The sequence below is a fragment of the Polypterus senegalus genome, chromosome 1 (assembly GCF_016835505.1).
Source record: "Polypterus senegalus isolate Bchr_013 chromosome 1, ASM1683550v1, whole genome shotgun sequence".
Lineage (NCBI taxonomy): Eukaryota > Metazoa > Chordata > Cladistia > Polypteriformes > Polypteridae > Polypterus > Polypterus senegalus.
In genome coordinates, this window is record NC_053154.1 from 336,208,061 (window position 1) to 336,280,149 (window position 72,089).

General features: G+C 43.1%; 1 long non-coding RNA gene across 1 annotated transcript; it reads left to right on the top strand.

Moving 5' to 3' along the window:
- Positions 1–6,128: 6,128 nt before the first annotated feature.
- Positions 6,129–40,239, top strand: LOC120519792. Its single transcript, XR_005631665.1, has 3 exons — positions 6,129–6,210; positions 31,044–31,124; positions 39,988–40,239. It is a non-coding gene; the product is annotated as an uncharacterized LOC120519792 (long non-coding RNA).
- Positions 40,240–72,089: the final 31,850 nt, after the last annotated feature.

A 72,089-nucleotide genomic window follows, 5' to 3' on the forward strand; every position in this document is an offset into this window, starting at 1 on the left:
GCTGGATAAAACTTGAAAACTCAACTTGACGCGTCTTATCCCCTCGTCTAAGGGCCTGAACCAACTGCGGACGATACGGTTTCATAACCAACCAGCATCGGAGAATTCTCCATACACTTGACTTTGGTATCTGTAACTCATGACTTGCTCGTCAAACTGAGCTCCAAGTCAACGCAGTTTGCACTCAGGCGACATTGTCAGCAGAGGAGGAAGTTTGAGGTCGCCTGGTGCTTTTACCTTTACAGATACACCCAGTATCCCGAAATTGCTGGCAGGGACGTTTTTAGGCATACGCGAACTACGACCCGGCCCCGACTTACAATTTTTTTAATTTTTTTGTTGTCGGGCTGTGGGCCTGGGGCCCCTGTCATGCCCCTGGCACTGCAGCTGTCTGTGCCAGTCCCTCACGTCATGTATCATGTTACCCTTCCCATCCCAAATGTTATTGTTCTCAGTCGAATTCGGAGGGTAAAGGGTAGGAGGAGGGGGCAGCAGGCCGGGAATTGGGGGCGTGGCCGTGGGACTGGGAATGTATAAATAGCGATTGCTCAGTCCGGAATGTGCATCTCTTAGTCTTATTAACAATGGTAATTTATTGTCCAAATTGCAATCTTCACCTAAATCCCTAATAATATTGTCACGCCGTCGTAACTTTGCCAAATGCATTGTAGCAAATGTTAATTTTAGAGATTCGTTTCGGATTCACTCAGACAGATCCCCTTAAAATAATGAAATATCCCTATATTACCAGATCCAGATCAAAATCAATATTTTACCACTCTGCATACACACAAGCGTACATGTCGGCCTACTGGTCATCTAAGGCCTTTTCCGGACGTTTTATTAGAACACCTTCCTGAGCTCTCACCGCCCGCTCATCCGGGGCCTGCACATTTCTGAACCACGTTGGCTCCCCAAACTGCTAGGAACAGCCCTGTTGCCGGTACCATCAGCGGATATTATTGTCATTCGGAGGGTCAGTCCCGTATTTTTGACGAAATGCCCACTGCACAGTAAGAACCAATTGAGTTCTAACAAATTCGCAAATGCAAAAAGCTTTTTGTTGTGGCACAGCCATAACTGCAGATGTAACTAATCGAAACAGCACACTGTTAGCTTTTTGATAAGCACTAGCACCATCTACCGGCAACAAAATGAAACTAGATTAATTCCTCAAGACGCCACTAGGTTGCGCTGCAGTCTCTGATGAATGGGCGCCAAGCAACAGCTCTTTAAGACTCTGATATTCTTTTTGGGACACCCGGTATTATATATTAGTAAACCTTGAAAATAATGCGCAGTTAAAGTCTCAACAGCATTTCTGGAGCTTAGTAGAGCCAAATAACTAGAAGAATCTTCACCAAGCAGCTCTGAAAATGTCTGCTTTGTTTGGGTCTCCATACCTCTGTGAGTCTGTGTGGTGTAGCGGGTCCACAGCTCATGTCAAAAGGCTACTTTTTAAAATAAATAATCGCCGCACACGCGGCTTAGCAAGGTGATGTGGTGTGCGTGTGGCCGAGCGGTTCCCGGGGAATTCGTGATGCGGGCAGTTCTCACTTAAGTGCACAGGTAAGAAGTCGTCTGCATCCGTTATTGTTCCCGGGAGCTGCTGATTGCCACAGCTGATCTATGTCCCCGTGATAAATAGAAATGCGAGGCGGCTAGCAGGGAAAAAATAAAAAAATAAAAGAAAGAAGGGACGAACAGACAGATGGAGGGAGGGAGGTTGAAGGAGAGGAAGGTGGCTGGAAGGCGGTAGAGGAAAGCCAGTGGCAGAGAGCGGGAGTGAGAGTGCAGGCTCACGCTGTATGCAGGCAGCTGGAAGAGATGAGCCCGAGTGGGTAGTTTGGCCGACAACCGAGGGCCGACAGTAGTGGTCACTCCTTCTGAGAGCTTCTTGGGAGCAGGAGTGACCAGGAGCAGGTTGGCTTGCCGCAGCGAAGGCAGCGGGAGTCGGAGATTTGGAGTAGAATCCCCAGCATGAGCCTCCTGGCCATTGGGGAAAGCCAAGTCTCGGCCTGGCAGGGGCTAAATGAAGCCAGGGATTGGGAGGCCACCAGACCAGTCGAGCAGAAGGAGGTCAGCTGCATGTAGGGTTGACTCCCCTGGTGCATAGCCTGGATGGGAGAAGCAGGGGAGTCACCAGTAAAAGAAGCAACCGTGCTTTGTGTTTTTAAAGAGATTGCTTCTAGCCATTGTTTTAACCTCGTTGTTTTTAAAAGATTTTTTTTTTAATGGATTTTAACCTCCACCCTTTTCACTCGATTTTATGAATTTTTTTTATTTAAGGATATTTTGATACACTGCACTATTTATTTGAACACTTATTGGTTTAGTTTTTAATAAAAGCACATGGCATTTTTACACCATCCCCTTGCTTCATTGTTATGCCTCACTGCCAAGCTCATCGGTGACATTACCGACAGTGTCGGGTTCAAGGGCTCCCAAAAACAAGATGGGAGCGTGGAGCAGAACCCGCATCGTCACAGTCTGACACAAATGTCATGAAATCAAAGTTCAGAACAAGACTGACAGATGAACATTCAAATGACTCAATGAGAGTGAACCTGAGGGGCTCCACTCCACCAGACACCTCAGTGCCAGTCATCTGACTAACTAAACAACACATCATACGTGTGACTGGACCTGTGAATAAAGTGACTCAGTGACATGTGACAAAATGACAAATGAATAAGTCATACAGTGGTGTGAAAAACTATTTGCCCCCTTCCTGATTTCTTATTCTTTTGCATGTTTGTCACACAAAATGTTTCTGATCATCAAACACATTTAACCATTAGTCAAATATAACACAAGTAAACACAAAATGCAGTTTTTAAATGATGGTTTTTATTATTTAGGGGGAAAAAAAATCCAAACCTACATGGCCCTGTGTGAAAAAGTAATTGCCCCTTGTTCAAAAATCACCTAACTGTGGTGTATCACACCTGAGTTCAATTTCCGTAGCCACCCCCAGGCCTGATTACTGCCACACCTGTTTCAATCAAGAAATCACTTCAATAGGAGCTGCCTGACACAGAGAAGTAGACCAAAAGCACCTCAAAAGCTAGACATCATGCCAAGATCCAAAGAAATTCAGGAACAAATGAGAACAGAAGTAATTGAGATCTATCAGTCTGGTAAAGGTTATAAAGCCATTTTAAAGTTTTGGGACTCCAGCGAACCACAGTGAGAGCCATTATCCACAAATGGCAAAAACATGGAACAGTGGTGAACCTTCCCAGGAGTGGCCGACCGACCAAAATTACCCCAAGAGCGCAGAGACGACTCATCCGAGAGGTCACAAAAGACCCCAGGACAACGTCTAAAGAACTGCAGGCCTCACTTGCCTCAATTAAGGTCAGTGTTCACGACTCCACCATAAGAAAGAGACTGGGCAAAAACGGCCTGCATGGCAGATTTCCAAGACGCAAACCACTGTTAAGCAAAAAGAACATTAGGGCTCGTCTCAATTTTGCTAAGAAACATCTCAATGATTGCCAAGACTTTTGGGAAAATACCTTGTGGACTGATGAGACAAAAGTTGAACTTTTGGAAGGCAAATGTCCGTTACATCTGGCGTAAAGGGAACACAGCATTTCAGAAAAAGAACATCATACCAACAGTAAAATATGGTGGTGGTAGTGTGATGGTCTGGGGTTGTTTTGCTGCTTCAGGACCTGGAAGGCTTGCTGTGATAGATGGAACCATGAATTCTACTGTCTACCAAAAAATCCTGAAGGAGAATGTCCGGCCATCTGTTCGTCAACTCAAGCTGAAGCGATCTTGGGTGCTGCAACAGGACAATGACCCAAAACACAGCAGCAAATCCACCTCTGAATGGCTGAAGAAAAACAAAATGAAGACTTTGGAGTGGCCTAGTCAAAGTCCTGACCTGAATCCAACTGAGATGCTATGGCATGACCTTAAAAAGGCGGTTCATGCTAGAAAACCCTCAAATAAAGCTGAATTACAACAATTCTGCAAAGATGAGTGGGCCAAAATTCCTCCAGAGCGCCGTAAAAGACTCATTGCAAGTTATCGCAAACGCTTGATTGCAGTTATTGCTGCTAAGGGTGGCCCAACCAGTTATTAGGTTCAGGGGGCAATTACTTTTTCACACAGGGTCATGTAGGTTTGGATTTTTCATTTTCCCTAAATAATAAAAACCATCATTTAAAATCTGCATTTTGTGTTTACTTGTGTTATATTTGACTAATGGTTAAATGTGTTTGATGATCAGAAACATTTTGTGTGACAAACATGCAAAAGAATAAGAAATCAAGAAGGGGGCAAATAGTTTTTCACACCACTGTATCTGTTGTGGCCCATGCCCCTTCGATACAGCCATGGGCAACACACTACTTCCCCAGGTAGCCCCCCTGAGTTGCATCAGGACCACAGTCATGGGACTTCGGAGCTCAGTCTTGTTGGAGCTGCACGGCTTCCTAAACCCGTCTGGGTGGCAGTGCAGCCAGATGCAAGTTATCAAGCACCTGCAGCACTAAGGATCTGCGTTGGCATCCTGAAGGTTGCCGGTTCAAATCCCTGTCACTTCCAAAAAGAGATCCTACTCTGCTAGGCTCTTGAGCAAGACCCTCAACCTGTAATTGCTCTAGGGGCACTGTACAATGGCTGAACCTGCGCTCTGACCCCAAGGGGAACGTGAAAACGAACAATTTCCTAATACAAGAAAATTGTATAAGGCGAAATGAAGAAGAAAAAAAAGGAGCCAGCAGCCACCACTCCGGGAGCCAGAGTCGGGAGGAGGAGGAGGAGGACATCGCTTTCCAGGAGGTGTGGTGGTGAAGAAGAGAGTAGCGTGCCCTCTGGTTTGGTTTGTGCTTTTGGGACAGTGCTGTGGCTGAGGGGCACGGAATAAGAAAAATAAATGTTTGTTTTCTTTCTGCGCGTGCCTCCCTGTCTCTTTGTGCCGGGCCGGGCGTCTATTCAGTGCCTTTTCACACTGTGGATTTGGAATTGCATTGTTTTGTTTTGACGCTGCGGTGGGTTGGCACCCTGCCCAGGATTGGTTCCTGCCTTGTGCCCTGTGTTGGCTGGGATTGGCTACAGCAGACCCCCGTGACCCTATTTGGATTCAGCAGGTTAGAAAATGGATGGATGGATGTTTTGTTTTGACGGCATTCATGTTTTAATTGAATAGTGTGAATGCATGCAGACATACAAAATGCACTTGCAGGTGAACTCAATATGTTTTTGTGATGTTTTAATGTTAACTGTGAGTAGTGGACACCAACATTTTGTAAATAATTTTTGTGAAATAAGCTATGAGAATAAATGTTAGCAAACATGAGGAGCTCTCGGCCATTTTCATTTTGTAAAAGTAGCTCTCAGGGGGAAAAAAAGGTTGGAGACCCCTGGACTAGAGGATTATAAATAGGAGGAAATCCCAAAAAAAGCTTGACACCTCGCATAAGTAGACCTCGAGAGGAGTTGGATGATATATCATATGAGAGGTGAGTCAGGAGGTGCTGAACCCAATAAAGGTAAAGTGATTTCCAAGTAATTCTTATAAACTAAGGTGACCAGAACTTTTTTGGGCCAATCAGGAGACATGGCGGGGGGTTGGGGGAGGGGCCAGAGGAGCGTAGACTACAGTACATACAAAGCGAAAACTTATCATGTGATTTCTCGCCAAAGCTGCAGGATGCGGTAAAGCATAACCTCCGTCAAAACACCGCGCATGCGCGCCGCGTTCAAATTATCCTGGTGATGAGATACATTCGAAAAAGTGAACCAGCTGAAAACGGGGACGAAATCTTACAACCGGGGACAAAACGGGGACATGTTTCTGTTGTCCGAAAACGGGGACGGATGGTCACCTTATATAAACACAAAATATTTCAGTAGCCACAAACAAAAAGCAATAATTGTGAAACTCCTGTAACTAACTAACTGTGGGACACTCAGAGAAAAAAAAAAAAAAAAAAGAGTGGCCAGAATAGTTTCTTATTAATGTAAACGCGAAAAGTGAATACTATTTGGTAAACAAAGGGTCCCTGTTGTCGATTGGACCATGAAAACGGACTGTGGCATGAGCAGTAATTGATAGGAACTTGTTTCACACTGAAGTGGTTCCGTCAGGGTTGCAGTAAAGGGACGAACTTCGGTCCGACCCTCAGACGCAACTTGGACAACAAACTGAAAGTTGTGTTTGCTCATTGCTGCTCCACTTTACCTATTTCACAGGTTAGTGTACAATAAATTGGAGTATTTTACCTTTTAACTGAGAGTCAAGTATACTCAGAACATGACGGTAGTATGCTGATGTGTATTGCAACAGAGGCGCGAAGTCAAAACTCGCTAAATGCAGGCGGCAAGCTCCATGTTTGCAGAGACTGCGTTGCTGCGCTGTAGATAGACGGCGGTGCTGTAAATCAGGCATGTCAAACTCACTTTCATTGGTGGGCCGCTTCGACTGCCATACGTGCGTCAGCGGGCCGCACTGTAACACATACTATTATACTATTATACAAAGTTGCTGTAGCTTTCTTTCCAATACTGAAAACTTAAAAAAATTTAACACTTAAAGTTTAAAGAAAAGCAATTTATTTTCATACAATCTCTGTACAACAGCGTACAATTAGAGTCTTAGCCTCTTAGCTAGTCCTTATATAGGAGTCTTACAGTGTGAGATTTATTTCGTTTGTCCCGACACTTGGCATCTCTTGTTAGTAACCAGTTCGTCAATCTCAGGCTTACAATCTTGTGCAGCTACAACTTTTATGAGGGATGAAAGGTGCCTGACAGTAAGTCCTGAGCGATGTGGGGTTTTGGTAGCTTTCATTAACGATCACAAGTGCTCACAAAGGTAAGTGCTTCCGAACATAGACAGTACTCTCGATGCCAACTTACGGATCTGCACATACGAGGGTGGCAGGTAAGCATACAAGCCTGGCACACCAACTTCGTTGTATTTTGCCATCAGAATAGAAATCTGACTGCAGTTCAGGCAACTCCATTTGGGTATTCTCAGGCGCATTCCCATATTGTAAGAGAACAGCGCAAAGTCCTGTTCGTGTGAACTGAAATCACAAAAACGCTCACTGAACTCATTGCTCAGTAATTCATATTGGAAAACAAATCCTCCAAAAATCTAATTTTACTTTACTAAGTTTACTTCAATGTTTACATTGTAAAATAAGTCGATATGCAAAAAGCCCCCTGACCTACACAAATTATACAAACTCAAAATCACAAAAATCTGTTGACAAACAACTCGCCAAACTTCTCGTGTCCACTTCAGATCTTCAGCTGTAGTCTGCACTAACTGTTCATTACAATACTAGCACAAAATTACATAAAACTATAGAAAAAAAAAGTGAAAATTTGCGAGCTATTACTACTCGTGATGGTCAGTTCTGCCCAGTGGCCAGTCTCAGCAGCCCAGCCAGTAGTGTAGCCCAGTGGTCCGCAACCTGCTTGACACCAAGGACCGCTTTACTAGAAGCAAATTTTTCCAGGGATCGGTGGGCTGTTGGAGGTTGGAGTTTATGGGGTGATTATGGGCAGGTTCGTAGGGCAGTTTTATACACAATTTACATTACATTTCTATTATTATTAAGTTATAATTTAGTAATAGAAATTATACAGCTTACCATAATGCAGAATCAGTGAGAGCCCAGGGCTTGTTTTCCTGCAACCAAACGATCCCATCTGGGGATGATGGAAGACAGTGACACGCGAAGTGTGTTGCATATGTTCAGTCTGCTCCGTAATCTCGTTTTGGTTGCTGTCACTGCAGAAAACGTGCATCACAAAGATAGGATGTTGGAAATGGAAGCAACTTCAATAGCGTCTTTCACGTTATTTTAATATCCTCCTGTCTACAAGTTATGCTGACGAGAGTGTTTCTCAGCATTTCCTTGCGATGATCCACTTTCAGGGTGTGACTGATGCCCAAACCCAATGGCTGAAGCACTGCCGCGCAATTGGGTGGGAGGAACTCAACGCGAACATTATAGTCATCCTTTTCTTCTTCTTCTTCTTCACATTGTGAGGTTTCTGAACTCTTTTGGGATCTGGGATCCTCCTCCACCCAACGGGAACGACATGCCGAAGTGCGTCCCGAAACGCTATTGCCGCGTGTGAGATTGTTTGTCCGGGTCCCAGGAGAGTTTAAAAACCATATATTCTTGAATGAGTGCCGCATTAATAGGAATGTTTCTTGAACAAGCATCACTGCAACCACATAAAAACGGCTTTTTCGGCGTCTTCAAGTGCAGCACTTCGCATACGTTTGCAACCCGAGATTTTTCTTCTTTTTTGCATATTACAAGTATGCCGTTTCTATAGAAGGGTGATAATGAGTTAAATTCTAATGGAAGTTTTTCAAATGTTGACGAGCAATAAGGAAAAGGTATCACTTAAAACCACACAAAACAAAAACAGCAAAAAAAACAGTACAAGGAAAGTTCGAAGAAAGAACATTTTTTTCCAGTGTTTCTATTTGGGGATTGTTGTGCAAATGTGCACAACTGAGCTGCGACCACAGAACTAACTGCTCTGTGGATGATTCATTCAAGCATTTCACGGTCACTTCGTTGTAATGAAAGTATCTGCTGGTGAATGTACTTCGTAGTAACAAGATTTCTGTGGACTCGTGTCATACGGGGAAACTATCAGAAACATAAAAATACTTTGTTATAATACTCTCAAACCGTGGTCTCTCCTCTGTGTGCGCCGCTGCAAAGCCTCGCCTGCCTAGCGTTCTGAAAAGTGTCCTCAGTGAAGGGGGCAGCCTTTTTGCTGTAGCCCTTCACTGAGTTAGTCTCCATTGCTAGCAGTTCTCTTGGGCCGCAGACCTCAGCCTAGCACTTCAGTTGCGACTTCGCGGCTGCAACTACAGTGGTGTGAAAAACTATTTGCCCCCTTCCTGATTTCTTATTCTTTTGCATGTTTGTCACACAAAATGTTTCTGGTCATCAAACACATTTAACCATTAGTCAAATATAACACAAGTCAACACAAAATGCAGTTTTTAAATGATGGTTTTTATTATTTAGGGAGAAAAAAAATCCAAACCTATATGGCCCTGTGTGAAAAAGTAATTGCCCCTTGTTAAAAAATAACCTAACTGTGGTGTATCACACCTGAGTTCAATTTCCGTAGCCCCCCCAGGCCTGATTACTGCCACACCTGTTTCAATCAAGAAATCACTTCAATAGGAGCTGCCTGACACAGAGAAGTAGACCAAAAGCACCTCAAAAGCTAGACATCATGCCAAGATCCAAAGAAATTCAGGAACAAATGAGAACAGAAGTAATTGAGATCTATCAGTCTGGTAAAGGTTATAAAGCCATTTCTAAAGCTTTGGGACTCCAGCGAAACACAGTGAGAGCCATTATCGACAAATGGCAAAAACATGGAACAGTGGTGATGTGGTGTTATGGGTCCACAGCTCGTTGAGCAAAGGCCATTCATTTTAAATAAGTAATCGACGCGCTCGCAGCTTAGCGAGGAGTCGTTGGGCCATAGCGAGCCGTGGGACGATCCGTAGGGTGTGGGCGTTTCTCACCGAGTGCACAGGTGAGGAACTGCCCACATTCGTGATTGTCCCATGGCTAATGCTGCAGCTGCTGTGGCCCCTCACGTTTTAAAAAGAAGCGCGAGTCGGTTGTGGGGGAGGTAAAAAAAAGGAGATGAGGAAAGAGGACAAAGGTTACAGGGAGCGAGGAAGCAGGCGGTGCGTGAGTGTGGTGAGCGCGCGATCGAGCGCTCGTGGGCAGGTGCGAGGAAGCTGGGTGTTAGGCCGACACCCAGGCGTTTGAGTTGAGGTTGCTCCCACTGAGTGACCAGGTAGCGGGAGTGCCTAGAGGAAAGCGACGAGCCGCAGAAGGCCTGGAAAGGAAGCGAAGTCGGGAGGCTTGGTGGTGGAGTCCCCAATGTGTGCGTCCTGGTCATTGGTGGACATCAAGTCTCGGGGACTGGGATGAGTGCCATACCGAAGCCAGGGATCAGGAGGTCTCCAGTCTCGCGTGTGTTGTAGGAGGGCAGCTGCAGAGAGCGTCTTGCCTGCTGCTAAGCCCAAACGGGATAAGCAGGTGAGACGTTAACAGAAACGCTAATAAACGATGCACCGGATTTGTTGTTTTAAGACTGCTTCCTAGAGAAGATTTTAACCTCTGGTTTTAAAGGATTGTTTTTTCTTATTGTTGTTTTAACCTCCACGTTTTCATTTTATGGATTATTTATTTAATGAACTTTTGAAACTGCACTATTTATTGGAACACTTTATTTTGTTGACTGTTTTTTAATGAAAGCACTGTTTTCACTTTTAACCATCCCCTTGTTCAGATGCTCAATTACAGTATTTGCCTCCACTGACTAGCTCACTCGGTAACATTATCGACGGTGTTGGGTTCAAGGGTTCCCAAACAGCCATGGGAGCGTGGAGCCAGAACCCACATCGTCACAGGTGAACCTTCTCAGGAGTGGCCGGCCGACCAAAATTACCCCAAGAGCGCAGAGACGACTCATCCAAGAGGTCACAAAAGACCCCAGGACAACGTCTAAAGAACTGCAGGCCTCACTTGCCTCAATTAAGGTCAGTGTTCACGACTCCACCATAAGAAAGAGACTGGGCAAAAACGGCCTGCATGGCAGATTTCCAAGACACAAACCACTGTTAAGCAAAAAGAACATTAGGGCTCGTCTCAATTTTGCTAAGAAACATCTCAATAATTGCCAAGACTTTTGGGAAAATACCTTGTGGACTGATGAGACAAAAGTTGAACTTTTTGGAAGGCAAATGTCCCGTTACATCTGGCGTAAAAGGAACACAGCATTTCAGAAAAGAACATCATACCAACAGTAAAATATGGTGGTGGTAGTGTGATGGTCTGGGGTTGTTTTGCTGCTTCAGGACCTGGAAGGCTTGCTGTGATAGATGGAACCATGAATTCTACTGTCTACCAAAAAATCCTGAAGGAGAATGTCCGCCATCTGTTCGTCAACTCAAGCTGAAGCGATCTTGGGTGCTGCAACAGGACAATGACCCAAAACACAGCAGCAAATCCACCTCTGAATGGCTGAAGAAAAACAAAATGAAGACTTTGGAGTGGCCTAGTCAAAGTCCTGACCTGAATCCAATTGAGATGCTATGGCATGACCTTAAAAAGGCGGTTCATGCTAGAAAACCCTCAAATAAAGCTGAATTACAACAATTCTGCAAAGATGAGTGGGCCAAAATTCCTCCAGAGTGCTGTAAAAGACTCATTGCAAGTTATCGCAAAAGCTTGATTGCAGTTATTGCTGCTAAGGGTGGCCCAACCAGTTATTAGGTTCAGGGGGCAATTACTTTTTCACACAGGGCCATGTAGGTTTGGATTTTTTTTCTCCCACATAATAAAACCATCATTTAAAACTGCATTTTGTGTTTACTTGTGTTATATTTGACTAATGGTTAAATGTGTTTGATGATCAGAAACATTTTGTGTGACAAGCGTGCAAAAGAATAAGAAATCAGGAAGGGGGCAAATAGTTTTTCACACCACTGTATACTTGCAGATGACGTTTCCGGTACAGTAGTGCCATGGAAAAAACGTGCTTTTGTCAGAAGGCAGAAGTAAGAAAAGTCAATAAGTAACGCCAAAGATGCAGAATGATTCAATCACAAACGATAGTAATCATTTTGTACAAGTTTAGTGCTACTAGGATCTGTCATGCGGGTTTGCTGTAAATCATTAACCAGACAAGAGCGTGGCTTTTTAAATAGTTGCTTGGCTCCTGAACACTTAGTACTCTTGTTAAATGTATATTTTGTAAATTGTATTAGGTGTAAATAAGTTATAGAATGGCTGAAATGTTGTGATGAATGGTTATTATGCATAAATATGAAACGGGTAGTTATGAAAGTGTTTGAAATATGATAAGAGTAGCATTGAAGATATTTGATTAATGCTTAATGCTGATGTTTCATACCTTTAGAAATGTTATTAAAAAAAAAGGGTTATATAATGAAGAGATTAGTTGTGCCTCTGCATATGATTTAATAAAGCACATAGCTTGATTTAAATACAGTATTTCTGTAATCTTTTTCTATCTTATTGCTTACTGCATATATATGTGTATGTGATCTTGTTTATTGAGACTCTTGGTGGAATGAAGAGGTACTTTATTGGGAACACACCTGAGAATGTGAATGTAAAATAGTCAAATATATATGCAGGGTAATAATGACTTTATTGGATGTGAATAAAGAGACGCAACTTGGACAACAAACTGAAAGCGGTGTGCGCTCATTGCTGCTCCACTTTATCTATTTCACAGGGCCAAAGACCTGGATTATGTCACCTTTGAGGGCCAGTGGAGTTCAGTTCCAGATAGGCATGGGCGGTATCCAAATTTTGATACCGTCAAACCTCCTTCCTATTTTACCTCGGTATACGGTATTACCGTGAATAATAAAAAAATTGTGACGTATTGTGATCACCAAACTGTTGGCTTGTGCCTAAACCGTTCAGAAACTGAATATCAAACACTAATACTGAAACAATAACAAAATAACATGCAGAACAATATTAACAACTTTTATTAGCAACAAATAGCGGTTTATAAAAAAGTGCAAATACAACAGTCAAACAGAATTAAATTAACATAAACATCCAGAACAATTTTCCCGCGGAGACGTGCACACAAATCAATTAAATTAAATCACACCGCCTGAACAACTTTTAATAACAAATATGAGCAGGTTATAAAAAAGTGCAACTAGACCCACAACAGTCAACCAGAGTTGAATTAACATAAACATCATCCATATTATAAAAAGTATTGCCAAGCAATAGTCCTAAACAAAAACGTCTTCTTTCCAATATCGTTTTTAACGTAAACCAAATAAAAATACCTGAATCAATTAAATAAAATAAACACAGTGCTTAAAAGGAACGAATGGCAAGTGGCATCAATCTATTCAAGATTTCGCTAGAAAACCAGCATGTTTACTTTGTCCGGCTTTAACAGGGCACGTTGTGGCCCGACAACTTTACCTGCGGTGCTGAAAACCCACTCCGATGGTGTGCTTGTGGCACAGACGCGCAGGTACTTTCGTGCCACTCGCGACATTTGGGGAAACGCCCGCAGCATTTTTCCACCAGAGAAGTGGGTCCTCGTCTCCTTGAGTAACTGGCTCCAAACAGTAGGCTGTTATTTCAGCTCCGACTCGGTCCTCTACGGTTTTGACGGGACCTGCCATTGCATCAGATTTTTTTTGCAGCATACTCCCCAAAGTCATCTTTTTCGTGAGGGTGCAGGTTGCTCCTCTCCCTCTTCCACTCTGATGGCCACTGGACCTGCTGCCTCTAAGCTCACGATCTCAGCCTGTAATTCAGCCTTGGTCTCAGCCAATGCGTTGTCATCCGTCTCATATCCTCCACGGTAACGAGGGTCGAGGAAAGTGCATTTTCGCAATATTTTGCGTACTGAATTGGATTCATACTTGGCCTCCAGCTTTGTTAGAATTCCAGTTTTGATTGACTTTGTTAGCTGGGGGTCATTTTCTGACGCAGCCAACACATTGTCCCTGCAGAGCTGTAGTATGGGGAGGATACAGGAACTGGTCACATAATTTTCTCCTGACAAAATATCAGTGACGTTACCGACTGGTTTCAGTGCTTCGTGAACAGCTTTCAAGACGTCCATGTCCTGCCAGGTCAGGGACAGGCTGCTCCTTCTGTCATCAGACAGGACGTGTCTGATCGCTTGGGCCTGCTCGAGGATTCGCTCCACCATTGCCAGTTTGGAGCCCCAGCGAGTTGCGCAGTCCTGCCGACGTATGGATGGATGAATTAATTAATGAATGATGAATAAATGATTAAATAAAGTATCTATCTATCTATCTAAATGAATGAATAGGCCTAAATAATCAAATTAATGAATAAATAGGCATAAATAAACGAATGAATGAATAAATAGGCATAATAACGAAATTCGTTTTATTTAGGCCAATTCATTCGTTAATAAACGAATGAATGAATACATAGGCCTAAATAAACGAATGAATGCATAAATAAATAAGTCCATTAACGTATACAGGGAGTGCAGAATTATTAGGCAAGTTGTATTTTTGAGGATTAATTTTAATATGGAACAAACACAGTGCTATCAGTCAATCCAAAATGTTAATAATCCTGAAACCTGAATGTTTCACAACGGAAATGTGAGTGTGAACATCATCAGGGGAATACATATGTGCGCACAATTATTAGGCAACTATTAGTGTGCAGATTTATTATGCAACTAAAGGAAAAATGAAAATTTTCCCATCTCACTTGTTTATTTTCATCTGTTATAGTGAGAATAATAAACAAACACCTCAAAATTTACAAATAAACATCTCTGACATTTCAAAAAAAATAAATCAATCAATCAATGACCAATATAGCCACCCTTCTTTCCAATAACAGTCATAAGCCTTTCCATTCATGGAGTCTGTCAGTTTCTTGATCTGTTGACGATCAGCTTTTTGTGGAGCAGTGACTACAGCCTCCCAGACACTCTTCAGAGAGGTGGATTGTTTTTCTCCCCGTAAATCTAGCGTTTAAGAAGTGCCCACAAGTTCTCGACAGGGTTTAGGTCAGATGAGGAAGGGGCCATGTCATTATTCCTTCATCTTTAAGGCCTTTACTGGCTGGCCACACAGTGGAGAACTTCGATGCAAGTGATGGAGCATTGGCCTGCATATAAATCATGGTCTTTTCCTGTATCACTGTTTGAAGAAAGTGTCTTGAAAAACTGGCAGTAGGTTTGGGAGTTGATTTTGAGTTCATCTTCAATGCAAAAGGTCCAACTAGCTCATCTTTAAAAATACCAGCTCATACCAGTACCCCACCTCCACGTTGGAGTGGAGCTCTGTGCCCATTACTGATCCACAGGTCCATCCATCTGGTCCATCAAGAGTCACTCTCATCTCATCGGTCCATAAAACCTTTGAAAAAAAATCTGTCTTCAGATATTTCTTGGCCCAGTTTTGACGTTTCAACTTATGTTTCTTGTTCAGTGGTGGTTGGGTTTCAGCCCTCCTTACCTTGGCCATGTCTTTGAGCACTGAACACCTTGTACTTCTGGGCACTCCAGGTAGGTTGCAGCTCTGGAATATGAAAGTACTGGAGGATAATGGGTTCCTGGTAGCTTCACGTTTGATTCTTCTCAAATCTTTGGCAGCTAATTTGCGTCTTTTGTTCTCAACACGTTTCTTGCGACCCTGTTGACTATTTGCAACAAAATGTTTGATGGTTCTGTGATCACACACCAATATCTTAGCAATTCCAAAAGTGCTGCATCCCTCTGAAAGACTTTTTACAATTTTTGACATTTCAGAGTCAGTTAAATCTCTTTTTGGCCCATTTTGCCTGAGGAAAACTAGCTGCCTAATAATTCTGCACACCTTGATATAGGGTGTTGATCTCCTTAGGCCACACCCTCCCTCATTACACAAATACACATCACCTGACGTGCTTAAATCCAATAAGCATTCAAGTTGATACAGCTTGGAGTTGGAATATACGCATAAAAATGATGATATGGTCAAAATACTCACTTGCCTAATAATTGTGCACACAGTGTATTATTCCACTTGGTGAAATTTGCATGCACATTTATTTCAGGCTAAATAAGTCCCTTATTGGCATCAAGCCTGCATTTACTTGATAAAAAAATACAGGAAAAAAATTACAATTTAAAAAATGGTTTTCTATTTTAATATAGCCTACTTTTCAATATAATTTATGTGATGCAAAGCATATATATATATATATATATATATATATATCCCTTTTTTATATTTGAGCCCCTGCCCCTGAGGAACTCTCTGCACGTTTTATGCTTACCGTTATGAGACTATGTTTTTGGAGTCCCAAGTCCACTTGCTTCTTGTGGAGTTCATGCTTACGTTGCCAGCTGTGTGAAAAAGCCCCGACAATATTACGGCATAGTCCGAGGGCGCTCGGTTTTGCCTCTGGTCAGGCAATCCATTTGTGACAGCCAAGTTTAGATTGTGACCGAAGCAGCATAGCCACGCCAATGCAGGGACCTGATTGCGGCATGAATGTTGGCAGCGTTGTCAGTGGTTATGGCTGAAAGTTTTTTCTCGTCAAGTTGCCATTCCTGAAGTGCAGCTCTGAGCGCAGCAGCAAGATTGTCTGCTGTATGACTCTCAGGAAAATACGTAGTTTGGAGGCATTTGGATTCAAGTTTCCAGTCAGGTGTAATAGTATGGACAGTCAGAGACATATATAGTGTCATGTTAACTGACGACCACATGTCAGTTGTTAAGGAATAACTGTGTGACGCTGACAGCAGCACTTGAACATTGTCTCTAACTTTACTATATAAATGTGGGACGGCTGTTTGTGAGAAATATTTCCGTCCAGGCAGCTCGTACTGGGCATCTAGGACCTTTACCATGTCCGTAAAGGACTTTTTTTCCACTGTGTGGAAAGAGACCATTTCCTTCGCCAAGTATTTTGTCACTGCATCAGTACAGGTTTTCCAACGGACACTGTCCCTTTTGTACTTTGTTGCTTTCCGAAGGCCCCATTATCGCCGGCTGCGTACTGGCGGTGGACCTAAATGTTGTTGGTCCTGCATCGGGAGGCGTTGAAACTGTTGCACTGAGTGAACTCGGGTTCATCCTCGCAGCAGTGAGTGGATGGTGGTTTCGTATATGCGACCTTAGGTTCGATGTATTTCCATCTCTCGCGGTCACCTTTTGTTGCACAATTTGCAAATTGCCTCGTCCGTATTTACCGCATCTCCCTTCTCGTTCGGCCGAAACCCGAAATACTGCCAAACTGCAGAAGTTGTGTTCTTTTTCGAGACCAGGTCACTTGGTGCGCGACTCGCCATCTTTCCCCACCTCTCTGTTTCTCCTCCACGCTGTCACGTGATGACAACCACGCATCGCATACGCATTTTTAGGCATTAAATAAATTATATTTAATCCTTGTCTCCTATATAAGTGCATTGTTTTTATGACGGTATAACGGTATTGAAACTGACACCGTTGCTATTTTTAGATCCCGCGGGATACCATATTACCGTTTTACCGCCCAAGCCTAGTTCCAGACCTGGTTGATGTAGCTCATCCTCTGGTGGAGGCAAAGTTCACGTACACTTCGGGATTTGCTACTTTCGTCATTTCTGTTGCTGTGGCCCACTAGTGGGGCCCGTAACATAACTAACTAACTAACTCAGTGAGTGCTGGGTCCCACCTCCCTAGCAAGGGTTCAAATTCTTGTTTTACGTCTGTTTTGTTTTTTTTATTTAATGTTAATGTTACTTTTGGGAGGCACGGTGGCGCAGTGGGTAGCGCTGCTGCCTTGCAGTAAGGAGACCTGGGTTTGCTTCCCTTGTCCTCCCTGCGTGTTTGCATGTTCTCCCCGTGTCTGCGTGGGTTTCCTCCCACAGTCCGAAGACATGCAGGTTAGGTGGATTGGCGATCCTAAATTGTCTCTAGTGTGCGCCTGGTGTGTGTGTGTGTGTGTGTGCCCTGCGGTGGGCTGGCACCCTGCCTGGGGTTTATTTCCTGCCTTGCGCCCTTTGTTGGCTGGAATTGGCTCCAGCAGACCCCCGTGACCCTGTAGTTAGGATAAAGCGGGTTGGATAATGGATGGATGTTACTTTTGCTGATGATTCGCATTATCCTTTGTTTTTTTTAATTGTGTCGAGTGTGGAATATAACCGGATCACAGACAGACACGGAGCCACAAGTGCAAGCACACACGCTTTTAATTCTCTTTCTCTTCAGTTACCCACGAATAACTTGGTCCCTTTTCTCTCTCTTTTCTCTTTTCTGCTGCCTCCATTCCTCTCCCTCAAGTTCTGTCCTCCACCTCCTGTGATTAGTGGTGAGGCAGCTCATTTTATAGCACACCCCAAAGTGCTCCAGGTGTTTCTCAACCCTCTTCTGGCTGCACTTTCCAGGTGTGGCGGATGAGGAACCTCCAAGGATCCAGAATCACCTGCTGCACCCCCTTGCAGCACCCACGGAACCCAGCAGGGCTTCTCCAAACTACAAGTCCCAGCAGACCTTGCAGGAATCTGTGTTAGTGTAACAACCCAGGTAGGCTGCCCTCTAGTATCCTGGGGGAGATGTGTCCCCTTGGTCTTTCATCCCAGCCAGGTGATAGTCCTGGCCGTCCGCCACACTAGGTATGTAAACTGCCTGGATTATTTTCCATGTGTTCTGTGGGTGGTTCTAAATCCAGAGGGTCTCCCACAGTTCCTGGTGGTTCATTTCGAATGCACTAGTGAGTTTTGGTGAGTTTTTGAGTTTCTCCTGTGCTTATTGTAAATTATTGGATTTTTTTGACCTTCTGGTCTATTTTTTGACTTTGCTTTGGGATTCTGTCTCCGGGCTTTGTTTCTCTGGTATTGTCTTATAGTTTTAGGCAATTCCTTTATGCCTGTTGTGCTCGCTGAGAACTTCATGTGTTGCATTCTCGTTATAGTAAAACCTTTTTTACTTTTGTAAGGTTTCTGTTTTTCTGTGGTGGGTTGGCGCCCTGCCCAGGATTGGTTCCTGCCTTGCGCCCTGTGTTGGCTGGGATTGGCTCCAGCAGACCCCAATGACCCTGTGTTCAGATTCAACGGGTTGGGAAATGGATGGATGGATGGATGGAGGTTTCTGTTTTTGTCCATTTATCTAGCCGCGGTTTGGTATAGCCCCTTTAGTGGGCAATTTTTGGGACTTTGTGAATTGGGATTCACACAAGTTAAAGTGATCCACTTCTGGTTTCCTCTGTCTGACTGAATTTAAAGGCTGAGGGAGGAGCCAGCAGCAGTGATGTCAGGGAGGCCCCGCCTCCTGGGGTGCTCCACCCACAAAGTGACAAAGAGACAATATAGAAGTATTACTTAAGAAACAAGCCTAACAGAAATAAAATTTAAAAAATATAAAAACAATAATAGATCAGAAAATACACATAAGCCAGAGAATAAAGCCTGGCTGTAACATAATGGAGTAAGTAAAGTGCTGTAGATGAACCACTCAGCACTCGCATAGATGTAGAAGATGTAGAATTCTTTATTGTCATTATGCATACACATAACAAAATTTTTTGTTGGTAGGACTCGGCTTCAAGGCAGAATACTTAGAATACACAATACACTATAAATCTACACTAATAAAAGGCAAAGCCCTCACTGACTCACTCACTCACTTACTTACTCACTGACTCACTCACTCGTCACTAATTCTCCAACTTCCCGTGTAGAAGGCTGAAATTTGGCAGGCTCATTCCTTACAGCTTCCTTACAAAAGTAAAGCAGGCTTCATTCTACACGTAATGGTCATAACGTTCGACAACGTCCACCATGTTGAACTTTCTTATTCATGGCCCCATCTTCACGAAATTTGGTAGGCAGCTTCCCTGCACTAACCGAAACCGATGTACGTACTTATTTCGGTAGTATGACGCCACTGTCGACCGCCATGTTGAACTTTCCAACGTCACGAATTCTCCAACTTCCTGTGTAGGTAGAAGGCTGAAATTTGGCAGGCTCATTCCTTACAGCTTACTTACAAAAGTTAAGCAGGTTTCATTTCGAAATTCTACGCGTAATGGTCATAACGGTCAACAATGTCTGCCATGTTGAACTTTCTTATTACAATACAATACAGTTTATTTTTGTATAGCCCAAAATCACACAGGAAGTGCCGCAATGGGCTTTAACAGGCCCTGCCTCTTGACAGCCCCCCAGCCTTGACTCTCTGAGAAGACAAGGAAAAACTCCCAAAAAAACCTTGTAGTGAAAAATGGAAGAAACCTTGGGAAAGGCAGAAAGAGAGACCCCTTTCCAGGTAGGTTGGGCGTGCAGTGGGTGTCAAAAGTAGGGGGTCAATACAATACAATACACAGAACAGAACAAATCCTTAATACAGCATAATAATATAAATTTTAGCAGTACGGAGCGAATTTAACAGTAGATGATATCACATAATAAGATTTGGATATTATTAGAGTCCTGGAGACCTCATCCATCAAGCTGCCTCCCCATTTGGCCATTCCACGGCTGAAACGTTGCTCGGTCAGCCATTCCGATGAAAGGACCCCTCTACCCCATGATTCCTGTGATCCTCCATCAGGGATGACTTTACCACAGGCAGGCAAACAACTTGGCAGGTGGGCAGTGGCATGAAGTGTCACATTTGAGTACCGAGAACAGAAACAGAACAGGTGAGGGTTAGTAACAAATTATAACAATCATGTTACTTATGTTTTAGTACTAATGACTAACAACAGAGATGCAGTCTGTACAGTTAATCAGCATCTCTAGTCAGGGTGTGCTAAACTGAAGTAGTGAGTCTTCAGCCGGGATTTAAAAGCTGGGACCGAAGGGGCATCTCTTATAGTAGCAGGCAGACCAGTCCACAGTTTAGGGGCCCTGTAACTAAAAGCTCGACCTCCCACTGTTATTTTATTAATCCTTGGAATCCTAAGCAGACGGGCATCTTGAGATCTTATGTGTTCATATTTTCTTATTCTTGTAATAATTCTTGCAGCCACATTTTGGATTAACTGGAGGCTGAATAGACAACAGTTTGAACAGCCAGTGAGCACCGCATTGCAGTAGTCAATCCTACTAGAGATAAATGCAGGAATTAATTTCTCAGAATCCTGTTTATTTAGAAAGCGTCTTAATTTCCTAACATTTTTAAGATGGGTAATATGTGCTTTAAATGACATGCTAGAATCAAAGATAACTCCTAGATTGCGGGCTGATTCAGTAAAATTAATTGGGATTCCAACTGAGTTAAATGATGACAAAATATTGCTGTGATCAGCGTCATTCCCTCCAACAATTAACATCTCTGTTTTATCTGTATTTAAAGACAAGTAGTTCTCATTCATCCACTCCTTTAATTCACTAACACAACTAATTAAAGACAACATCGGAGAAACTTCATTTGATTTAAATGAAAGGTATTACTGGGTGTCATCTGCATATGAGTAAAAATTAACATTATGTTTCCTAATGAGAGATCCCAGTGGAAGCATGTAAAGTGAAAACAGTAGAGGTCCGAGTACTGAGCCCTGCGGGACACCATATTGAACTTCTGTGTGTAATGATGGAGTACTCTCAGAACATTTCAGTACATATTGGAATCGATTTGATAAATAAGAACTAAACCAAGCGAGCACGGGGCCTGTAAGCCCAACATCGTTTTCTAGCCTGTGCAGTAAAATAGAATGGTCAATGGTGTCAAATGCTGCACTTAAGTCCAACAACATAATTACAGTGGAGTTTCCTTCATCAGAGGATATCAGAATGTCATTTACAACCCGTGTTAGTGCAGTTACTGTACTATGACCAGTGCGAAAGCCAGACTGGAATTTCTCAAATAAATTGTAATGCGTAAGGTGTGACTGAAGCTGACTGGCGACTACTTTTTCTAGTATTTTAGAGAGAAATGGTAAATTTGAAATAGGCCTATAGTTATTTAGTATGTGTGGGTCTAGGTCTGACTTTTTAAGTAAAGGTTTAATGACTGACACTTTTAGTGCATCAGGTATGTGCCATGCAATAATGAACTATTGATAACGGTTAGAATAGAATGCAAGAACATCCATTGCACTTTTTACTAGTTTTGTTGGCACTGGATCTAGGGAACAAGTAGTGGGCTTCATTTTAGTAATTAAAGTTAAGACTTCCTGCTCAGTTACAGGATTAAAATTATTAAAGTGCTGAATGCAATGTGCGACAGGGTCTGCTAAGCTAGTATTTGGTTTGTACTGTGATGCTGAGATCTGGGATCTTATATTTTTAATTTTCTCATTGAAGAAGTTCATAAAGTCTGTACTGCTAATATCTGTTGGTATTTTGCACTGTTGATCTGAATTCCCATTTGTTAATTTAGCCACTGCTCTAAACAGTACCGAGGATTTTTATTATTGCTATCTATTAATGTAGAATAGTATTCTGAGCGAGCTTTAAAGAGGGCTTTTTTATATTTATTAACACTCTCTGTCCATGCAATTTGAAAGACATGTAGCTTTGTTGTTCTCCATCTGCGCTCCAGTTTTCGACACTCTAATTTAAGAGCTCGAGTGTTTTCATTAAACCAGGGAGAGTTTCTATGTGCTTTGATCACTTTTGTTTTAGGGGAGCCACTGTGTCCAGAGCATCTCTCAAGGTCACATTATAATGTGATGTTAGCTGATCTAAATGGTTTTCCACAATTACACTCGACTTACTCAAGGTATCTATACATTTTGAAGCAGAATTACAATCTAGATGTCGCACTGTCTTTGTTTTAATCTGTGAGTGCGTTGGCAGGGCAGAACTAAATCAAATGTAATTAAGTAGTGATCGGAAATAACTTCATTTAATGGAGTAATATTTAAATTTTGAATTTCAACTTTGTAAGTTATAATTAAATCTAATGTGTGGTTATGATTGTTAGTTGAACCTTTGACAATCTGACAAAATCCTACTGAATTTAACAAATAAGTAAAACATTTGCTAAAAGTGTCAGTTTCCACATCAATGTGTACATTAAAATCCCCCATCAGTACTACGTGATCATAATTTATAGCCAAATCAGATAGAAGGTTGCTAAATTCAGTCATGAACAATGAATATGGCCCTGGTGGTCTGTAGACTAGCACTATAATTGTGTTGGAATCTGTTTTAATATTTAAAATGAATGCCTCAAAGGATGTAAAGTTGCCTACATTTTTAGAAGTGATTTGCATTTTGTTACAATGAATTATTCCAAGGCCTCCTCCTCGACCAGAATCTCTAGACTTAACCTTAACTTATTTATGGCCCCATCTTCACAAAATTTGGTAGGCGGCTTCCCTGCGCTAACCGAAACCAATGTACGTACTTATTTCGGTGGTGTGACACCACTGTTGGCCGCCATATTGAACTTTCCAACGGTCTTTCTTACTTATGGGCCCATCTTCAAGAAATTTGGTACGCGGGTTCCCAACGCTAACTGAATCCTACTTACGTACATATATACGTCCATAGCCTGCAGCTCGGTCACCATGTGAGGCGGCGTTGGGTCCCCCATCCCCACGCCTCCCACGTTGTTGGCTGCCTGCCTACATAAGGCCGTCTGTCGCTCAGGTCTCTACATTCCCTTCCTTGCTTCGCCACGGGATTCACGTCTCCCTGCTGATAACTACAGCCTTTTTATTTAATCCACTGCTTCTCCGATGTTTTATTGTTCGTTTATTACGATTATAGTTATTGTTTAGGTATTTTAGACTTACTTTACATTGTTCAGGTACCCATTTCCTTTATCATTCCAACCGTACCCCCATTAACATGTCTATCGAGGTGATCACCATCGATCAAAGAACTGTCACTTACCGAGTGGTTTCCATGCCCAGAGATGGCACCTGCCTTTTCCATTCTCTTTGTTACATATTGCACGGCCATATCAGGCTCACTCTTGATATCCGGAGGAACATTGTGTCTTATGTATTGAATGACTGGCACAGGTTCAAGGTGTTGACTGATGACGGTACAGAAGATAATTAGACTACACAGGAGCACTAGAAGAGTGAAATGCTTAAGCCCTTCACCTATGGATCTGCATGTGAGTTGATGGCTGCCGCTGAATTGTTCGGTTGTCACTTTCAAGTGTACTGAAATGGCCAAATATTTTACACCTTTCAACAACCGCCAATGCCTCTTAAACATCTTAGATTCACATGTGACGATTTCAGTAGTGGACACTTTGATGTTTATGAATGTTTAAACTCTCAAAAGCTGGATGTGAAGTTATCGATGAAACCGGTTGTATACTTACAATGCTTGACAGATACCGAATGTCACTTCAACACAAGTCCTACAAATACTGTCGTCATTGAAACAAACCATGAAACTCAAACCGATTACGACAGCAGCAATCCAAGCTGTGAGATTTGAGACAAGATTACTGTTCACATGGCCAACTGTACGTTACATGCTCAAGAGTAAGCTCAGCGCACAGCTTGGTCATATTACAACCGGAGAGCCGAACTCACAATGTGGTATACAAAGAGATCCTTATCAAATAATTATTGGTATATTTTCCCTCAGTTTAAAAAGGTTTAATTTTCTTCTTAATAAAAATTTTAATGCAGTACTTCGCCGCTGCGAAGTGCGGGTATTTTGCTAGTAATAAAATAAGCATAATAAGTATAAAAGACAGCAGCAATAAAACATCATCAAGTCCAGACTTTTCCTGAGGTAGTACGCCTGCAGAGACCGGTGAACAGTGTGCGTGGGTCTGCAGGGGAGGTTTACGAGGGAAAGTGTGTGTGCATGTCTACAGGGGGGCAGGTTAGGTGTAGATGTGTGTGTGTGTGTGTATCAGCAGGGGCAGATGGACTTCACAGCTCTGGGGAAAAAGCTGTCTTTCAGTCTGCTGGTACGTGTTTTTATGTTTCTGTACCGCTTTCCCGAAGGCAGTGGTACAAACAATCCATTTCCTGGATGAGTGAAAGCTGTAGCTATGCATTTGGCCCTTTTCTGCACCCTTCCAGCATATACAGTGTCCAGGTCTAGGAGAGGATTTCCCACGATCCCCTGTGCTGTTCTCACCACCCTTGCCCATTCCTTCCTGTCCTGTCCTGTGCTGCCGTACCACACTGTCATACTGTGACAGAAAATGCTTTCTGTAGCGAATCTGTAGAAGTTTGTGAGCAGCTGAGAGGGGAATCCAGTACGTCTCATCTTTCTGAGGAAGAAGAGTCTTTGTTGGGCCTTCTTTACCAGGTGAGATGTGTTCAAAGACCATGTCAGATCCGATGTGATGTAGATACCCAAGAACTTGATATTGTCCACACACATTACAACCTCCTTATGTATGAATATAGGAGCATGTTCTGTTCTTCTGGACCTCCTATAGTCCACAATGACCTCTTTGGTCTTGCTGGTGTTCAAGATGAGGTTGTTGAGTGAGCACCACCATAGTGCTAGGTGTTGTATCTCCTCTCTGTAGTGAGTCTCATCATTGTCTGATATGAGATCCACCACAGTCGTATCATCCGCAAACTTCACAGCCATATTTGTGGCATGGATGGCAGAGCAATCGTGCGTATATAACGTGAAGAGTGCTGGGCTGAGCACACAACCCTGTGGCGTACCTGTGTTCAGAACCATTGTGGCTGAAGTACGATCTCCAATTCTAACCACCTAAGGCCTGTTGGTGAGAAAGTCCCTGATTCAGAGACACAACGATGTGGACAGAGCCAGATTATGAAGCTTTTGTACCAGCTTTTCTGGGATTACAGTGTTCAAATGCTGAACTGAAATCAACGAATAGCATCCTAACATAAGTGTTAGGGCACTGCAGATGAGTCAGGGCTGCGTGAAGTACTATTGAGACGGCATCCTCGGTCGATCTGTTCCTCCTGTAGGCGAACTGATGGTTGTTAAATCCAGCAGGGATGTTATCCTTGATGTACTTTAGGAGGATTCTCTCAAAGCACTTCATTATTACTGGGGTCAGAGCCATAGGGCGGTAATCGTTAAGGCAGGTGACTGCTGATTTTTTTAGGCACTGGCACAATAGTGGAGGATTTGAGGCAGACAGGGACCATTACAAGTTGTAGAGAAAGGTTGAAAATGTCCAGCAAGACTCCTGCCAATTGATCAGCACATATCTTCAGTGTCTTACCTGTGTGGTATATCGCCGGCCATTTATCCCGGCCAATACCCTCACGCCGACAGATGGAGCTCTACTGGCAACATGGAGGTGCCCCGAATTCCAGCAGGGCCATGGGACGATGCAGGGAGGCCCAGGGGCTTATATTATCCATATAGCCCAGAAGTAATTCACAATCACGCAAACAGAAGAAATGATATACTTTTTGGCTGAAGAAGAAGAAGAAGAGTTTTCACCTGACCTGGAAGTGCTGGGTAATCACATGGACTGAGGGATCAGAAGCACTTCTGGGTCAAGGACTATAAAAGACTTTGGGGAAACACCAAAGCGTGGAGCTGAGTTGGGAGGAAGGGAACAAAGCCTCTGGGAGAGGAGCATTATTGTATTGATTTATGAGTATAGTGGAGTGGAGGGTGCTTTGTGCACAGTATTATTATAATAAAGTCAAGATTTGGACTTTTATCTGGTGTCTGGCGTCTGGTCTGAGGGTTCAAGAAGACGACATCGCCCCCTATCTGGCACACCTGACACCGTGTCCGGTCATGCAGCTTTGTTGGTGTTGATCCTCCTCAGGGTGGACCTCACTTGGTGCAGTTGCAGGACTATAGGCTGATGCTGCTTCTCCAGTCAAGGGAGATGTACAGTCTCCCTAATGCTAGATGCATCAAAGTGTGCAAAGAAACTGTTCAAGATGTCAGGGAGACCTGCTGATCGCTGCGCTTGGTTCTGGTCTTTCAGCCTCTCCACATGTTCCATGGATCATTGTTATCAAAATACTCCTCGATACGCTGTTTGTATCTGTATTTTGCCAGATTTATTCCTTTTTTTTAGTTCTTTTTCGGGCTTTGCTATATGCCAGCCTGTTGCCTGACCGATATGCAGCGTCCCGGGCTTTAAGCAATCCAACCACGGTTTCTGATTTGTAAACACCCTAAAGGTCTTCATGGGCAGGACAGCATCAGTACAGAACTGCACATAGGACAGGACAGATGATGTCTATCCCTCTACATCTGTGCCCTCTTTGAACAATCCTCCGTCAGTATACTCAAAACAGTTTTGTAATGCTGAAGATGCCTCCTCCGTCCATACCTGTACTGTTCTGGTAGTCGGTTTCGTCTTGCAGATCATGGGAGTATAGGCTGGGATCAGCTCCACTGCGATGTGGTCCGACATGCCCAGATGTGGGGCTGCTACAGCCTTGTATGCTTCTGGGATGTTGCAATAAACTTGATTCAGAATGCTATTGTCTCTAGTGGGAAAGTTTATAAATCCTCGAAATTTGGGAAGCACTGCTTTTAATTCTAAATGATTAAAGTCACAGGCTACAATCACAGCCGCGTCTGGATTGACATTCATTTGTCTGCTAATCAGGCAGTACAGCTCTTCCAATGCCAATTTAGCGTTAGCTCGCGGTGGCATATAAACAGCAACTATCAGGATGGAGGACAACCCTCTTACGGCTTGAATGGTCTGCATTTCACTGCTACAGTGGTGCGTGAAAGTTTGTGAACCCTTTAGAATTTTCTATAATTCTGCATAAATATGACGTAAAACATCATCAGATTTTCACTCAGGTCCTAAAAGTAGATAAAGAGAAACCAGTTAAACAAATGAGACAAAAATATTATACTTGGTCATTTATTTATTAAGGAAAATGATCAAATATTACATATTTCCTTCCACAACATTTCGATTGGATTAAGGTCAGGACTTTGACTTGGCCATTCCAGAACATTCACTTTATTCTTCTTTAACCATTCTTTGGTAGAACGACTTGTGTGCTTAGGGTCGTTGTCTTGCTGCATGACCCACCTTCTCTTGAGATTCAGTTCATGGACAGATGGCCTGACATTTTCCTTTAGAATTCTCTGATATCATTCAGAATTCATTTTTCCATCAATGAAGGCAAGCCGTCCTGGCCCAGATGCAGCACAACAGGCCCACACTATGATACTACCACCACCATGTTTCACAGATGGGATGAGGTTCTTCTGCTGGAATGCAGTGTTTTCCTTTCTCCAAACATAACGCTTTTTATTTAAACCACAAAGTTCTATTTTGGTCTCATCCGTCCACAAAGTATTCTTCCAATGGCCTTCTGGTTTGTCCACGTGATCTTTAGCAAACTGCGGATGAGCAGCAATGTTTTTTTTTTTGGAGAGCAGTGGCTTTCTTCATGCAACCCTGCCATGCACACCATTGTTGTCCAGTGTTCTCCTGATGGTGGACTCATGAATATGAACATCAGCCAATGTGAGAGAGGCCTTCATTTACTTAGAAGTGACCCTGGGGTCCTTTGTGACCTCGCCGACTATTACACGTGTGCCTTGCTCTTGGAGTGATCTTTGTTGGTCGACCACTCCTGAGGAGGGTAACAATGGTCTTGAATTTCCTCCATTTGTACACAATCTATCTGACTGTGGATTGGTGGAGTCCAAACTCTTTAGAGATGGTTTTGTAACCTTTAACAGCCTGATGAGCAACAACAACTCTTTTTGTGAGGTCCTCAGAAATCTCCTTTGTTTGTGCCATGATACACTTCCACAGATGTGTTGTGAAGAGCAGACTTTGATAGATCCTGTTCTTTAGATAACACAGGGTGCCCACTGACACCTGATTGGCATCCCATTGATTGAAAACACCGGACTCGAATTTCACCTTCAGACTAACTGCCAATCCATGAGGTTCACATATTCGATCATATTCCTCAATAAATAAATGACCAAGTATAATATTTTTGTCTCATTTGTTTAACTGGTTTCTCTTTATCTACTTTTAGGACTTAAGTGAAGATCTGATGATGTTTAGGTCATATTTATGCAGAAATGTAGAAAATTCTAAAGGGTTCACAAACTTTCAAGCACCACTGTATAATCATTCTGCAAACAAAACTATTGCCACCTTGTACTTCTGACCAACATCATGCAGAACAACTCATGGCACATAACAACGACAACAACACAACATACACACTTGGAGGCTGAGAGTGTGACAGACCACTTAAGCTCTGATCTGAACGTCGAATTCCCTTTAAAGTGCCTCATCCTGTTATCCGCTGTACATTCCCGCTGACTGCTGGGAAGTGAAGTCCTCCTAGTAGCACCACCACAGGCTTACCTAAATAACAAAGTTATGTATTCAGCAACAATAAACTGTTAACCAAGAGCAAAACACAAGTTAAATGAAATGTTGGGGTGTGATCACCCCCAATAACAAATTCTCCAACAAATAACTGTCGCAAAACAGAACAAAGTTAAGCAACAAGACTCTGAAGAGCGGTCAAGCTCTTCAGGTTGAAGTTATCCATCCAGCCATTTACTTGTCCCACAAAGGAGACACTTCCTTCTGGCAGCCTCCTGCTCTTATAGCCTTTGGCCCAGAAGGGGTGGAGTCAGTTGTCCTCAATGGGTGTCTTCTCTGAGCTGTGGGAGGGGAAAAGAGACAAGACAGCCAGTGACAGCTCCCCATCATGTCCCGGGGTGGTGGTGCTTACCTTTGATGAGCTCAGAAGAGGGCCCTCTGGCGCTCAAGCGTGACACCTCATACCTTAAAAAATCCTAATGAAACTGATAATTTCTTTTTGCCAGTTTTCACGGGCCATCAGAAACAAAAAATGCAAATAGGCTATTGTCTCGCACTGTTCTCAACCTGAACACCATCAGTATAACAATATCAGCATTCACCATCTTAAGCTGGCATTCCATTACACGACTTCCAGTTGGAGGGGATGCCAGACTTGACGACGACATCGCCAGAGGATGTCAGATTACACAACAAGTAATTTTCAGGTAAATTAAACACATTGCACAACTCCGTATTGGCTTTCTAGCACAGGTTCACATTCCCAAAGTACTGCAAACTTTGTGTTTCTAAGAATTGCAGTTAGCAGGCCCCCTCTTTTCACACACATTGTTCTATGAATGCAGAGAGCCATTGATTTTCACATAGACGTCAAATGACACAGAGAAGTTGGGTTGCGCTGCCACTTGGGGTTTCAAGTCTTTGTTGGTGTATATAAAGTTCGAAAAAGGGGGTTGGGGGGTGGGTTGTGCACGTTGTTATAATGTAATATACTTTACTCACGGGCTACATAATGGACAAAACAATGAAGGGCTCGCCAGAGTGGATCAGGTGCCTCAGTGTCTGAAGATACAAAAACCACTGGCTCAGCCTCAACCTTGACCTTTTATTTTTGTTTTTTTCAAAGCCCAAAAAATGCATATTTTATATATATATATATATATATATATATATATATATATTTATATATATATATATATATATAGTTGAATAGTGTAGCGTCAAATGATGCAAAGAGTACGCGACATGTGTTTCGCCCTAATTCTGACGCATCAGGCGTACACACTCACTGCACCCCCTCTCAGGGATCGAACCTCAGACGTCAAAGTCGAAGCCTCTTTACGTTGCGCCACGGCGTGTGGTTCGTTTATTTGACAGCATGTAGATCGGGGTAATTACATTCGTGGCATTTGTAGTCTGAATCACAATCTGATTGTATGGGTGGTTATCTACCAGGTAACTCTTGTGGTTGGTCTGCAAGTCGGCAAACATCCGCCACGGTATATGTATATTTATAATTTTATATATATTCAAAAATTATTGAAGAAATGTGCAACAAAAAACGTATTTATTAATGATTTCATTTATGCTTACAAATCATTGTGTTTTTACTTATTTATTGTCACATTTCACCATACACTTATTTATTATTTAATTTTTCGTGAAGCATATCTCCATACGCTAAGGGCGCGGGGCTTTTCTTCGGCTAAAAGCCGCCCCCTGAATCTCTGCGAAATTTTAATGCCAGGCAGTACAGCCTGGGAGTTCTTCTGCCTCAGTGTCCCCATAGAGAAAATTACACAATGAGGGCTTATTTAAAACTTTAAAATGCTTTCTGGTCGAATGCGTTTTTGCCAATTTGAGCAGCAATATAAATAAATAAAGTGACTGCGGTAACCTCTGAGGCAGCGGCAACTGAACAACAAGGCAGTCAGTCCGCCGACTAGCGATCGGCAGCCACGGCAATTTGTCTAATTACTGGATTATTGACAGCACGCAGCCAGGCAGCCACATATTGGCATTGGGATTTCTTTTTCTTTCTTACTTTCTTTTTTTTGATTACGAATTGATTTTTCCGAGGTTCTAAATAAATGGCTTACTGCTGATAAGTAAGCTACAAGATCCGTGGTTCCCTTCTGTTGTTTCCTAGGAAACCCAGAAATCTGATTTTAAAGAAACATGACATACGCCCTCTCTCTCTCTCTCTCTCCCTCCCTTCCCTCACTCCTCTCTCTCTCTCACTCGCTCACCCTCCCTCTCTCTCTCTCTCTCTCCCTTCCTCACTCTCTCTCTCTCACTCGCTCGCCCTCCCTCTCTATCTCTATCTCTCTCTCAGTTTCAAGAGGTCCATGGGATGTAATCAGAAGATGAATAACAAACAAGCTTGGCATTCATCATAAGATCCTCAAAAAGCCAGGTGAGAGAATGAATGGTTTCTGGTATTAAAATTAACATTTTCTGTGAAGTACTAAAATGTCAATTTGCCTTTATTTCCAAGCATATACACTGATTAGCCCCAACATTGAAACCATTGAGAGGTGAAATGAATATCATTGGTTATCTCATTACAGTACCACCTGGTAATGTAGAAGGGAAATTTTTTATTAGCATAAGAGAATAGCAAATTAGCATACAAGCCATAGAAAGTAATTAAAAGCTTCTAAAACATTAGATTAAGCATAAATTAGAATGTAAAAGCAAATACGATAGGTCTAGCAAATGGTTAACTAAAAAATCAGTTATATTGCATTATTTTATAGGCTTACAGCAAATTTTCCAAAGTAAAGAAAAGAATAGCTAATAGATGCAGCGAAACCAGTTTTGGACAGGATAAGAGTTTGAGGACACCTGTGATTCAAGGCTAGGAAGCGGTAGCATAGAGAGGGGGCCTCTGTATTCAGCTGAGTTGCTGAATTAGCAGTAAGGCAACAAAAGGCTTTTGCTGCAAGCAAGGTCACACTGGAATGCATGAAGAGAAAATCTTAGCAAATGCAGGCATTAGCAAAAATATTATAAGAATATATTAGCAATTAACTTTAGTGTAGAAATTAAGACAAATCAAGCATGGCAAGCAATGATCAAATGAAAGCACATACTATACTTCTTTTTAATTAAAGCTTAAGCTTCAGGTCACTATAGTAAAAAGTTTGGAAAGCCTAAGAGAGGAAAACCCATATATGGATTTGAAGCCTTGGCCAGTTAGAAAAAATGGGAACAGAATAGAAAGATAACACATTCCACAAGGAGGAATAGTAAGGAGATAATAAGGGTTCCCATAGAAACTCAAGATTTGGTCGGATGGGAGTAAGAGGGAGTCAGTGGAGGTAAGCAAACCAGCTCATTAGAGCAAGGTTAGAAAAGATAGGAAATTACATCAGAATAGCCCAAAGATGGAAAGAGGAAGTCTTCCACCCAGTCTTAGACCAATCAGAATAAGCCAAACAGACACCAAGAGGAACAATGGACAGTTAAACCAGGTGCAGAATCAACTAATTGTATGAGCCAAAATGATAAGAAATTGTTAAAAAAGCTTCAATGGCTCAAATGATCGTCGCTCAATCTAATTTGGCCGTATTGGGTTGAGTCCTTGTTATTTTTTGTGTTGATTTATTGCAATAAATCCTTAAAACTCTGTCTGTCTATCTTGAGTCCTAATAGCCTTTATTTTTAGGTAAAAAGCCTTCTGATGATGAATTTTTCGCAACAACAGTAAGGGGTGGCATATAGCAGACAGCAAGTGAACAATCAGTTCTTGAAGGTGATGTGTTAGAAGCAGAAAAAACTGGGCAAGCGTAAGGGTCTGAGGGACTCTGACCAGGACCAAAGTTTGATGGCTATATGACTGGGTCAGAGCATCTCCAGCAGGTCTTGTGGGATATTTCCAGTATGCAATGGTCAGTACCTACCAAACTTTTTCAAGGAAGGACAACTGATGAACCAGCCAAAAGGTCAGGGGCACCCAAGGCTCAATGATGGCGTGTAGGGAGTGAAGGCCAGCCCACCTGGTCCGATCCCACAGGTGATCTGCTGTAGGACATGCAGCTGAAACATGTAATGCTGGCCAAGAGAAAAAGGCGTTGTAACATACAAAGTGCTGCGTACAATTTTGAGTTGCTGCAATTACATTTTGGCAAAATGGACTAGCCTGCCACATCATTTTTTCACTCTGATTTTTGGGGCGTCTTTGAATTCAGGGCTCTGTAGGTTGATCATTTTCATTTCCATCATTACCCAGTCTATATCAGTATAGATATCCAGGAGGATTTCTTTTTCCCATTGAGATCTGATGTGTTTTCAAAGTGTTCCTTTAATTTTTTTGAGCAGTATATATATATATATATAATATACACAAATATAGCAGGCTGGCCACTGGTGTGAATGTCTCTGAGCAAACAATCAGAAACAGACTTCATGAGGCTGGCCTGATGGCCCAACGTCCTCTAGTGGGCACTGTGGAGCTCGATTGGCGTTTGCCATAGAATACCAGAATTGGCAGGTCCACCACTGGTGCCCTGTGATTTTTACAGATGAGAGCAGGTTCACCCTGAGCATATGTGACAGAGTTGAAAGGGTCTGGAGAAGCCGTGGAGAACGTTATGCTGCCTGTAACATCGTTCAGCATGACCGGTTTGGTGGTGGGTCAGTGATTGATGGTCTGGGGAGGCATATCCATCGAGGGACGCACAGACCTCTACAGGCTAGACAACGGCACCACAGGACTGCCATTAGGTGTCGAGATGAAATCCTTGGACCCATTGGCAGACCCTATGCTGGTTCCTCCTGGTGCATGACAATGCCCGGCCTCATGGTGAGAGGATGAAGGAATTTATACCATTGACTGCTCCCCCCCATGCTCACTTACCTGACCTCAATCCAATAGGACACTTCTGGGTGGGACATTAGGTTTAAGTCCATCTGACGCCTCAGACTGTCCAGGAGGTCAGTGATGCCCTGGTCCAGATCTGGGAGGAGATCCCCCAGGACACCTGGTACATGACAATGCGCGGCCTCATGTGGCGAGAGGATGAAGGAATTGAAAACATTAACTAACCCAACACTCACTCGCCTGCCCCAATTCAATAGAATATCTGTGGGTGGGACATTATCTCCATCCATCCATCCATTATCCAACCCGCTATATCCTAACATATATATGGAGAGAGAGAGAATAGACAAAGAGTGATTACAAAGTGTTGGCTTACCAGAGGTGTTCCCCATATAATTAGTTGCCAAAATATTAAAGCAAGTCAACATGAATCAAAAGGACATACTGTATATGACTAGACTGGAGAAAGATGGTGCTGATGCCTGTTATGAAGTCGGTGAGGCTTTTATAATCCTCATTTATAAAGATTCTGGTGGGGCTTGTCTCTGTACAAGGCAGAGTTGCGTGATACTCCCTCTTGTGAGACACTTCTTATGATATTTGAGACTGACTTTTGCAATTTGAACTTCCTGTTCTGCATTTTGAGGCCTAGACAGGCCTCCCAATTTCCTAGGGTCAAGCTCCCTATTTTGGGGCAGGTCAATTAGGATTCTGGACTGTTTTTTTGTGGGCCTTTCTGAAGGCCTCACCTTGTTGCCATATGTATCCTGCTGCAATCGTAACACTCACAACATCTGTTTGGTGTGGCATTGCCAAGCTTTCAGTTGCTGTTTGTTCAGATTTGTAGAAGTCGATGGGATTTCTATAGCATCCAGTTTTTAAAATACAGTAGACATTTGTCTTAATCAAGGGATGTGCTCCAAAGTAGCATGTGCTGTGGAAACATGCAGTGAAATGTCCTTAGGTAACCCCTTAGACTTCCTCCTGAGCGGCAGCAAGCAGATTCAAGAGGCAAGATTTTTTATTTGTACAAATGCATATAGGAAATCTTACAGGATAGATAGATAGATAGTTAGATATGAAAGGCACTATATAATAGATAAATAGAAATGAAAAGAACTACAGTGGTGTGAAAAACTATTTGCCCCCTTCCTGATTTCTTATTCTTTTGCAAGTTTGTCACACAAAATGTTTCTGATCATCAAACACAGTTAACTATTAGTCAAATATAACACAAGTAAACACAAAATGCAGTTTTTAAATGATGGTTTTTATTATTTAGGGAGAAAAAAAAAACCAAACATACATGTTTGTGTATGTTCAAAAATCACCTAACTGTGGTGTATCACACCTGAGTTCAATTTCCGTAGCCACCCCCAGGCCTGATTACTGCCACACCTGTTTCAATCAAGAAATCACTTCAATAGGAGCTGCCTGACACAGAGAAGTAGACCAAAAGCACCTCAAAAGCTAGACATCATGCCAAGATCCAAAGAAATTCAGGAACAAATGAGAACAGAAGTAATTGAGATCTATCAGTCTGGTAAAGGTTATAAAGCCATTTCTAAACCCTTGGGACTCCAGTGAACCACAGTGAGAGCCATTATCCACAAATGGCAAAAACATGGAACAGTGGTGAACCTTCCCAGGAGTGGCCGGCTTACCAAAATTACCCCAAGAGCGCAGAGACGACTCATCCGAGAGGTCACAAAAGACCCCAGGACAACGTCTAAAGAACTGCAGGCCTCACTTACTCAATTAAGGTCAGTGTTCACGACTCCACCATAAGAAAGAGACTGGGCAAAAACGGCCTGCATGGCAGATTTCCAAGACCAAACCACTGTTAAGCAAAAGAACATTAGGGCTCGTCACAATTTTGCTAAGAAACATCTCAATGATTGCCAAGACTTTTGGGAAAATACCTTGTGGACTGATGAGACAAAAGTTGAACTTTTGGAAGGCAAATGTCCGTTACATCTGGCGTAAAAGGAACACAGCATTTCAGAAAAAGAACATCATACCAACAGTAAAATATGGTGGTGGTAGTGTGATGGTCTGGGGTTGTTTTGCTGCTTCAGGACCTGGAAGGCTTGCTGTGATAGATGGAACCATGAATTCTACTGTCTACCAAAAATCCTGAAGGAGAATGTCCGCCATCTGTTCGTCAACTCAAGCTGAAGCGATCTTGGGTGCTGCAACAGGACAATGACCCAAAACACAGCAGCAAATCCACCTCTGAATGGCTGAAGAAAAACAAAATGAAGACTTTGGAGTGGCCTAGTCAAAGTCCTGACCTGAATCCAATTGAGATGCTATGGCATGACCTAAAAAGGTGGTTCATGCTAGAAAACCCTCAAATAAAGATGAATTACAACAATTCTGCAAAGATGAGTGGGCCAAAATTCCTCCAGAGCGTTGTAAAGACTCATTGCAAGTTATCGCAAACGCTTGATTGCAGTTATTGCTGCTAAGGGTGGCCCAACCAGTTATTAGGTTCAGGGGCAATTACTTTTTCACACAGGGCCATATAGGTTTGGATTTTTTTCTCCCTAAATAATAAAACCATCATTTAAAACTGCATTTTGTGTTTACTTGTGTTATATTTGACTAATGGTTAAATGTGTTTGATGATCAGAAACATTTTGTGTGACAAACATGCAAAAGAATAAGAAATCAGGAAGGGGCAAATAGTTTTTCACACCACTATATAATAGATAGATAGAAAGATAGATAGATTCTTTATTAATCCCAAGGGAAATTCACATAATCCAGCAGCAGTATACTGATACAAAAAAATATATATATTAAATGAAAGAATAATAAAAATGCATGTAAAAACAGACAATAACTTTGAATAATGTTAGTGTTTACCCCCAGGTGGAATTGAAGAGTGAAATATACATGTAAATATACATGAAATATAATACAGGCCACCCATATTGTTACATCGATACCGAACTTTTGACTTCAGTAATGGTAGCAAAATGTTTCCCATCCTTCTCCAGCCTCCATGGTGGGTTGCACAAGTGTTTGCCTCACTATGCATCATGTCGCATGACCCTCTGCTACCCTCTAATAATGGGGGACCCGTGAAGTGTGTTGATTCCAGAAAATGGTCATTTTTTTCACAACTACAAAAGTGTTTACTTCCGGTACTGGAAATCCAGAAATGCTGATACCGTACTGTTTTAATATCTGTTTTTTTTATCATTTTCCAGTACTGGTGTATCATGCAACCCTAGACACCCATACACAATACACGACATGGCAAGGGCACGACACTACCAACTCAATGCAGGACACTTATATGACTAGATAGTATGTGGGTGCAAGTTTAAGGGCTCGTTTATACGTCACGCTCAGAATGTTTATGCGCCCGCATCATGGCTGCCACACGTTCCCAGCATTCATTTCACGCGTCCTCTGAGCAGGTCCCCAGAAATTAACGAGATGTGTGCGTGAGTTGCAATACCAGCAAAAAGTCAGGGGGCGCAGTGTGCTGAAAGTCAGAACGTGACGTCAGAGTCTCTGGTTACTAATCTACATGTGACAGAAAGCCGACATACAGATGCATTTGTGGTGCTTTTATATTCAAGCGTCGCATATTCCCGATCGTTTTAAAATTCTCACATACCGTCTTCTGTGCCGTCTTTTTTTTTTTGCAACTTCACAACAGCAACATAATGTATAGCTCTGTATTTGAGCCACTGAGAAAAAAAATGAAGGACATGGTGAACTCGTGTATTTTGTGATTAAAGTGGAAATTTCGGCTTTGACCTCGTAGTTTACTTTATCATTAAAGCAGACGGTCGTAAACGTCATGTCTGTTATTAATCGCTATGGCAAGCAGCAATAGATCGCCACACAGAACACAATAAATGTAAGATATTCCAACTCTCTGCACATTTACAATCTTTAGATTTATACTTTATATCACTTTCATGATGAAATGCATTAAAGTGTGTATGTTACATTTTACAGATAAATCATTAATTTCACTTAAATAATGAATACTGTTAATAATTGCACACATAGGGGTGACACAATGGCGGAGCAGCAGCACTGCTGTCTCAACGGGAGTCACGTCGCTGGTATTCCCTACTTGGATTCCACACTGTGCTCCAGTTTCCTTCAAAAGATATGCAGATTTGGGGATCTGGTGCCGCTAAAATGACGCTAGTGTATGTGTGTGCTTGTATTCACCTTGCGATGAGCTGAGGCCCCGTCCAGGGATTGTTTCTCACTCGTGCCCAATGCTTGTGCAATGGACACATCCCTGGATTTAATCATTAAACATCATTTTCAGAGATATTGCGGTAAGGTGTTAACGGAATTTAATGGCTGTTCTAGGCAATTCACAACACAGAGAAGCCGAACCTGTTCTCACCGTGGTGATATTTTGCACTGCCACCTGGTGGACTTCTCCAGATTTACGTAAAGTACGCGCACAAGTATAAACACTACAACGCTTGCATAGCAGGAGCATCCACTGCAGCATGTGTGGCGTCGCGTGAAGTATAAACCCGGCCTAACTCTTTTAGGGCAGACGTTAACAAAGGGTTGAGAGCGGATGTCGACTAAAGTCGAAATTCAGGGGCGTAGGGCAATTAAACAGTTGTAAATGTTGATAAAACTCAGTGTTGTGTTATAGGTAGACCCCCTTTGCTAGTAGGACTGTTAGACTCGCTGACTTAACGTTAAATCTCTGTGTTTGCGTGAATGGCGAGTAAACAGTGCCTAGAATGGCATCGATATTGGGCGAGAGAGAGAAGCGAATGTGCATAGCAAAATACTTCATGTGTCTTTCTTTCTTTCTTTCTTTCTGAATTGGACTTATCGAACTCCAATTTTAATACATGTGATCTGGAGATCGAAAACCAAAATCAGGTATCTGCATCAGCTGATCGTAGCACTGAACGTGCTCATAGATAGATAGATAGATACTTTATTAATCCCAAGGGGAAATTCATATAATCCAGCAGCAGTATACTGATACAAAGAAACAATATTAAATTAAATAGTAATAAAAATGAAAAAAATAAAAATAAAATTAATGTTCGCATTTACTCCCCCGGGTGGAATTGAAGAGTCGCATAGTGTGAGGAAGGAACGATCTCCTCAGTCTGTCAGTGGAGCAGGATGGTGACAAAAGTCTGTCACTAAAGCTACTCCTCTGTCTGGAGATGATCCTGTTAAGTGGATGCAGTGGATTCTTCATGATTGACAGGAGTTTGCTTAATGCCCATCGCTCTGCCACAGATGTTAAACTGTCCAACTTTAATCCTACAATGGAGCCTGCCTGAGTTTGTCCAGGCGTGAGGCGTCTTTCATCTTTATGCTGCCACCCCAGCACACCACTGCGTAGAAGAGGGCACTCGCCAAAACCGTCTGGTAGAACATCTGCAGCATCTTACTGCAGATGTTGAAGGATGCCAACCTTCTCATGTCAGCTTATGTAGCTGACGTGCCTACAGTGATGTTCACCCCGGGAGGATGACACAGTGGCGTAGCTTGAGTTCGTGCTGCTCGGGGCGGTGCTTCAATTTGCTGCCCTCCGACGCACTGATAAGCCGTGTTCTGATTATTAGTTTAATATAATTACCCTGAGAAAACCAGAGCCAGTGTGGTGTACAAGTCATAGGTGGGGATGTTTCCTGCGCAGAGCAAGAACGCATTCGGATTGATCACAAAACAAAGTTATAAATTGCTAGTGAGTTGTTTATCTTCCTCGAAATTATTATTGGTGTAATGTTGATGTTTGTTTTTGTTATTGCCTCATAAATTGCAACTGCTGTGTCTGATGCCGTCACAGAGGGACAGTCTGAAAATGATTTTTGAAGCATTTGTGGATAAAAATCTGAGAATTTGAAGTTTCTTACATGAGTGATATTTTTCCGAACCCTGCTGCTTACGCACAAATTGTACTGAGCTTTTTGGCCAATAATGCCGCCCCCAAAAATGTGCCGCCCGGGGCAGCCCGCCTCCTCCACCCACCCCTAGCTTTGCCACTAAGAATGACAGAGTCATAGTTGACCCGTGGGGCGGCAAATGGCTACTGGCCTTAATCAAATGACAAGGCGGTCTAGTAGTCACTACGGACTACCAGCCACTCAACTAGTGTCTTTCAGCCTATGAGTGATGAGACAAACAGGTATGTAGTTAGTATGTGAATTTACAGTACATAATGTAGGAACATAAAACAGTTACATTTGTCATAAAGTATTTTATGTTGGTTTATGTGTGAAACCGTTGCTTGCTGTGCTTTTTAGAACACTGAGTTTTTTGGAAAAATATTCAGCCCTGGGACAAAAGGAAAAAAAATAATTAGGTAACTTGGGGAACAACTTAAACGCTCTATATAGCTGTAATTCACTGCCAATCCACAAGATGGCAGTGTAAACTAAAGCCTTTTTCCTTCCTCTCTCTCTCTCTCTCTCTCTCTCTCTCTCTGCAGACTGGATGATTGACAACCCGACCACCTCTGATGTCAATTGCGGTGTCTGCCCCCGCCCCCCGGACCCGCCTCTTCCTGCCTGGCCCCTGTACTTGACAGGAAGTGTCACCATCTTAGTTTGTCTAAACTGAGTCGTGTCCTTGGATTCAATCACTTACATTTATTATTAATATTTAGTCACATTTATTTTGTGTCCTTATTTATTCACTTAGATTCGTGTCCTTAAATTACTTAAATAAAAAACTCTTTGCCTCTCCACTTGTGGAATCCAGAATCCTTTTGTTGGTTTTGTTTCTATTCAAGTAACACAATTCAACCAGACTGTTTAATTTCATGATGGTTTGCGGTCTCATCACGTTGTTCTTAATGAGACTGATACCCGCTGTGTTTTTAGCAAATGTTCTGACATGAAGTGAAGAGTGAGTGTAGCTTTTTGGAGCTCCAGGGTTCACCATCAGTGGTGAAGACGTTTTGCTGCCAATCCTAACTACCTGAATTCTACTTGTTAAGTGGCACATAGGCAAGTGAAGAGGCAGGAGGTTCCCTGCCTCCAAAAGATGCCGCCTGAAGAATGGGAATGCTGGCCAGGATTAGATGGAGGAATATTACCCACCTGGGAGGTCAGCTTAAAGGAAGGACAGGGGGAGCTGAATTGTTCAAGCTACACGCTCCTTTGAACTGTTAGATGGAAGAAACCCTGGAATCGGGTACCCCAATAGACACTCTCAGGGAGTTATAGTGCCATAGAGCATCCCTGTTAGGGTCCCGGGGTGCCACCAGGGGTTGCTGCTAGGAGATGTGCTCCTCCTTGGTTATTGGGACTTCTAATCGACTCGGAAGTAATTCCATCGTGCTATACCCCCTGTCATCGGAAGTATTCCCAGATCCAAGATTGAAGGAGCTGCTCTGGCACATTCAGGCCAGTTGGAGTGTGGAGGACGGAGGTCAAAGCTCGCCTGGAGGTATGAATGAGAGGAAGAAAGAGAAAGAGTGTGGATTTGTGTTGGCCTGTATTAGAGAAGCCTTGGTTAAGGTATTTGATAATAATAAATCACTTATTTGAACCCGGGACTTGTGTTTGTGTGGTGGTGTCCAAGGTTTGTCGTGCTGCAATGCTCCCATCTATCTATCTATCTATCTATCTATCTATCTATCTATCTATCATATAGTGCCTTTTGCATCTATTATATAGCGCCTTTATCTATATCTATTATATAGTGCCTTTTACATTATCTATCTATCTATCTATCTATCTATCTATTCTGTAGTGCCTTTTCTATCTAACTACTTGTTGTCACACATGTGTGTTTCGGCGACAGCTGATGGGCTCTGATGTTGGCAGTTCTCTTCAGGACCAGGGTTTGGCAGGGCAGAGGACTGACATCTGTTCCCCCTCTCCTGGCCCTGCCTCCTCCTGCCTGGACCCCACATAACTCTGCTACTCCACCTCATGTCAATCTTATCTTGGACTTCCACCTGAAAAGACTAAATGAACTAAAGGTCAATCTTTTCGTTTAGTTTCTGCTTCTCAGAATATATGAGAATCCTAAACGAGCCCCCGCCATTTTTGATTTATTTTGTGTCATTATTATTAAAAAAAATTGTTAAACTGGGGTAAGCTTTTAAATGTGGACACGGCAGAAGAGCGGGCTTAAAATCATTTGATGTACAATGCAGGACGAGTTAAGTCTGAAATTTAAAAGCAGTAAGAAATTAAAAAGAAAAACCCCATGGTGGATGAATAAGGGCATGAAAAGAAAAACCAAAATGAATAAGCAGTTAAAGACCAATAACTCTGACATTAACCACAGGGTTTATGAGGGAATTAGGTCAATGATTAAAAAGGATATTAAGAAATCTAAGAAGTAATTAGAGAGGAAATATTGAAGAAAAGACAAAAGACGACCCACAGGAGATTCTTTTAATATTTTAGTAGTAAAACAACAGTGAACGAGGAGGTGTAGAGTATTAAGAACGATAAAGCTAAGCTATAATACACAGACAGCGAAATAGCAAACGCTTTGAACTTGCATTATTCTAAAGTTGAAACACATGAAGAAGCTGATAACCGCAGCAGTAAGAGGGACTCCAATGACGGATGTGTAAATTGTAGAGGGAGATGTGCTGCGTGGATTAAACAAGCTCAAATCTATCAAATCACTAGAAGCAGCACATGGTAGTGACGGGCCATTACAGTATCAGGGTTGGACAAATCTCTCACCATCACCAAGTCAACCCTGTACTTCTCTCACAACAAGTTTTCCAGGTTATTTTGCCGAATTGATGGTTCAATGATAGTAAATCGCAAAATTCCTTTATATATAAAATCCAACATCTGTCTGTCTGTCCGCTTTTCACGAGAGAACTACTTCACGGATTTAGATCGGGGTTTTTTTCTAGAATTTGCTTGAACATTCCGGTTAATTTTGCGACTTCTCTCATCTCGCTATGTATCATAGTTCAGTTGTGGAACTGATTTATTTCCACGAATCTGAGAGAGAGGCTGCGGGGAGGGGGCGGGGCCCTCCTCTCTCACACCCCAGCCTCGGGGCGTACCTTACATTCGCTTAGTTGGCGATTGAGAGAACTACTTAATGGATTTAGATTGGGCTTTTTTCGATAATTTGCTTGAACATTCTGGTTGATTTTGCGACTTCTCTCATTGCGCTAAGTATCAGAGTTCGCTTACGGTACCAATTTATTTGTGCGTATCTGAGAGACAGGCTGCGGACCGAGGGGAGGGTGGCGATACCCTCCTCACTTACGTGTCAGCCTCGGGGCGTACCTTACATCTGCTTAGTTAGCGAACAAGAGAACTACTTAACAGATCTAGATCAGATTTTCTTCTAGAATTTGCTTGAACATTCCCGTTGATTTTGCGACTTCTCTCATCGCGCTAAGTATCACAGTTCGCTAGCAGGAGAGATATATTCACGCTAATCTGTGACAGAGGCTGTGGGCTGGGGGGGAACAGTGACATCAGGCGTGGGGAGCCTGGCAGGGCCCTCCTCACTGTGCTGTTTCACTACTTCGTGGGTGGAGCCGCGAGGGATGGCTAGTATAAAAATAAAAGATGAAAATATATAAACACTAATAATAGAAAGTGCTCCGAAATATATAGTGGATTCAGAAAGTATCTAAGCCCCTTCACTTTCTGCACATTTTATTTGTCTGCTGAAGACTTGTTTCATATTAAATGGGGTTGACAAGCTGGAACCCCAACTCTTTGAAGTGTCACCCCCATTAGATAGATGATAGATAGATAGATAGATAGATACTTTATTAATCCCAAGGGGAAATTCACATACTCCAGCAGCAGCATACTAATAAAGATCAATATTAAATTAAAGAGCGATAACAATGCAGGTATAACAGACATTACCTTTGTATAATATTAACGTTTACCCCCCTGGTGGAATTGAAGAGTCGCATAGTGTGGGGTCTCCTCAGTCTGTCAGTGGAGCAGGACGGTGACAGCAGTCTGTCGCTGAAGCTGCTCCTCTGTCTGGAGATGATCCTGCTCAGTGGATTCAGTGGATTCTCCATGATTGACAGGAGTCTGCTCAGTGCCCGTCGCTCTGCCACGGATGTCAAACTGTCCAGCTCCGTGCCTACAATAGAGCCTGCCTTCCTCACCAGTTTGTCCAGGCGTGAGGCGTCCCTCTTCTTTATGCTGCCTCCCCAGCACACCACATAGAAGAGAGCGCTCGCCACAACCGTCTGATAGAACATCTGCAGCATCTTATTGCAGATGTTGAAGGATGCCAGCCTTCTAATGAAGTATAGTCGGCTCTCTTGCACAAAGCATCAGTATTGGCAGTCCAGTCCAGTTTATCATCCTGCTGAACTCCCAGGTATTTGTAGATCTGTACCCTCTATACAGTCACCTCTGATGATCACAGGTTAGGGTTAGACTTTATGTGACAGTACAAACAATACGCATTGACAAGTAGGGGATACAGAGAATCTTCAGACTCTGCCACGTTCTGCACACTTTATTGTGTTGTAGATTTCATTTGAAATTGGATATATTTGACATTTTTGCCCATTAATCTCCACTCAGGTCAGGTCAGGTCAGGTTGGGGAAGCATATACTGGTAGAGCATGTTGCTGCACCCACCACACGACAAATTCAACAAAGTACTCCATTAAATGCCTGAATACCTCTAGGAATGAGAGCTTTCAGTTTATGATTTGTAATAGATGTGCAAGTCTTTCTGGAAACATGTTTTCCATCTGTCATTATTGGCTATTGAGTGTAGAGGAAAATCAGTAACTATTGACTTTGCCGATGATGTTGTGATGTTTGTAGAGTCAATGGAGGCTCTGATTGGGGCTCTTGACAGTCTGAGTGTCTGGGCTTGCGAGTGTCCTGGTAAAAACCAACGGTCCAGGCCTTTAATGACCTCCTGGGCACATCAGCAGTGGGTCTGTCTGAGGAGAGAGTGTCGACTTTGTCATTGAGAGGTTTACTTACCTTGGCAGTGACATTCATGTTTCTGGTGACTCTTCCTATGAAGTCAGTAAAAGGATTGCGAGCGCATGGGGGATGCGGTCATGAGGTCACTGGAAAGGGGCGTGTGGTGCAAAAGGATGAAGTTCCAAGTCTTTTGAGTCCTGGTGCTCCCTGTTTGTGAGACATGGATGCTATGCAGTGACCTGAGATGAAGTCTGGACTCCTTTGGTACTGTGCCTGTTCAGAAAATCCTTGGGTACCGCTGGTTTGACTTTGCGTTGCTCACAGAGTCCCGAATGAGGCACATTACCTACATTGTGAAGAAGCGTCAGTTATGGCACTATGACCATGTGGTACGATTCCCTGAGGGTGATCCAGTTCACAGGATCCTCACTGTTGAGGACCCAAGTGGCTGGACCTGGCCAAGGGGTTGTCCATGTAAAACCAGATAGAAGGTAATTACCGGAGGGTGGGGCTGGACTGCCTTCACCAACCGGAATCCCAAGCTGTTTCATTGTGTGGTGGGTGCAGCAACGCACTGTACCAGTGCAGGCTCAGGACCTCAAGGACCTTCAGAGACCTGTGCCAATGCCACTCCAATGTTGTCTTGGCTGTATTCTCCAGGTCATGGCTGTGATGAAAGATGAACCTTTTGCCCCAGTCTGAGGTGGTGTATAGTCTGGAGCAGGTTGTCTTCAAGGTCGTTGACTGCATTCATCCTTCCCTTCATTCTGACCAGCCTCCCTGTCCCATTAACGTCATGTTACTACCACCAGCATGCTTCACTGTAAAGATGGTATTACACAGATGACGAGCAGTGCCCGTCTTGGTCAAATCTGGTTATTGGAGTTCTGCCCAAATGTTTGGTGTCATCAGACCAGATAGTCTTACTCCTCACAATCTCAGAGTCCTTCCAACTGTCCGATGCCTTTCCACTCGAGAGTGGCTTCTGTGTAGCCACTCTGCCGTGACCGCCTGATTGATGGAGTGTTGCTAAGATTGCCATCCTTCTGACAGGTTCTCCAATCTCAATGGCAGATCTCTGAAGCTCTACCAGAGTGATCATTGGGTTCTTTGTCACCTCCTAGACCAGGACCCCTCTGGACTGGTTACACAGTTTGGCCAGACTACCAACTCTAAAAAGAGTCCTGCTGCTTTCCAACATCTTCCGATTCACAGTTCTCATGGCCACTGTGCTCCTGGGAGCTCTCAAAGCTTTATAAATGGATTTATCCCATTGCTCTGATCTCTGCTTTACCACAATTTGATCACAGAGGTCTACAGACAGTTTGTTGAACTTCACAGCTTGTACTGATATGCAGGGTGAATTAAAACATTAGAACAATCTGCACATTTGTCAGTCTTGTCCACTTCATTCTTCTAAAATAACATCAAGTCGAGTTTTGAAGGTCCTTAAAGCCCTACTGTCTACCACAGTACTTGGTCACTTATTCCATTCCATGACTTATGGGACCTTCTTTTCACAGGTACACGTAGGTCTTTCAAAATGATGTCCCATCAATTCAGTTTGCCACATGTGGACTCCAATGGAGTTCTAGAAACATCTTAAGGAGGATTAAAGGAAACAGGAGGCTCCTGAGTGCAATGTGGAGGGCCACAGCAAAGGGACCGAGCATTTCTTGGAACTGAGAGAGTTCAGTTTTTGACTTTTAAGAATGAATGTGCACAGCCTTCTGAAGACTTGTCGTCACTTTATCATTATGAGTTGGCTAATCAGGAAGGAGAAGGAAAAGGCCATTGTTCTGTGGTTGTCATTCTGTTTTTGGGGGGGGTCTTGCTGTTACCTCTCCAGAGGCCTCGTGTAAATAGTACGTACGCACAAAAATGTTGCGTACTCTTGTTTCCACGCTCACATCGGGAGGTATAAAAACTAAACATGGCATAAAGCCACGCACATTCTCACGCCAGGTCAATCAATGGCATATGCAAGTTTTTGACCTGGTTTTGCAAACTGGCGGCACCCAACGTCAGAACAGTGCTACTGTTCCTGTGTGGTTTACCTTACTTTTTTAGACTCACATCCATGATGCAGCTTTATCAAATACACTGACATTAACTGCATATCGTTTTTTAGTTCTAAGTATCTGATTGTAATCAACCCGTAACCATATAATGGTACACAGAATCGCCAAACTATTCCAAATACCATCGCTGCTTTAGAGTTGTTACTCTCTTTGCACCACTCAGAGTAGTTTAACCCACTGTGTCAGAGGGTGCAATCACAGCTCTACAGCAGGTGATCGGAAAGCTCTACCGCAGATTGTGTCAAGAGCGTGGAGAAATAGAGTTTCTAGCACACGCTGCCTCAGTCATGGGGCACAGTCTATTTGGACTTCCCCAATATGGAAGATGCTTCAGAGCCTTTCCTGTAGGGACCTCGCGGTTCAGAAACAGTTTCATTCCAACAGCTCTAAACGCCCTCAATCAGTCCATCAAGTGCTCCTGGTAGAACTACTGTATTTCTTTACTTGATAAGTATGATCACCTCACTGGAAACTTGTGCAACCTGAGCCACTTTATGAATGATATCACAATCTGCACTATATGTACATGTATATTGTACTTTTGCTTTCATATTGTACATTTTACATTGTTTTTTATCTATTATTATTATTATTGCCGTTTTATCATTTTATTGGAAAATATGTTTATGGAGTATTTGCATATTGAATCTCCTTGTACCATACAATAACAAAAAAGGAATTCAATTCATTAGAAGAGAGCGCATATTTGCAGATGATGCTGACTGTCTTCAAAGTCAATTTAGATTTCCAATGGCTTTCTTCTTGAAGCTCTTAATATCATTTATATGATGAAATGCAGTGAAGTATGTATATTACATTATCTCTCAGTTATAAAAGAAAATCTTGAGACGAGAACCAGACTATTGCCAAGAGATTTTTTCAAGTCCTGCCCTCCTCTCCACCATTTCCGGTTCATGGTCCTCTCACCTCTCATTCGTGTGAATGCTTTTGTCAGACACAGTTTCTGCGCTCTTAGCTGTTATATATTTTTACGTTTTCCTCCCTTTTTAAGTTCCCAATAAAAGAAGACTTATGTCCAAATCTTAATAAAGAATTTCATCCCAAAGGGTTATCAACAGAAGAAATAAGTACACGGACAATCCTAGCACCGAGAAACAATGAAGTCAAACGAATTAATGCCAAAAATTACAATTGGTTAAACAGCAAATTGGTTAAATGCATATCAACAGACTCGGCTGAAACAGTTGGTGGCAATGGTGAGGAAGATGAAAACATCAACTTACAATATCATGAAGAATATCTACAACTGTTAACACCGTTTGTCTTCCATCGGCTGAATCACTGTAGACAGAAGGATGTATTTGTTGTTGTGTAATTTATGTCTGAGTGATGGGCTATGCAGTAGGACAAGATTAATCCATCCATCCATTATCCAACCCGCTATATCCTAACTACAGGATCACGGGGGTCTGCTGGAGCCAATCCCAGCCAACACAGGGTGCAAGGCAGGAAACAAACCCTATGCCAGCCCACCGCAGGGTGCACACACACAGCCACACAATTTCGCAGGACAAGATTAATTGTACTGAAAATTGATTGAAGAATTCTGACATGTAAAATTTGAACAGGTGACAAGAAAGGTAATGTAGTACATCCTCAGGGGATAACATTAGACACCAAAGGAGATCTCGATATGCCATTTGTATTAAAATGTTTACAGTTTCCCGTCAGAATAGCTTTTGCAAAGACAGTTAACAAATCACAGTGACAAACATTCGAAAAAGTCAGTTTATTTATTAGAGAGAAAGAAACAAAATTCACTCATTGGTCATACATTGCGTTGTCACGATGCAAGTCCAAACACGGTGTGATGGACGGCTGGGTCCCATGCCCGGGTGGGACACCCCTACTGGTGTAGCAAACATGGACAGCTCAATACCTACCCCGGGACACTTGGTGGTACCCTCCCGGGCCGACTATGATTCCCCAGCCTCCCGCCTGGTTCCATGGGAGATGGAGTCCTCCACAGCCAGGTTGGGAGATGGGATGGCCGCTAGGGGGTGCTGCGTGGAGTCAGCAGCCTGGCTGGATGAGTCTTCAGCCCCACCCGGAAGTGCAATTCGGACCAGGTGGTCAAGCACCTAGAATGCTTCCGGGTGGGATATAAAAGGGGCCAGCCAACGCCACTCAGAGGCCGGAGTCGGGAGGAGGAGGACTAAGCTTGGTGAGGAGGAGTGGTGGACAAAGAGAGTGTTTGGGGTTGTTGTAAATGTGTTTTGGGACTGTGTATTACCTGTGGGTCATGGGGAAGATGTGTGCCTACAGGTGAAGAATTAATAAAGCCTCTGTTTAGCTTGTACGTGCCTCTGCTCCAGTCTGTGCTGGGTCGGGCGCTATATGACGTCCTTATTACAACTGAGTCAAAATTCAGTGGGATATTAATGAAAAGTTAATTGAAAAAATTGTTTTTACTGGAGTTTTACTGTAAAACTGTAAGTTTAAAAAGTATTTACGTGTTCATTTCAAAGCCAAACAGAGCTATAATGTATAACGCAACTGTAATAAGTGTATACAGTACCAATCTGGCTTTAGGTGTTATCATGGTGTTAAGACGGCCCTCCTTAAAGTATTCAATGACTTCTCTCTTATTACTGACTCAGGTGGCACTGCTGTCCTTCTCCTCCTTGACCTGTCCGCTGCCTTTGACACCATTGACCATGAGATATTGCTGATGTGGCTCGAACATCTTGTTGGGCTTAAAGGGGCCGCTCTTAACTGGTTCAGGTCATATCTAACTGGTAGACACTTTTCAGTGACTTTAAATTTCTCTTTTTTGTGTACTGCTCGTCTTAAATGTGGTGTTCCTCAGGGATCCATTTTGGTTCCTATCTTATTCTCTATATACCTTCACCCTATTGGAGCTCTTTTTAGGAAATTTAACATTTCTTTTCACTGCTATGCTGATGATACTCAGGTTTATATTTCCGTCTGCAACTCTGCAATAAATCAACTGCTCAACTGTCTGTCTGAACTAAGATCCTGGATGGCTAATAATTTTCTTGATCTGAATCAAAATAAAATGGAGGAGCTTATAGCGGGTCCATCAGCTAAAACCCAAACTGGTCTTGGACTTCTCGGCTCTTTCTCTGTCTTTTGCAAACCTCAGGTCCATCATCTTGGTGTTATCTTTGACAGTAACCTCTCTTTTGAGAAACAAGTTAATTCAGTAGTCAAGAGTTGCTTTTTCCACCTTCATCTGTTAGGTAAGATCAAGCCTTTTTTTATCTTCTGGGGATCTTGAGAAAGCTACTCCTGCTTTAATCTTCTCTCGCCTGGATTACTGCAACTCGTTGTATTCTGGGATTAACAAATCTCTGATCCGCAGGTTACAGTTGGTCCAGAATGCTGCCACTCGCTTCCTGGTTGGGGCAAGAAAGTCTGACTCTGTGTCTCCAATATTAGCTTCTTTACACTGGTTGCCTATCAGTTTATGAATTGATTTTAAAATCTTGTTGCTAGTTTTTAAATCTTTACATGGGCTCGCTGCTGCCTATTTATCTGAATTGTGTGCTTTACACCAGCCATCCAGAGTGCTTAGATCTTCAGGCCAGTTGTCTCTTATTGTCTCGTACCGAGTGTCAAACTAAGGGGGACAGCTGTGGCACCTCATCTGTGGAACTCTTTAGCTCGTCACATAAAGGAGTCGTCGACAATTCAAATCAAAATTAAAGACTCGTTTCTAGTCACTTGCATTCTGTGACCTTCAGTAATACTAATGGTTTCCTCATTGTGATTATCACATTACTTCTATTTATTATTTATTTTATTTATGTTCATATATTTTATTTCTATTTATGTTATTTGTTTGTTTTCTTTTATTCTATTATTGTAAAGCACTTTGGCCACAGCATTCCTATGTGGTTTTAAATCCATCCATCCATCCATCCATCCTCTTCCGCTTATCCGAGGTCGGGTCGCGGGGGCAGCAGCTTAAGCAGAGGCCCAGACTTCCCTCTCCCGGCCACTTCTTCCAGCTCTTCCGGGAGAATCCTAAGGCGTTCCCAGGCCAGCCAGGAGACATAGTCCCTCCAGCATGTCCTGGGTCTTCCCCGGGGCCTCCTCCTGATTAGACGTGCCCGGAACACCTCACCAGGGAGGCGTCCAGGAGGCATCCTGATCAGATGCCCGAGCCACCTCATCTGACTCCTCTCGATGCGGAGGAGTAGTGGCTCTACTCTGAGCTTCTCACCCTATCTTTAAGGGAAAGCCCAGACACCCTCGAAGGAAACTCATTTCAGCCGCTTGTATTCGCGATCTCGTTCTTTCGGTCACTACCCATAGCTCATGACCATAGGTGAGGGTAGGAGCGTAGATCGACTGGTAAATTGAGAGCTTTGCCTTACGGCTCAGCTCCTTTTTCACCACGACAGACCGATGTAGAGCCCGCATCACTACAGACGCCGCACCGATCCGCCTGCCGATCTCACGCTCCATTCTTCCCTCACTCGTGAACAAGACCCCGAGATACTTGAACTCCTCCACTTGGGGCAGGATCTCTCCCCCAACCCTGAGAGGGCACTCCACCCTTTTCCGGCTGAATAAATAATTGAATGATTAAATGTGCTATATAAATAAATTGACATTGACATAAAATGTCATTAAAGAAAGCTAAGTTATTTCTTCTATGTGATTTCTTACTGCCTTATAAGTAAGGGAGGGGTATCGCCTCTTTATATTATATCTATATAGTTTTGGATTATGTAACATTGTAAAACAATTACAAAATAACTTATTACAACAAGGGAGTGAGCGGCCCCTGCTGACTACAGCAACAAATACCTCTAACGCAACATGAAATATCATTTTTTTTCAATTTACTGCGTTTTACTATTTTTTACTATGGTTAATCACTTGATTTAATGTAAAATAGTTCTGTTATGCATATGTAACAATTCCCATGAAAATAATAATCTGTTTAAATTGTACATCCGCTTCTCCATACGCGAGGGGCAGAGCCACGAAATGGCTAGCATGTAGTTACCGCCCAGGGGTTGGCGAGCAAAGCAAGCAGGGGGTAGAGCTTCCTAGTACAGATAAATTTTTTAACTTCTTTTAAATGTATGCTGTTAATAAATGTGTGGGCACGGTGGCACAGTAGTAGCGATGATTGTTCCTGCCGCTCACTGTATGCTTACTGGGACTGGCACGACCCAGGATGGACAGAAGGATAGAATAATTAAACATGTACTATGCAGACATTTCAATGTTCCCTAAATCTTTTGAAGAATCGGTGTTCTAAGCTTGCAGATGGCTTAACGTCTATTACAGAGCTGATTGTGTGGGGATCGGTTACTTGGAGAAAGAAAAGGAAGGACAGGAAGTGGAGGTTAGTACGTTTGAAAGAGACAGGACTGCTGTAATAAATTACTTCATCGAAGGTCGCGCACAGCACTGCAAGCGTGAGGCAGGAACAATCACTGGACGAGGCGCCAGCTCATTAATACCACTGTGCCACCGTGCCCCATGTTTAATATGTGGTTTAATTCCTATTATTATGAAAATGATATCAAGTACAAATTTTAGTATTTAAATGTTCAGAGAGCTGTAATATCATGAATGTGATGTATTCTGTGTCCTATCAGCGTAAGAGAACCCGTTTAAGAAGCACGTAGTGATTCACACACATACAGCATATAGAAGAACACAGAGAATACGCAGCATTTAACGTGTTACTTTAATTGCAATGGGATTTGAGAAACTAGTAAATTAAATGATTTTAAGATGAAGTTTGACATTCTACTTTAATAACAGAAAAACCTATGAGATTGAAGTGGAAGTTTTGAGACTAAAGTTGACATTTTGACCTTTTTTCACTGTGTCCCTGTTGTTTTTCTCTGTACCCTAATAAACTTCCATATGACACTCACATGGTGGGCTACGACTCGCCTTTTCATGGTGACGTTGATATCTGACCTGTGCGACTTTCTGAACTTGAACTTTCGAGTTTCCCCACCACTCTGTGACTCGAACAACTTCCTTTTGATGTTTATACCACTGCTTAAACCAAAAAATACTACGTCATTCCTTGCCTCCACTTGGTATTTGCTGAAATTCTTTTTTGCCCTGTGCTTTTGCCATTGCCTTTTTCAGAACGCTGAACTTAAGGAGCTATTTATATTGATTTGCATTTTCAAAGAGGCATAATTCTGAGAGGGGTAAAGGTGGGGTGGCAGGCGCATTCACCTGTGACACTTTTCACGCTGACCGGCATTTATGTAGCAGAAGAACGTGGAAGTTGACATACGCACAGATTTATGCATCTGGATTTTTTTGTGTGTATGCACATTTCTGTTTTTGTCCATATGCCATGTTTTAGTGTGAGTCCTTTGCACAGCGTTATACATGAGGCCCCAGGTCACCTGTTGTCACTTTCATTTACACCAAAGCAGGTGACATTGAGTCACAATCACTTGAGTTTCCTAACTGCACAGACTGATATCCCTGAAGCCTCACTGACTGAGTGTTACACTGTGATGATTGAGTGCTCCCTTCTTCTTTTTCAGCAGAGTATTTACTGCCCTACTGAGTGTACCTCTCCACTAAAGAAACCAGTGCGAAAAGTCTCTCATTACAGTGTGTGCCCCTTTGCCTTTGGGATTATACCATTTACTTAATGGGGGATTGGATGAAGTTAACACCTCTCTGTTCAGCAATGTCCCTGTGTCCTATTAAAATTAAACCTAACAAAACACTCCTGGATGTTAAGCCTTCACGATCTTAAATAACAATAAACAAAGAGATAGATGTGAAAGGCACTATGTAATAAATAAATAGATAGGAAAGGCACCATGTGATAGATAGATAGATAGATAGATAGATAGATAGATAGATAGATAGATAGATAGATAGATAGATACAAATGGCACCATAAAATAGATAGCTAGAATGAAAGGCACCATATAATAGATAGATAGATAGATAGATAGAATGAAAGGCACTATATAGTACATAGATAGAGCTTCCTAACAGGACAGAATGATATCCCTGAAGCCTAACTGACTTTGTGTTACACTGGGATGTGAAAGGCACTATATAATAGATAGATAGATAGATAGATAGATAGATAGATAGAATGAAATGCACTATATAATAGATAGATAGATATGAAAAGCACTATATAATAAATAGATAAATAGATAGATAGATAGAATGAAATGCACTATATAATAGATAGAGCTTCCTAACTGGAAAGAATGATATCCCTGAAGCTTCACTGACTTTGTGTTACACTGGGATGTGAAAGGCACTATATAATAAATAAACAGATAGAATGAAAGGCACTATATAATAGATATATATGAAAGGCACTATATGATTGATAGATAGATAGACAGGAAAAGCATATACAGTATTAGATTGAATGAAAGGCACTATATAATAGATAGATAGATAGATAGATAGATATGAAAGGCACTATATCATAGATAGACTTTACTTGTGAACAAGGGCAAGTTAGAACTCGAGGGAGAGAGAGAAAGAAAAATATTTTAATAAAATATATAATTAAACAAACAACAAACCCCTAAACACATAAGAACTTCTGGCTTGGGTATTGGAGAACCGCTGCAATCCATAGCTACGGTGTCAGTAAGATGGTCAGACCCGTCCAGATGTTCATCTTGAAGGTGTTAACATTAGATCTCATACAGCAGGTCCAGCTTGATAAAGGAACACGCCGGTAGTCGTTGGTTCGAATTACTTATCGTTTTTTTTTTTTTTTGCCAAGTTTAAAAATAAACATCAAAAAGATGACGTGACATCTCCTAGGCAGTAACGTGGACAAATTCAGTTTTTCAAAGTGTGGATCAGACTTATCGGCTTTAATTGTCATGTGCTCGCATCACCTTAAGTCTGCAGACCCTTTCCTGCTTTTACTACTCCGTCTGATCGTATCAGATGACAACTGTCCTGCATTAAACAGCATCTGAAATACGTTCAGCTAGTTCTCTCCATTAAACAAATGTCATGATACCAGGAACAGTCCGTGACTCAACATAACACGCAAAAGTTCGTCCAACTTATTTAAGAGCGATCGAACATTCCACATTTATGGAGACAGGCCAGTTCTTACTTGGATCCTTGCTCCGTATATTATTTCCATCTTTGGACGAGTTGCTTCTGCGATAAGGTGGGGGACATTTAATATTTCCTTCTTTACGTGCGCAGTGTCTCCTACATTACCCGAGGTTATAGATACAGGTAGCCATCAGATTTTTCCGAACCTCTTCGTTCCCGCTGTTTAAACTTTCAACTTCCTAGCTCTTCAATTTAACAATTCATTTAAAGAACCTGCCTTTTAACGTTATCATTAAAAATAAATATTTAAATAAATTGGTTAATAACCTTAAAAAAAAATGTATTTTAACAAAAGAAGAGAAATAGAGGACTGACTATAAAAGGCTGCTGCTTGCGCCACGCCCGGAAGAACAATGTATGCTGAGAGCAAATAATGTAATTGTATGTAAATTGATGGGCAAACATATCCGGTTGAGTTAAATCTACAACACAATAAAGTGTGCAGAAAGTGAAGAAGTCTGGAATGTAATTCAGCGTTTATGCAGGCAGCGTCTACACCAGCAATACTAAGCAGAGCCAGGAAACCAAATGGAAAGTCAGATCAGTGACACCGCGTGTCACACCGGATGCGTCATGACACACAGCCGCCCTAACCGGGCAGAGCTGCCGTTATTTGATAGCATGAATGTCTCATTTTCTTTTTCTTTCACCTTAAACAGCAGTTATTTGCATTTGCTCACATCTGCCTACAATTAAGTCATTGACAGGAACGGTAATTAAAATGTGCTCTGCGCGAGGCACAGATTAAAGAGAAATGAAAAAGAGCAAAATCCTAAGAGAGTGAGAGAGAAAAAATGACATTAAATGGTCTGTGCTGCCGTTTAATCTCAAGAGGAAGTTCTACCCCTGCGGCTTTTTTTTTCCCAGTGAAAAAGACCTGATAAAAAGGTACGCGGTGCCAGGGCACACAAAACGCTTTTCAAATGAAGGAAGCCAGCGCTTCGGAATATGGCAATCTAGTAAATCGACTTGAGTTGGCGGTGTCATGTTCGTCCGGGGGGAAATATTGAGAAAAATAAAGAGAAAAGTGAAACTGAGGTCACCACCCCCCTTTAAAAGCAATCGGATTAAAAATGGGCAAGGATGTTCTTTTAAACGAAATACTTTGGAAAAGCAGACTTATTAACTCACAGAAAACAACTGACAGCTGAACTGAGAGTATGAATAACTTCATGGCATCCACCTGGGTGACTGCTGCAGGTGCTGTGCCCAAGTGCGCTGCCAGGCGGAGCTTCACTTGTAAGGACGACTGTACTGGAATCAGAGGCGGATTTAGGGATGAGCGACATGGGCAGCCGACCGGGAAGGCATCTTACTGGGGGGTGGCAGGGGGCGCCCGTGAAAAGGAGGTTACAGACACCCAGTATTGCTTAACTATCTATCTCTCTATCTCTTATATAGTGCCTTTCATATCTATCTATGTAGCTTATATAGTGCCTTTTCTATCTCTTATATAGTGCCTTTCATTATCTATCTATCTATCTATCTATCTATCTATCTATCTATCTATCTATCACTATTTGTATTTTTTATAGTGCCTTTTGGCTATCTACATATCTTTCAGATCATCCTCAGTTGCATTTCCAATGAGAGGCCCTTCATTTACAGCTGAGTTTAAGTGTCTGAAAATTGAACTCCTGGCAGCTTCATCTTAAGCCAAAGAGTTGTGTGCCCTAGCAAAGCTAAGTGTGTGATTCCCCGCTACGAATGCCAGTTTGCACTTTGGGATTGGTCACTCTGTCTCTTTTTGACATTGGCACGTTTTGCTTTACCCTCACATCTCTTGGTCCATTGCACCTGTTTCACCCTTGTGACTAACCTGCCCTTTTTGTACCAGTGGCACTACAATGGCTGAAGGACTTGATCAAGTGTCGTTTTGCCCGTGTTCTAAACCCCTGGGTCTCTGATCAGCTCATTTCATGCTCTAAAATCAGTCGAGTTTTCCCCTCCTTGTTCTTAGGACTACGGTGGCACAAGCCTGTGACTCACTGAGGTGCCTCTTCTGCTTTGTGGCTTTTCCAAAGACAATTGCAATCTCGGAACTCATTTCAGCATGGGCCCATCATCTGCTGTCATCAAGCTTCGAAGACTTCAGTTTAATAAGAGAAGACAGCAGGTGGTCTCATCTTAGCAGGGATTGCGCAGCATTTGCTGGTGTCATTAAGGAAGCCGATGCCTTAAATGTGCCCGGTTTTCTTGTTTGTGCTGCATTGGAAGCCATGAAACCCTTTATTTTTTGTAAGCTTTTAACAGAATTTGTCATTCTTGTGGCAGCAGTTTAGAAAGCTTTATGGATGCTGTTTTGTTCCCCCCAGGTAATAAGCCTCAGCTTTGAGGAAGGAAGCAAGTAAAGCTATGACTAGAATGGCTGCCTGTTCCAGCCCTTCCATTTGATTTACTATGGTTCAGGTTGGTGGGTTTTTTTGGGCAGGATGAGGGGTGGTTTATGGAGGGGGATAAAGGTTAAGCCAGGTTCCTGTCCATCATGTGTCTTGTCATGACAAGTGTCACTTATGTGGCCGCACCCTCCCTTTGGTGTGTCCCAGCACAAGGGTGACAATAATGATCTCAACTGACACTCGTGGATTGGGACATAATCAAAAACAACTAAATGAGGGGCTTTTTGCTATTTTTGTAAATGTTTTATAAATATTTTTATAAAGTGTACCTTTGATTTCTTTTATCGTTGATGTCTTTGTTGTGTGTCACTGGTTTTCCATGCTGAAGCTTGGTGGGGGGCGGGGACACCTGATCCGACCTCTATTGACTCCGCCCCTCACTTTTATATTTTTCGTTGGAAAGGCGGGAGGAGTAGTCATTGGTCGTGTGAGAGTGTCATGTGACTGGGAAAATTGCATCGCAAAGGAAGGTGACTATCGTACAAAAGTGATGTCATTTGCTTTTGAAATTCTTAATAAACAGAGTTAAAAATCTGTAGAACTGAAAGAAAGAGAAAACGAGCTCTATAGCTGTGGCTTGGTGACACTTTGCAACAAGGTAGCTAAATGTCACCTCAGTGTTTCTGTCACAGTATAATCAACCTCACCGCTGCATTGTCATGGGAAAGGTGTTATATACATAAAATGTATTGTTATTATTATTAATATTATTAAAGATTAAAATGAATTCATATGTATCTGCTGCTGTCATTTATTGATAAAGCGCCACAACGGTCCTCTCTCTGTCATGTTCAGATGCAGGCAGGAATTTTATTTTCAGTGTTTTAGCACTCTCCATGGGGTACTTCTTTGAAAAAATATTTTTGAAGAAGAATACATTTAATGAATATAGCGCCTTTCCCATGCTCAAATTTAAACTTCAACTAGCAATGGAGCCTCCACATGGAACAACTAGCAACATCTCGCAAATCTGGGGACGTGCGGTCAGGGGAGGCAGGTTTGGCTCTGCCATCATCCATCCATTATCCAACTCGCTATATCCTAACTACAGGGTCACGGGGGTCTGCTGGAGCCAATCCCAGCACACACAGGGCGCAAGGCAGGAAACAAACCCTGGGCAGGGTGCCAGCCCACCACAGGGCACACAGTAGGGACAATTTAGGACCACCAATGCACCTAACCTGCATGTCTTTGGACTGTGGGAGGAAACTCACGCAGACACGGGGAGAACATGCAAACTCCACGCAGGGAGGACCCAGGAAGCAAACTGCGCCACCGTGTCACTCTCTGCCATCATGAAAAGTAAAAATACTAATAATGATAACATAAAATAAATGTGTCCACTGGTCTGTGCTATAAATTGTTTTCTGTTTGATTCCAATAATTTGTATCATTTTTATATTTCCTGTTCAAATACTGGAGAGAAACGTGAGGTGCAGCAGCGACGAGTCTCACCTCCCCTCGGACTGCGCTCTCCTTACACACTGACGGGGTTGATGCCTGCGATTGGCGCGTGCCCGTTGGTGTCTCTGTGTATGTTGTCAATATAAGGTTTGCAGACACGTTTATTATACACTCAGACTTTCCACAGTCTGGCTAATATCTTTAATGAGTGTGTGTGACATATTTAGTCTCACTGATCTATACTAATAAAAGGCAAAGCCCTCACTCACTCACTCACTCACTCATCACTAATTCTCCAACTTCCCGTATAGGTGGAGGGCTGAAATTTGGCAGGCTCATTCCTTACAGCTTACTTACAAAAGTTAAGTAGGTTTCATTTCGAAATTCTACACGTAACGGTCATAACGGTCGATAACGGTCGACAATGTCCGCCATGTTGAACTTTCTTATTTATGGCCCCATCTTCACGAAATTTGGTAGGCGGCTTCCCTGCGCTAACCGAAACCGATGTACATACTTATTTCGGTGGTATGACGCCACTGTCGGCCGCCATATTGAACTTTCCAACATCACTAATTTTCCAACTTCCCGTGTAGGTAGAAGGCTGAAATTTGGCAGGCCCATTCCTTACAGCTTACTTACAAAAGTTAAGCAGGGTTCATTTCGAAATTCTACGCGTAACGGTCATAACGATCAACAACGTCCGCCATGTTGAACTTTCTTGTTCATGGCCCCATCTTCATGAAATTTGGTAGGCGGCTTCCCTGCACTAACCGAAACCAATGTACGTACTTATTTCGGTGGTATGATGCCACTGTCGGCCGCCTTATTGAACTTTTCAACGGTCTTTGTTACTTATGGGCCCATCTTCAAGAAATTTGGTACGTAGGTTCCCAACGCTAACTGAATCCTACTTACGTACATATATACGTCCATAGCCTGCAGCTCGGTCACCGTGTGAGATGGCGTTGGGTCCCCCATCCATACGCCTCCCACGTTGTTGGCTGCCTGCCTATATAAGGCCGTCCGTCGCTCCAGTCTCTACATTCCCTTCTTTGCTTCGCCACGGGATTCACGTCCCCCTGCTGATAACTACAGCCTTTTTGTTTAATCCACGGCTTCTCCACTGTTTTATTGTTCATTTATTACGATTATAGTTATTGTGTAGGTATTTTAGACTTACTTTACATTGTTCAGGTACCCATTTCCTTTATCGATCCAACCGTATCCCCATTAACATGTCTATCGAGGTGATCACCATCGATCAAAGAACTGTCACTTACCGAGTGGTCTCCATGCCCAGAGATGTCACCTGCCTTTTCCATTCTCTGTGTTACATATTGCACGGCCATATCAGGCTCACTCTTGATATCCATTGTGTCTTATGTATTGAATGACTGGGACAAGTTCAAGGTGTGGACTGATGACGGTACAGGAGATAATTAGACTACACAGGAGCACTAGAAGAGTCAAATGCTTAAGCCCTTCACCTATGGATCTGCATGTGAGTTGATGGCTGCCGCTGAATTGTTCGGTTGTCACTTTCAAGTGTACCGAAATGGCCAAATATTTTACATCTTTTGACAACCGCCAATGCCTCTTAAACATCTTAGATTGACAGGTGACGATTTCAGTAGTGGACACTTTGATGTTTCTGAATGTTTAAACTCTCAAAAGCTGGATGTGAAGTTATCGATGAAACTCGTTGTGTGCTTACAACGCTTGACAGATGCCGAATGTCACTTCAACACAAGTCCTACAAATACTGTCGTCATTGAAACAAACCATGAAACTCAAACCGATTAAAGAGTAAGCTCAGCACACAGCTTGGTCATATTACAACCGGAGGGCCGATCTCACAATGTGGTATACAAAGAGATCCTTAACAAATAATTATTGGTATATTTTCACTCAGTTTAAAAAGGTAAAATTTTCTTCTTAATAAAAATTTTAATGCAGTACTTCGCCGCTGCAGAGCGCGGGTATTTTGCTAGTCTTACATAAAACCGCAGCAAGAAGGCGCAAGATGAGGGAGATAATACCGTGGCGCCCTGAAGGGGGCGCATGTGAGCCCAACAGGTGCTCGTTGTTCTTCTACGCAGAGGCGCCAATAAGTCAGCGATATCAGAAAGTCAAGTGCACTGCAGCGGGCCGTTTATTTTAATTTTTTGTTCTGTCTGACTGCCAAAACGGAAGATTTAAGACTATTAAAACTAAAGGAAAATAAGGAGGAATTTTACAAGAAAGTGACGGATATTTTTGTGGAGAAGGAAAGGCGTCACGTACAAATAAAGGTAAGACAATAAACGGTTTTCAATTTTTTTTAAAAAATGGGATCAGACTAAGACGGAAAAAACAATCCAATATTTAAAAACTAAAATTATTCTCTCGATTTTGTTGTTATCCTGTTGGTGAACAGTCTGTTTTAAAATTGGTTAAAGCATCAGACTTAAAATCTTTTAAAAACAATTAAATATTTCAATCAAGGTCAAATTTGAAATCCGATTTTGTATATACCACTCTGTACTCTCATTTGTATTGAATGAGTATGAATTGTGGAATTGCAACTGCAAATTGAAAACACGTGGAGGGTGAGGAGCAAATGCGCTCTCTCCGCTGTCTCTCTCCGACCGCTAGAAACGTAATGTTCTTTCATAGCCAAATATGCGCCTTACCTGTGTGTGTGTAAAGAATGCTGATGAGATATGAAACATACCAATGGAATAGTCAATAAGCAACACTTTGGGGTTCATGTATTTGTAAATCTGACTCTGAAGGGGTCCGTGCCTCATGACATCACTTCCAGCTGCTAATGATGCTGTCACTTTTCCGGCTCCCAATGATGACATCACTTCTGGTTCCAACATTATGATGACGTTGCTTCAAGCTCCTAATGATGCTGTCACTTTCTGGTCCAGCCATTAATGCACATTAAGATCTCAAGATGCCAGCCTGCTTTTGATTCCAAGGATTAATAAAATAACGGTTGGAGGTCGAGCTTTTAGTTACGGGGGGGCCCTAAACTGTGGAGTGGTCTGCCTGCCCCTTCAGTCTCAGCTTTTAAATCCCGGCTGAAGACTCACGACTTCAGTTTAGCACACCCTGACTAGAGCTGCTGATTAACTGTACAGACTGCATCTCTGTTGTTAATCATAAGTAATAAGGCAGTTAGAATTTGTTACTAACCCTCACCTGTTTAGTTTCTCTTCTCGGTTCTCAAATGTGGCACTTGGTGCCACAGCCCACCTGCCAAGTTGTTCTGCCTGCCTAAGGTAAAGTCATCTCTGATGGAGAATTGCAGGAATCATCAGGTAAGAAGAGTCCTTTCATTGGATTGGCTGGCCCAGCTGTGGAATGGCCAATAGGGGGAGGCAAGTTGATGGCCGGGGTCTCCAGGACTCTGAACTAATCAGAATCCTATTATGTGATATCATCGACTGTTGAATTTGCTCTGCACTTGTAATATTTCTATTGCACTATATTGTATTGAGGATTACTTGTGTTCTGTATTGTATTGCGTTGTATTTAAGCTATCAAGTAGTGTGGTAGACAGTAAGATGTTAGGGACTTTCAAAACTCGACTCGGAAATAAGTGGATAGGAATGGCGAGCTTTGTTGGGCTGAATGGCCTGTTCTCGTCTAAACTGTTCTAATGTTCTGATGTATTTACCCCCCTTTTTTTTTGACACCCACTGCACGCCTGTGGTGTTATGGGTCCACAGCTCGTTGAGTAAAGGCCATTTTTAAATAAGTAATCTATGTGCTCGCGGCTTAGTGAGGGGACGTTGGGCCATAGTGGGCCGCGGGACGATCCGTAGGGTGTGGGCGTTTCTCACCTAGTGCACAGGTGAGGAACTGCCCACATTCATGATTGTCCCGTGGCTAATGCTGCAGCTGCTGTGGCCCTCGTCATTTTAAAAAGCACGAGGCGGCTGAGATAGGGGAAAAAAAAAAAAGACAATCGGAGAGAGAAGGAAAGGAAAGAGGACGGAGGTTACGGGGAGCGAGGAAGCAAGCGGTGCAAGAGAGAGACGGACACGCGGAGCGTGTGGTGAGCGCGCGATCGAGCGCTCGTGGGCAGCTGCGAGGAAGCTGGGTGTTTGGCCGACACCCAGGTGTTTGTGTAGATGTCGCTCCTGCTGAGCGATCAGGTAGCGGGAGTGACAAGGTGAAAGCGACGAGCCGCAGAAGGCCGCGGAAAGGCAGCGGAAGTCGAGAGGCTTGGTGGTGGAATCCCCAACGTGGGCGACCTGGCCGTTGTGGGTAATCAAGTCTCGGGGACTGGGATGAGTGCCAGACCGAAGCCAGGGTTTGGGAGGTCTCCAGTCTCATGCGTGTGTTTCAGGAGGGCAGCTGCAGAGAGCGTCTTGCCTGCTGCTTGGCCCGTACGGGATAAGCAGGTGAGACGCATACAGAAAAGCACCGGATTTGTTTTTTTGTTTTAAAGACTGCTTCCAGGAGAAGATTTTAACCTCTTGTTTTAAAGGATTGTTGTTTTCTATTTATTGGTTTTACCTCACGTTCTTTTTATGGATTATTTATTTAATGAAGAAAGGACTGCACTATTTATGAACACTGTTTTGTTTTGGTTGACTGTTTTAAATAAAAGCACTGTTTTCACTTTTAACCATCCCCTTGCTAAGATGCTCAATTATTGCCTTCACTGACTAGCTCACTCGGTTACATTATCGACGGTGTTGGGTTCAAGGATTCCCAAACAGCCATGGGAGCGTGGAGCCAGAACCCACATCGTCACAACGCCCAACCTATCTGGTAAGGGGTCTCTCTTTGAAATTCTTTTTCCCAAAGTTTCTTCTATTTTTTTTTTAATTTTCTGGGAGTTTTTCCTTGTCTTCTTAGAAAGTCAAGGCTGAGGAGCTATGAAAAGAAAAGGCCTGTTAAAGCCCACTGCGGCCCTCCTTGTGTGTTTTTGGGCGATGTACAGTAAAATAATAATAACAACAACAACATTTATTTCTATAGCACATTTTCATACAATCAGTAGCTCAAAGTGCTTTACATGATGAAGAATAGAAAAAAGACAAAGTAAGAATCAAAATCGGCGAGCGTTCTAATTAACATAGAATAAAAGTAAGCTCCGATAGCCAGGGAGGACAGAAAAAACAAAAAAAAAAAACTCCAGACGGCTGGAGAAAAAATGAAATCTGCAGGGGGTCTGTGGCCACGAGACCACCCAGCCCCCTCTAGGCATTCTACCTAACATAAATGATCAGTCCTCATTGTATTCAGGGTTCTCATGGAAGGACTTTATGATGACGGTCACGTGGACTTCTGGCCTTTAACCCACTAATGTAGGACATCACGGTGCCCTGATCAAGTGGAGGTGGCGCAGATCACCACCACAGAAAACTGGGAAAAGAACAGAAGAGAGAGTAGAGGTTAGTACGGATTATGGAGCCACCATGAATAGTAATGATAATTAATTGAATATGCAGAGCATCAGGATTAAACTAAAATGAAGTTATGAGAAAGCCATGTTAAAGTAATAATAATAATAATAATAATAATAATTGTATCGGTGAGCATATGGGAGCAAATATGGCTGCTGTCGCATCATCCAGGTGGGTGCCACACATTGGTGGTGGATGAAGTGGCTCCCCTCTGTCTAAGAGCTTTGCGTAGTGAGAACAGTGCTATATACATTTATTATTATTACTATTATTACAAATGCACAGTATGAAATAATCAACTTGTGGTGCAGTGACTGGACAGTTTAAAGAAGGTCCACCTTTCAAACCAGTTAACCAAGTTTTTTTGTATGCCACTTTCTTTCTTTTGATGTTTTGCGTCCCAAAGTATCTTTCATATTCTAGCCTCTTCTTACTTATTACTGAATGTTCCTCGGCTTCAGCCTCGATGTCTGGCTGACATGCACCATCACACAGCCGGCACATTTACAAATCCCATCACACTGAGTTAAAAAAAAAGAAACAGAACACTTTAGATTTGTTCTGCTTGAAGAATCTGGGCAATCAGGCAGGGGGGCACCAAATGGGCAAAGACACCATATTGCGACTGTAAAGGCCCATCCATGATTTTCCTGCCTGATTGTGTTCTCCACCGGGGGAAAAGAGCAAAACATCATTTTAAATGATTGAATCTTGTTTTCATAAGCCCGAGAGCTCATTATTATAAAGAAAAAAGAAAATCAATTTATAAAAGAAACTGTTGTGTCAGCCGCCTCACATCACCACAGCTCCCGGTTTCAGATTCTCACATTCTGCATTTCCTGATCCGAACTGTAGGGGGTGATTAAGAGCAAACCCTGAACTTAAAAGATAAAGCAACACAATGAAAAAGGGGGCTTCAATAACACAAAAGACCAGCAGCAAAGATGCAGGCCAGGACTCAAAACCAGGACACTGGAGATGTGAGGCTAAACACTGAGCCAACATGCCACCCAGGTTAGGAATTCAGATTTGTGTTTTGTTTCTCTGAATTTAAAAAAGAATCACTGTAAAGGGGATTACTTAACACGTCGCAGCCGACTAACAGCACAGAGCTGAGACTGCAGGACAACCCCAGTGGAGGCTCTTCATCCAAACCACAGAGACTTCACTTTGCTGGGCCTGTCAGGACACAAATTAAGAGGACACTGCACCATCCTCGACCAATTATGAGTGGCAGTCCGGCTGAACGACATCAAGAAATAAATGACGGCTTCATTCCTCATGACATTTAAGAGCCTCGAAGACTGCGGGCATCAATCCTCTGCCTGTCTGAGTGACTAACAGCTTGTGAACTTCTCAGATAATCGGGCATTTAATTACAGCAGACATGGCAGACGAGAGCATCAGCAATTATTGAGTGAGGCCACCGGATTACAGAGCACGGGGTGAGTAGGACAACCGTGACAGCCGTTAGTCTGCGAAAATGTTACCAAAGGAATCCACTGACCACTGATGATGGCAACCCAGTCAAAGCTCACACACAGTGGTCTAGAGAGCAGGTCGGTGGGCCAGAAAACACTGGGCAGCATGGAAAAAATCCTACTGCTGTATGACAGTGGGATGTCCACTTAGCAAACATATCTATCTATCTATCTATCTGTGTTATCATATAGTGCCTTTCACTCTATCTATCTGTTATATAGTGCCTTTCACTCTGTCTATCTATGTATCTTATCATATAGTGCCTCTCACTCTATCTATCTATCTTATTATATAGTGCCTTTCACTCTATCTATCTGGCACTATATAACAGATAGAGTGAAAGGCACTATATAATAGATAGATAGAGAGATACAGTGAAAGGCACTATATAACAGATAGATAGGGTGAAAGGCACGAGTGAAAGGTACTTTATAACAGACAGACAGAGTGAAAGGCACTATATAACAGATAGATAGACAGAGTGAAAGGCACTATATGATAAGATAGATAGATAGAGTGAAAGGTACTTTATAACAGACAGACAGATAGATAGACAGAGTGAAAGGCACTATATAACAGATAGATAGTGTGGGGTACAGCCCGGACACAGACAGGCAGACATGTTGGTTCACCACACACATTTTATTTACAACTATTTACAAGTGGTAAAGTGCACAAACCCAGTGCCACAGCACCAATCACCCCTTCAAGACCTGGCCGCACAACAATGCCTTGCTCAGTCCAGTCCAGTCCAGTCCAGTCCAGTCTCTCCTCTCCTCTCCTCTCCTCTCCTCTCCTCTCCTCTCCTCTCCTCTCCTCTCCTCTGAGCACCGTCCACTTCCACCCGACTCTTGCCGTCGACTGGAGGGAGGCGGCCCCTTTTATACATGCTCGGATGGGCTCCAGGTGGTTTCTGAGGAGGTTTCTGACGCGCCCCCGTGTGGCGGAAGCACCAGCTGTGTAGCCGGAAGTCCTCCGGGTGTTCCTGCTCCTCTTCCCCAGCACTTCCTGGTGTGGCAGAAGTGCTGAGGTCCAGGGCTCCCAAGGCATTGGGGTGCCCCCTGGCGGTGACCACGGGCCCCTACAGTGTTGGGCTTCCAAGCCCTCTACCCGTGGCCCCCAACACAACCAGGGCGGTCGCCCTCTCGTGGTCTGGAGGAGGCGCAAGCCCTCCTCCGGTCCTCCTGGGCGTCCCGGCTGGGTACCACCCCCAGCGGTCCGCCACAATAGATAGATAGAGTGAAAGGCACTATATAATGAGATAGATAGATAGAACTTTATTTATTTTACATAAGCCCTTTAAATAAATAAATACATAAATAGGTAGGTACTGTAAGTAAAGAAATACATAAATCAGAAAAAGGAAAAGCAGTGCGATATACGGAACTCCTTCCTACAGGCTGCTTGCTGCGGGTCATCGCAAACTGCGCCGCGGTGGACTCAGGTCTAGCGGGGCATCGGGCGGTTTAAACTGCTGGCGGTTGTTAAGGCAACCACAGCAATGCAAATGTCACAGGGGACGTAAAGATGCGACGAGCTGTACATGAGAGACGAGTAATGAGCGCAACTTGACAGCCGCAACCCCGAACTGCGTGCCTCTCGTTTATGGATCTCAGGCGGATGCCTTTTGAAGAGCGGCGAGGGAGAAATAATCATTTTGATTTTTGGACGGATGACACTTTTGTTTGTGGGGTGGGATAATGAACTGTATACCAGCCAAGACACCTTGTGACTCATTACCTCTTTTTTCAGAATTAGAATAAACTTTACACGTTTGCTTTTATAGAAAAGGGATAGAAAAGCTGCAGCACAAACGGGATTATGCAGCAGAAGAGTTGGACTTGAAGACGACCCGGTGGAAATTTGGGAACACTGACAGGAGCTGCTTTGTCTAAATTTAGTAACTGCACAGGTGTCAGTCACAGCTTGGGCATAAAACAGTATTGCTGACCCCAAACAGAGGGGACAGGACAGAGAGGGGTCCTTCAGTTTAGCCTGAGGTTGACGTGGTGCTTCAAGCAGGTGCTCAGAGCCACACCTGCAGGAACATCTTGGGCCACAAGGGAGTGCAATAGACTTCCCTAAAGACCTCCAGCAGCCTTTTCACAGTAACTATTCCTGTTTGTGGTTACAACCTGGGTTTGTTCCCTGGTTTATATTTATTTTGGCATATTTGTGCCTTCTTTTTATTTTAAATTGTTATTTTTCATATATTAATTATAATTATGCACTTTTGTTAATATTCTGTTTGTTTATTATTTAGTATCTATGTATTGTGCTTCCACTTAGCACCTTGTGTTTTGTCGATGAGACTCCGCCCCCCTCCCCCACCCAGGTGGCGAGACCACCATTGAAGGACCACCCTCGGCCAATCTATGTCTTTTGCAGGTATGGGAGGCTGGTCTTCAGTGCATCATTGATGCTTGAACCTGGACCACTGCTGTGGTGAGGCCATAATGCCAACGTCTGTGCTATGCTTACCAAGCTGATTTTAAGAAGTAACCCCACATGGGCGGAGTCTAGACAGGAAATTGAACCCGGACCACTGCTCTAGTGAGGCTGTAACATTAGGCCTTGTGTCATCCCCTCCAAAAGTTGATTTTTTTTTAATTAACTCCACAAGGACAGTATCTAGACTGGGAACTGAACCCAGATCTCTGCTATAGTCATGCCATGATACTAACCACTGTGCCATGCCCACCAAGCTCATTTTTAGAATTATTTCCACTCAGGCTGAGCTAAAATGGGAAATGGAGCCTGAATCACTGTAGTGGTGAGGCTATAACAATAACCAGTGTGCCGCCCCTTCAAGCTGTTATTCAAATGGGTGCCACCTGGCCATTGTTTGGACTGGGAATTGAACCTGAGCTCTACTGGTGGTGAGGCAGTGACAATAACCAGTGTGCCACCCTTTCAAGCTGTTATTCAAATGGGCGCCACATTGGCATTGTTTGGAGTGGGATTTGAACCCGAGCTCCAATAGTGGCCAAGCTGTAATAATAAGCACTGTGCCACCCTTTCCAAGCTGATTTTTACGATGAACACCACATGGGCAGTGTCTGACTGGAAGTTGAACCCATAGCACCGATCACTGTGCCACCCTTCCAAGACCATTTTTTTAGAATTTGCCCCTAAGTAAGTTGTGAGGGTCGCTGTTTCCACTTTATGGATGAGACTGTAATGCTTCTGATAGCTCTGAAAAGGGTGGCATAGGTTTGAAACTATGGGCCTGGGTCTGCTCATGTTCTCCCTGTGTCCCTGTGGACTTATGCCTTGCCAGTTTGTTTAACCAACAGTTCCTAAATTGCCCCGTGTGTGTGTGTGTTTTGCAATGGATTGGCGCCCTCTCCTGGATCAGTTCCTCTTCTCCCAGATTTTATTAAGTGGTTTGGACAATAAATGTTTGGATATGAAAACAGCAAAGAAAAGGTTTCAAAAAAGACCAACTCTGGAACAGCAGCGTGGGCACGTTGGCGAGCTTTAATTTGGGTGGCGGGGACAGGTGAAGATTAAAGAACAGGGCCGGGAACAAGAGATGGAGTCGAGTGACCCCGACAGAAATTACAGGACGTCATGGATGACTGAGGACAAGAGCGGAGTCAGCAGGTACATGCAGGGTAACCATAGCTACCAGGGATTATGGTATGGAAATAAAAAAAAAAACAAAAACAAACGAGAGTCTCTAGGAGACGGACACAGCAGTGGAAGGGGAGCCAGTAAAAGGTTTCAGGTGTCTGACTGGAGAAGGGAAATCCGTCCATCCAGTTTGACTGATGCGCTCAGCCTCGAACAGGCGGAACTGATTGGCATATAAAGTGCACAGTTTATAAAGATTATGTTAGGATTCAAAAAACTTCAATGCTCTTTTTATGTGAGCACAGACAGGGGATTCAGAGTGAGTGAAGGGTGGGCCGTATAATTCTATATAGTGCCTTTCCTTAGTGAGTGCTAATGATGGACTCTTTACAGTGTATTTGTGTAATAAATCGTAATCTGTGGACTGGTTGGTGACGTAACCTGCTTAGAGTCATATGCCAACAGTGCAGGGGATTTAACTGTGTGGGCACCAGGGGGTGCGCCATCTCCCCAAAACCCAACCCAGACAGATACAGGGCACAAATTAAAAGCACAAAGATCCGTTTATTGGGCGGGGAAACTCTTTCCAAAGCATTTCCCACCACCATGGCCACAAGTTCAATATAGCACAATTTGAATTCTTTATTCTTCTCTTTCTCTCTCTGTCTCTTGGTCTCTGCCTCCTCCTCTCCACCCAGCAAGCTTCATCCACCTTTCACCTGGCCGGCAAGTCCTCTGATAGTGGCCAGCCCCGGAGTGTTTCTGCTATTCCACCCATGTGGTCTGCAAGCAGGCGAAAACCCCATGTCATACGACTCCTCAGTCTCTGCAACACCACCCTGGCGTGATCCACAATACCCAACAGCGCTGAGGTAAAGAACTCCGAGTCCCATGATGCTCTCTGGGAATCTGGGCCACCGCTGCAACCTAGGGGAGCTGCCATCTAGTGTTCAGGGGAAGGCACTGCCTTCCCCTTTTCCATCTGTCCCATGGGCATCCCGGCCAGGTTGGGTTGCTGGCCGTCCCTTAAAACTGGTAACTTTATCATTTTATATAGCGCCTTTTTCCGACTGACAGTGTAAAAGGTACATCACAGGAGAAGTAATAATAATTCTTTGCATTTATATAGCGCTTTTATCACTTCTTAAAGCGCTCAGCAATTCAGGTTAGGAGTCTTGCTCAAGGGCCCAACAGAGCAGAGTCCTTATTGGCATTTATGGGATTCGAACCGGCAACCTTCCGATTGCCAGTGCAGATACCCAGCCTCAGAGCCACCAATCTGCCTAAAAAGTTCCTATGCTCCTGTAATGTGAGCTCACTTAAAGTCTATTGTGAGGTAATGGTGGGCAGAGAGCTGGCATCCTTAAGGCTGTAGACATCTAGGGATCTCCTCACAGACTTAATTGAGGTATTTGATAACCCACTGAGGCAAGGATGGTGGGGGGGCACTGTTGCTAATACAGTATTCTCTTCTCCTTCTCTTCTCGCAGCTCTGAGGAACCACCCAGTGAAGGGGACTAAGCTCCGCCCCTTCCGGGCGCTTGAAGTAGGTCACAGCGACCCACCAGACGGAGTTCAGGTGAAATGGACCCTCATTTCTAGTGGCCGTTAAGCTCAATAGTTATTATTTATATCTCAGCCAAGGCTTGGCAGTATAAACGCCAAGAGATGACGGGACGACCTGGTGGGCATCTTCATTTTTATCCTTCCCGACCACAGGAGCCTATAAAAGTCTTAGCTTCCCCCCCCCACGCCTTTATTGTCACCCAGCATTGAATGGCTTTTTTGATGTTGATCAACAGAAAGAGCTTACAAAATGAATTCTAAATCTCTAGGCTCTTGACCGATTGTGGCATTGAACATTCAGTCAACTTTTGCCACACTTGCCCGTTATGTACCAACATAGGGGCTTCTGCCAACATCTTCTGGGTTGTCCATCCACTTCTTTCTTGGTCTGCCTCGTCTCCTTTTATCCTAAACTATTCCTTTGCCGGATCATCTTATCTTAATGACATCTCCATAGCATATTAGCTTCTTCCTTTTTATTACCACGGGGATGTCTTCAGTGTTACCGAAAGATGCAATGGTCCAAGTATGAAATCCCCAGAATGGTTCCTCATCTCCACTTCTTGGATTTTTTTTTTTTGCTGCGGTTCTTCTAGCAGGTTCCAGGATTCACATGCATAGAGAAAGATTGAAAGGACCAGAAAATGTAATCATATAACACCAGTCATTCATCAATGAGAAAGTGCACAGGATATTTTGGACAATAGAAAAATAAATTGTTTTGTATCTCATGGAAGACTCTGAAGTCAGCTGGAAGAAGGCTCTGTAGTGTGATGGGACCGAAATGGCCATTAGACTAAACACCGTATTACATCGAAAACACAAGAATGGTGATGGCTGCTACCAGGTCATGGGGATGCCTGCCTGTTGCAGGGTCTGGAAGTAAGTGATGAATGCAGCAAAATATGAGGAAACCCCGGACATGTTCTGCAAGGAAAAAGACAACGAGTCCAAACATAAATCCAAATGGCTTCCAAACAACATGTGATTTGGGGATCTCCTGCCATTCTCCTCTGCAGGTCCTCTCTGGCCCTGTCAGGTAGGATGGAGACCCTCAGTGAGCAGCCATTTTCAGGTCTCTCCATTGGGTTCAAGTCTGAGGCACTCAAGGTCATTTCCAGAGTGTTTCCCGAGCCACTCCTGTGTGGGCTGTGCTTTGTCCCAATGGAAGATGAACCATCCCAATATGAGGTCCTGAGTGCTTTGAGCAGGTTTTTTGATTAAAGGCATCTCTGTACTTTGCTCTGTTCAGCTTTCTCTCGACCCGGTTTGGTCTCCCAGTCCCTGATGCTGCCACCTCCATACTTCACTGTTGGAATGGAATTGCACAGATGATGAGCACTTCCAGGTGTCCTCACAGATTGAGACCACATATACTGCTCAAAAAAAAATGAAAGGACCACTTTGAAAACACCTCAGGTCTCAATGGGGAAAAAAAATCCTGCTGTCTCTCTCTACTGCTAAGGACTGATATGGTGATGTGTGAGGAACGAGAGGATGGAAATGAAAATGATGAACCTACAGAGGGACACCCCAAAAATCAAAGGGAAAAAATGAGGCGGCAGGCAGGCAGGTGAGTCCATTTGGCCGAAATTTCATTGCAGCAACTCCAAATCGTACTCAGCAGTTTGTATGATCCCTCCAAACGCTTGACAACGTCCTAATG